Source organism: Falco rusticolus, chromosome 10, assembly GCF_015220075.1.
Source record: "Falco rusticolus isolate bFalRus1 chromosome 10, bFalRus1.pri, whole genome shotgun sequence".
NCBI lineage: Eukaryota > Metazoa > Chordata > Aves > Falconiformes > Falconidae > Falco > Falco rusticolus.
The window spans coordinates 12017985-12090073 of record NC_051196.1 but is presented as its reverse complement, the minus strand read 5'-3'; the positions used below and the strand labels follow the sequence as shown (position 1 = coordinate 12090073).

At 45.6% G+C, this 72089-nt stretch overlaps 1 protein-coding gene across 1 annotated transcript; it reads right to left on the bottom strand.

Moving 5' to 3' along the window:
* Nucleotides 1–18640: 18640 nt before the first annotated feature.
* WT1 (WT1 transcription factor) lies at nucleotides 18641–54514 on the bottom strand. The gene is made up of 9 exons (XM_037403368.1): nucleotides 54068–54514; nucleotides 49787–49909; nucleotides 49467–49569; nucleotides 43632–43709; nucleotides 34249–34351; nucleotides 32757–32907; nucleotides 25238–25327; nucleotides 23466–23549; nucleotides 18641–20059 (listed from the first exon to the last, which is right to left on the bottom strand). Exons 1-9 carry the CDS (start codon nucleotides 54456–54458, stop codon nucleotides 19938–19940), a joined length of 1245 nt encoding a protein of 414 aa, XP_037259265.1. The 5' UTR covers nucleotides 54459–54514; the 3' UTR covers nucleotides 18641–19937.
* Between the last annotated feature and the right edge of the window lie 17575 nt (nucleotides 54515–72089).

The following is a 72089-nucleotide window of genomic DNA, read 5'->3' as shown; positions in this document are numbered from 1 at the left end:
TTTCACGACGACATCTCCATTCATTCCCCATCTGAACTATTGTCCCATAAATCATATTTGTCTTGCTTAGATTGTCAGCGCTAAACATAAAGCATGTCCCGGACATTCTAGCAGTCATTCCTAGTCTGCTGCCACATGAATGATAGCAGGGTCTTGTATCAATTTCTGTACATTTCCCAGCAGGACAGAGGAGAAAAAATAATTCAAAGAACTTCACAACAGCCCTCAAGGCTTGTCTGTATTACACAGCTGGAAACAAACATTTCTTCCTCCTGTGAACTACAACTCACAACATTATTAGTTAACCGAAGGTTAAATGTAAGTAACAAATGTTTGTTCCTATTACACCCCAACAGATCCTTACACATTGACAAACATCTCAGCAAATATTTAAACATGCTTTTCTTCTTGGTTCTGGAAGTCAATGTTTCAAATGACACGGTAGCTGAACCTGAATAAAAAGAATCATTATTAGTCCTTAACAGTCAATAACAAATAAGAAATGCTTAAAATTTGATGAGAAAGATCTGTGAACAGTTTTGAAAATTAATTTTGTCAGGTCATATTTAGTTAACAGCTCTCTATTTCAGTTGTGAAGATTAATGTTTTTTCCATGAAACTAATGCCAAAACTTTGACTCACTGGAAATGAAACATTAGTTTAAAGAGCTACTCATTATCATTTGTTTTACAGTAAAAAATAAATTTCATGAATTAAGATATAAACCATTTTGTCATATAACAGTATGTTGGATAAGACATGGAAGGTGACCTGTGTACAAATAGTTCATCCATTGTTGCCAAGTTTCCAACTACTGTAACACTTGCACCATTTACATGGATAGAGAAAAGTTCTGCTTGCTCAGACTGTTGACTGAGGTTAGCTTTCCTCTGTAAAATAGAAATTCTAATGCATACCTTATGGGAGTGTGATGATGACTGACTATCATTTTCATTATCTGTAGTGTGCAGAACCCTTCCCTGTATGTTAACACCTGCTGGCCTAATATCAGCACTGGCCTGGACGCACAGTCAGTGAGATCTTCTGGGACATGACACCACTATACACGTGAGTAGAGATTTCTCATATGCATCAAAAAAAAAATAAATCCTGGCATAGGGCAAAGAGGTTTTACAGGTTGTAACTACAAAGTAATTAGTGTTTCTTAGAAGTACCACTGCACCTTCAGCATGTGTTGCTTCTTATGTGAAAGAAAATAGATCCTAAGGTCACCTTCTTGCTTGCAAAGATTTTATTCCCACAAGAAAGCAGCAAAACCTGGTAGGTTCAAAGCATTCTGGGAAATGATGAATGGAAATGGATCTTATCTTGCAGGATAAATCCATGTTTGTTTGAAATCAAAATAAAAATCTTACTTTAGCATCAAAAATCTGTATTAAATATCTAAATGCGACAAGAAAAAGAAATATAGGAATGATGGGGGGGGTTTAATGTATATTGATATTACCTGTCGGTACCGGAGTATCAAAAAATTATACCAAGAATTCTTGCAAATTTTGCAAATGCTTACCTTCATATTCTCCTGTATTTCCCAGAAAATACTGTGGACAGTAGTTGTTATTCTGTCATATCAGGAGAATATATCTCATTTTATACTCATTTAAGGTTTTATTCTCTTTTTTTGCTTTGTGACACACTGTTTTGTCAATTTTGCTTTCAAACTAGATTATTTTTTCATATTTTTTTCCTACAAAATATTTAGACTCATTCTTAACCTGATGAGATCTGGAACTAGTATTCTTGGCTTTAGGGATGCTCTAAAATGACACTGAAAAAGCACTGGCAGATAATGCCTTTGCAAGTGGGGGCAGAGTTTTTGCAAAGGCTGAGAAGCTAAGGAATCTGCAGCATTCCTAAACCCCAGTGGGTTTAATGCTCCTTGCTGTCTCTGAAATACCAATGTTTTGATGTGTGTCCCATTTCCTGGATTCACTAGCACTGTGAATTTTGGGATCTTTTCAGACTATTTAAGTTTTCACTTCTGAATATACATCCTAAATATTTAGAAAAAACTGATTTTTCTGAAGAAACTATCAGTGAAAACATTGTTAAAGTAAAAGTAGTTCAGAGCACATGTAAATAACCTGAAATGTATTTCCTCTGTAAAAACTGGTTTCTCCAAAGTTCCTAATGCTGGTCATGATTTTGGTTCTACAATATGAAATACTTTGAAAAGGTTGTGATTCTTCAGAGGACAGATGAGTAGTTTCAGAAAACAACACATCTTCCTTTTAGAAAACAGTACATCTTCAGTGTGCCCCCACTTGGCTACTTAAAAATGGAAACATTCAAAGTTTCCAGTTACCATGGATAAACTGGGCATAATAAAACCACTGTGAATTTTTATTCTTACTGCCTCTTGTTCCACAGCCAAAAGTGCTCAGTTTGCAAATAGGAACCTCATCTTTCTCTACTGCCAGCTTTCCAAGCTCATTTGGATCTTAATATTTACAAGAGAGACTTTTAATGCTTTTCACATTATCGCAGATGATAATTGTTCAGGTATATCTGTGAGAGCTCACCACCTTCATTTCAGTCTCTCTGGTTCTAACTCAGGAATGCATTTCAGCAAATCCATCATTTCTAAGCAGTGTGTCAACTACAGACATATTCAACATTTTTCTGAATGGGAATGTTTTCTTACAGATCATACAGCTGGAACCTACTAAATACTTAATGTCGTGCAGCACAAGAAAGAATCGTATTCAATCTTCCCAAGTTAACTGTACTAGGAATAAAAAACAAAACAAAACAAAACCACCAAAACCAAACACCAAATAAAACAAGAACAACAAAAAAAAAAAACCCAACAAAACCCAACAAAAGCAAAGGAAATACATTGTTTAGAAATCAAGTTGCTAGAACGACTGAAGGAACAGGTTCCTTGAACAAGCAACTTTATGTTGCCATTTTTAAAAGTCAGACTGGACTTGAACAGTTGAGTAAAAACCAGTAGTTACCTCGATGAGGACATTACAAAACTTGGAGTTAAGAATAAATTTTAAAGAGACTGCCTCATGGAGACAGTAAGATCTTGTTAAATTATGTTTGATGCTCTAATAGCCTAAGCGGTAGTGAGTGACACTGTTGTTAGGAAACTGGCACTGCCAAACACAGTACACAGTTAACTCCCATCTGTGCTGTGTGTGAGAGAGAGATCTAGTGCCTGGCCCGTAGAAAGAACAGTTGCGATCACGGAAGGTACTGTTTACATTTCAGAAGCCTGCATATTTTTACAAAAATAACCTTCATCATCATTATCTGATGCCAGCTCCACAGCATGTACAGTGGTCCACCTCCTGATTACAGCAAAGTTCTTTAGGATCCATACTTCCATTCCTTTAAACAGTGCCAACACTCAGACTTGAGGAAAGTCAAAATATTGTGTGTCCAAGGGATATTGTACCGAGCACACTGTTCATTATTTCACTCAATAAAATCTCCTTTGTTGAAGCTACTCAACATTGCCACAGGATTTCCAGTCTACTAATAAAGTTCAGAGTTGTTATCCCAGTGATCTGTTCTGGCTTGCTACATGACATAGAAAATATTTCTTGTAACTGATTAGCAATAGATTGTTTTTATAACGATGTGTTTCTGTACACATACCCTCCTCCAATATCCCTCCTCTATTCCCAGGACAGAGACACCAACTCAGTAGTCACAGACTACTATATTACATCAGAGAGCCTCATTAAATCACTGTAGACACAACTATCTTTTGTATCCATCAAACCATGAAAGGTTACCTGAGTTACTAAAAAATTCCAGGCTTGTCTTCCTAATAAACAACAGTATAGTGATTAATTGCTAAAAGAATCTGGTGCTTTAGGAGTAGCTTTTATTTGGAAAGTTTAACATACTCATTCACCAGACAACTGAACTCTCCACTTCTCACTTTCTCAGGTCACCTGCAAGTACTAAAGATTTATGTGAGCAAGAAATATTGTTACTTTTTAACATGGCGATGTTTTTTTAAGCAACATATTTCAGATAGAGATTTAGCCCCATGGTGCATACAAAGAGACTTTGCCTTGAGAGGATTTGGTATGAACTGGGTCACAAAGGCAATTGAAAGTTGTAAACCAGATGTATTATGTCAGTTCTATCCTTTTCGTTTGTGTCAATGGGTGAAATCGTAGCATGGTACACTCTGGTTCATTTTGTCATTCTAAAGCTAGAAAATATGTAAACAAAAAAGCAGCTCTGATTTTTTTAGTATTGTGAAAGAGAGTCATTTTATTCCACTTAAATCAATGATAAATTCAAAGCTGGAAAATGCATGTGTATTTTTAAAGATTCTGATTTTATAAAAGTGCATTCTGTAGTCTGGATTCGCTTCAATTGTGATTGATTTGTTTTCTTCTATATCCCATAGTATCTATACATTGGATGAAACATATATAAATAAATCACACCATTAACACTGTGTTTTCATTCACCTGTGGAATCCTTCATAGGAATTACCATTTCATGTAAAGCACACACTAACTTTCACATGACTGAGCTGAGCTTCCAAAATGCTTTCTGCTTCCAAGGAAGATCAGTTTAAATACAGTGAAATAAGTAAATCATGTAAGTGGTTGCTCAGTACAGAGTTCCTCAAGTTAATTATATTTCTGTTGGTTTTGGCTAATAACTAATGCTACAATATTTACTTTAATAAGCTGAAGTAAGCTCTGAGCCTCTTCAAAATCACACTGTGTAGAGTGCAAAAACTGTAAACATTGCAGAGCGAGGATTCCACTTAAAAGTAGATACATTACTTACTTGCCAAACTTCCTGCAAATGAGGGAGGATTAGCTATTCTCAGTAAGGTATCTTTATAGGTAACTGCTGGGAAAACCATTACAATAATTTGGTGGCACTGAGCAGCTGGTGCTGTGGCATCATTCCTAAAAAAATGACATCTTTGAGAGCCTACCCTGTGGGGAAGAGTAAAAGTCTCTTTGGCCTCTTTGCTGCTTAAGAGAGTGAAGATCAGTACCTAGTAAGTTCGTAAAACTGACTAGCTTACCTGTCCCCTTCTCTGCTCTAGTCCCAAGGAGCCACTGCGTCTGGCTGCCCAGGAGATCTCCAGAAACATAGGATGTTCTGGCATAGAGGCATTACACTCATTCCTTCAGGTTTCCTATATTCCCTATGACACCATTCCCTCAGGCCGAACTAATCAAAATGGGTAGAAAATGGGTAGAGATTTCCACAACTGCACCTCAGAAAGTTCACCTTCATTAACCATTCTGTTCTTTTGTCAGCTCTCATTGTTTGGATTATATTTGTGCTCTCACCTTCACCTGTGGGACTTTCAACTCATGCCTGATACAGTTATCTGCATTTTGTAGGGGGAAAAAAATGCCATATGCTGTCCCTAAATAGCTTACTTTCCATAGCCAGACAGAAATGTGCCTGTAATTTGCTTTATACTGCCAATACTTTTTGTGAGAGGAAATTGTTGGGGCACTTGAAGTTATTTATTTTCCACTATATTTTATTAGGTTATTTCCTGTTTTTCTTCCTGTTCCTTTGCTCTGTCTAATTTGGCAGATTGATTTTCTTCTTGCACTTTCCTTCCTTTTAGTTTGTTCTCCCAGTCCTACTCATGATCTACTTATCCAAATCTTCTGGACATCAGTTGAATCTTAGAAAGTAGAGCTGGCCAAAGATATCAACATTTAAAATATGGATAAAGCTTCAGCTAATTCAAACCTTCAGGCTTGCCATTAGAGTTACATCCAAATCTAGAGAACAGTCATGTCCTCTGTGATTTTTTTTCATATTTATTTTTCCTTTTAATTTATTTTCCCCAAATCTAGCTAGCCCCTGCTTTATCTTGTTCCTGTTCCCACTAAGGTCACAGTTAGACTCGCCCAATTCTTCTACTTTCTATTTTAGGTATCAGAATGTTTCCAAAGACCCAAGTACCTCTAGCTTTTCAGCATTTATACTGGGATGAGTAGAGGGCAAAAGAACTGGGAAATAACACAACACTCCTGGTAGCACCTGATGAGAGTTGGGCAAAATGGGACATTTGTTTGGTGTTACTTAAGTCTACATGGCATAAGACCTTTATTGCTAAACACATTCACCTTCCTTCTCTGCTAGTTTCAGTAAAGTATAATTTAAAAAAAATGTACAGGTAAGTACAACATTCAACTTTGGTCTCCAGCTCCATCTCTGTTTCATACTGCATATTTTATTGTTGTGTTAGGAAGTGAAAACTGCACATTGCATGACAAAAAAATAACCATATTGCTCTGAAGGTGAATTTGCCAATCTACCAGATCACAGATTTCTAATGAAATGCTCTATCCTTCAGGAAACAAGTCCCTTTAAAGTTATGTGCCCCTCTAGACTGAGATAAGTTGAACAGCATTAGATGCATCTATACCTTGGGAAAAGAGATCATTAAGTTCAACTCACAGAGAAATAGCCCCAGGGGATCTTGGGTTTATTCAGGCTAGCCAAAGGCCATAGCCAGCACAGCAAAAATTCCAATATTTGACATATTTAAGCTATTAATTTGAATTGCCAAATAGTCTTTAGACATATTGTTACAGAGCCCTGAAAGTGGAATTGCTCAGTGGTTAATTTTACTCATCAGCTGCATCAACACATGTTCAAGGAAGGCAGGAATGTTCCTGCAGCATTTTATGATTTCTCTCTTCAGAAAAAAAAATTGGATTTGTATTTATTCTTAATAAACGAATTACTTCTGTCCTAACTCTTCAAAATAAAACTATTAAAGTAGTGTTACAACACTATTGATTCACTTCAGTAGCACATAAAACAATTGAAGAAAAGTGACTTACCAAAATGTTATCATTACAAAACCCAAATGAGGAAAACTCATTTATTTTAATTATATATTTAGTAGTAACTGCTCACAAGCCATCAAAACTGGAAAGGGAAACTCCTAACATTGCTTTCTTAATCAGTTTCTAAAATGTTATCTAAGTTTCAGCATTTGTTAACTAAGCACAAATTTGATAGCATTGAGGGGAAGCAATACACTCAAAAGAGATTACAGAGACAAGAATATGCTGATACTAAAGGCAGTGAAAAAATATTTTTTATGCCAAGAAAGAAAAAAACTTGGGGTATGACCTGGAAATTTGAACACTTGAAGAACAAGGGTTCAGCGTTTTTTATTTTTCATTTTTGGCACACTGTGCGCTCCAATTTACTGCTCATGCGTTTGGACACAGATTCGACTGTCTCCTGTATCCAAGGATAATGACCTACCACTCCAGTGATTTAGTAAACCTCAACTCTGTGCAGCCACTCAATCAGTGATGGGCTAATCCCTTAATGGCCATTTGTGTCTTTCCAATGCATCCTAAAGAGTTCTGTAACACTCTGATTCTGCTGCACAAAATTACGTGCACTTCTTCCACCCTCGTTATCTTATCAGGTAGCTAATTCCCACAAATGATCATGCAGTTTCAAGTTTAAGATGAAATTGCAATTGAATCATAAATTTGTCACTCTCCAGACAGCTGCTAAGTCAGTAAAATCTTGATCAAGTAGGGATTAGTCACTGGGTTGAACAATTAAGACCTGTGAGTGCATCTGGCCCTCTGTCAGAGACATGTTTATTGATAAAAAAAATAGTTTATGTAGAGGTTTAAAATGTTATTAATTCTTAAGTGGGGCATAATCCTTTATCTAGTATATTGTGACACATAGCTAACTATCCCACTAAAGTCTTGTTCTGCTCAATTGACTATTTAAACAGAATTAATCTTTTGAAATAATGACTGCGAGCCTTTACAAATTATCAGAGTAGAGTGCAGTGAGAGATGTCATTTACAAAAATTGTTTGCTTCCATGGCTTTTTTTTTTTAATCTGTAAAAGAAAACAGCCTTTCAGATCATCACCTAGTTATATTTTTATTAAAAAGTTCATATACATTACACAATATATTTCCTACACAAGAAAAATATGTTTCCTGCAGAGAATTGGCATATATGCACATCTCTGAGCCCTATTTTGAAAAAATTAAGGCACAATGTTATACGGAATGCTATTTTGCACTGCTTGTTACATAATGGAAACAAATAAAAGAGATAAGCACTTCCCTCATGTTAGTGACCCCTAACCAAAGCTTTCTCAAGTAAAGTTTTTTCCCATTGTATCACGTATCCATGTTTTACCATGTTCTATTTTTGTTAGTTTATTGTAGGAAACAGTAGATCTCTGAAATGTCAAATGTTACTGTTCCATGGCTGTAAATTTTACACCATTTATATTTTGAATTTTTAGATAGTTTTTTAACTACAGGTATAGATGCATTGACATTCTGGGTACTTCTACAGTTCTTCAGTTGCAGAGTTTTCATTGTATTGACAACTAACTGTGAAGAACTCGGCACAGGCTAAAAGCCTCATTTCAAGCATACTACTCACAGGAGTAATTTTTGTTCATCTTTGTTCTGACTGGGACTTCAACTAGTGAATTAAAACTAAGTGATTTAAGGTATAATTAACCAATGATACCATTAATGTGTGCAGTCTTGTGACCTGATAGATTTGGTGCCTGCCAGGTCTGTAGCAGGTGATCATTGACCAAGCTCTTCCAGTGCCACCAGTATCAGTTTTTCTGATTTATCTGGTGTGATGAAAAAAACCGCAGCATTCCTGTATCTGTAGATAAAAATGTTATTTGCTTACCTGATGGAAACCTCCATGTTGTACTTGCTTGTTATGAAAATGATTCACTGGAATTACACCAGACAAAGCAGAAAATGTAACTGGCATTTTCTGCAGCCCACTGTTCTCATTCCATAGTGCTGAGCACAAAACTTCTTTTTTAAGCAGATCTGTACCCTTCAATCCCTTTGCTTTTCTCACAAGATACTGAAACAAAATTCAGTTTGAGATTTGAGAGAAACATCTTGTTCAACTTGACATAACAGTTTCCAGCATTTTATTTCCACAAAAGAGACTCAAAAGGTTACAAGTAAATTTGGCTCAATGAAACCAAAAATTGGGACAGATACCTAAGTTTGGCTGCCCATATAAAAAATAAATACATATCCCTAATTAATTTAGCAATTTTCTCTATACTGCAATGTTTCAGACTTCAAAGCCACATCAATATAAGATCAATGCAACTCCACACAAGAACCTATTCTTGTTATAAAGGAGATTAGTATCTCCTTATAGTAACATAGCAACGGTATTTTATCTTGCACAGTTACACTGAGCAGCACCAAATGCAGTAGCATGTGCAATAAACAATTATCACAGTGTTTAGCTATGTTAAGTGTTTACACTTAACAGAAAATAAAGGTATATGTAATTTCGGCAGTGCATAATTACTTTCTGTATCTTTAAAACACTATCCACCACTTGTTACCAGCTCTGTGACTGGTGCAGGCTCTAAGTAAAATGTAGCAATAAAACCAAGTACGGTTGAAAGTGTTCTCAAGGAACAGTTTAGTCAGGCAGGTACTTTTACCTGCCGTGTTAATATTGGCTGGATTTAGTGCAGGGGTACGGTGGAAAACTTCAGGTCTAAATTAATCATCTTCTGGTTTTTTAGCTGAAAAGATGAAGGGAGTGCCAGCCATTTCACAGACATAACATTTCTGCAGCCCATCTCGCACAAGGAGGCCTCACACAGTGATCTCGATGGCTTCCTCATGCAAGCCAAAAAGATGCCCTCAAAGATACCTTTTGCAGAATCCCTGAAGTGCTTCATGCACACACAACTGTGAACACACAGGCTACAGCACACAGGAAGGGAAGTCTTAGTCACTGTTCAGTCAAAGGTAACAGCTGCCACAGGCAACAGTGTGCAGAGCTGGCCAAGTCCCTTGGGACTGCTCCTCGTCTGGGCTTTGCCCAATGCTGCACTAGCACTGAGGGTCGTCTAGGTGGGTGTTTGGGGCTGGGCCACGTACACCTGCTGGAGCTGGAATGTTTAAATTTGTATTCACTATTGCAAATTCTGCCTCAGTATCACACCCTATGTTCTTTGTCAAATCACAGCTGAAGGGCCTCTTGCTCAAGGAACACAGCCCAGATTCTTCTGACAACCAGGTTGGATTAGGGTGATTCACTTCATGAATCAGACAGAACATGCCCTACACTAGCCATTGCTTTTCCATGCTGCTTAGAAGCATAACTTTGTAAATACTCTAAAATCCTGCTCTCATGGGTCACAGTCATTTCATTTTGCCCTTGCCTATGGCTGATTAATGCAAATTAAATTTCAAGCCAGTCAGCTCAAGCGATCTGCACAGTGTACAGAAATCCAGAGGTATCACTAGAAGGCAAAATTGTTTTCACCAGTTAGCAATGTTTTCGGAAAAGGTCAGAATTCTAAATGCACTGATCTAAGAGAGAATAATTAAAAAATTCAATCACAATAATCTTTGATTTAAAAGAAAAATTGAAAAATCCAGCTGGGTTACTTAAGATTTTTTTTCTGAGTTTAGTGTGTGTCTGAATAAAAACATTTAATATGTAAAACAACAACACTGCCTTTAAAGATGGATCTCTGCAAAAACAGCCAGGAATGTACTAAGCTATTTCCAGTAAATAGCCAAGTTAAACAACACACAATGACAAAATTTCCCCTGACTAAAACCAATGTTATACATTTCATGACCATTCACTACATTGCTCCTGAAGTGAGTTCATGGTTGGGGCCAGTATTTCAACTGGGTCTCAAGATTAGCTCAGCCCTATCTTCTAATATTGAATCTCATTCCAGGCAGAGGAGAATTTTAAAAGAACAAACAAACAAACAATCTAAACCTGCCCTAGGTTTCTTTCTCACCTGAAATTTTATTCTACTCAACTAATATACAGATCTTAACATGTTAAATGCAGAATCACGTATCAGAGGTACTAGAATCCAGCTGAACTACACGATATACAAAACATAATCCTAACACATAAACTTTCCTTTAGTCTTGCTGTGACAAGAGCATGTGTCACAGAGATGGGACAGAACATCCTCTAACTGTATACTCATGTGGAATAACTAGGATATTAATCTGGAACGATCAGTGGGTTTTGAACTTAACTCAGCAATTTCTGGTCAGGTAGAAATCTTACCCAACTTCAGGAACATGGGGCTTTTCTAAGAGTCTAAGATTGCAGATTCAGCAGAGGTTCATACTATTAGAAGTGCATTACATTATATTACCTTTATTAACAAGGGAGATTAGTGTTTTAACTGGCTGGTCTCAAAATTCATAGTTAATCGTGAAATCCAGTCTTTAGTATTTTTTGATTCCCTACATTACCTTGTTCCAATAAATACTCTGGTGCCATATAGAAATTATATTGTGTAAGTCTCTATTAAACAAAACATTTCAAGATGTTAACCCTTAAAAAGAGCAGTATATGTTTTGCTGAAGTCATCCCCAAAAAATTGGTTTGGGTCAATCTGATTTTTTATGTGATTTTGGATATCTAGCCCATACAAAACTTTTTGTAACCTAATTACATGAAGCAAAATAGCACATCAAAGGAAAAAAGTGAGCTCCAGTGCCCCTTCACTAAGAAAAATTTACTTTTTTTTTCTTTGACATTTTTTAATGAAGAAGTTTAGCACTCTCTGAAATGCCCAAGAAAATATTTGTTCTCTAGGCAAATGTCACCTATCTACCTAAGAGGTTTTAAATGTGGTTCTAAAGCAAGCATTGATGAATCCAGAATAACATTACCAAGGTATCAGCTGCTTCATGTTTGCCATTGTGGATATGAAAATTCCCCTGTTAGCTGAGTGTCTGTAATTCAGGCCAAGCTCATAATAAAATGTTTGGCTGGATGATCAGTGATTGATGTGCAAGGAGCTGGGGGACTTCAGTCCAGCTTCTAGTGGGGGCATTCTCCACATGCACAGCCACAAAGGATGAAAGCCGCAGACTGGGAGGGCAGGAAGACCAACCTGTTACCTCCACACCAGGCGCTAGTCTAGCACTCTCCAGTTTTGATCTGAAGTACAGTGGTAAAAGCCTGAAGTGAAAAATATACAGCTACTGCCCTAGTCTCTCTGTGCTGTGTAGCTAAAAGCAAGGCTCTATCACTTCAGGCAGGAGCACTTCCCTATCAGTGCACTCATTAATTTTTTGCCTTCTAATAGTTAATGATTTGTTAAGGAGACAATGGAAATGTCTTCAGTGTTTGATTCAGCTTTAGAATAAAAGGGAGATTCTGAAAGACTTAACTATTAGGCCTGTGTGTGGTAGATGAGAACTAAAGGGTTAAAAATACTAATCGTGGGCAGCCATCAAGCAGCAGAGAGTAGCAAACATACTGGATATAAACAGGTGATAAAAGGCGATAAGAGATGACAAAATTAAGAAAATAAAGAACACTGTTATAAAGATTTATAGATCAGCTAAAGCAGAGAAAAATAAATGATAACAAACACTGATAAAAAAGCAATGGGGCATCAGCCATATAAACAAGCAGGAAACTTCAATGCTTCTGTATAGTACTATGACACTGGTTTGTTTACACCAGCATTGACCTTTTGCTCCCAAAGAAGTTTATTAACCGTCTTGGTCTTTCTTTGTGTTGCTTTACTCATCAGGAGAAAGTTGTACAGGGCTGATTCTGATGAATGGCTTTTTCAGAAAGTCAAGTTATCCTTGACTAGATGCAGATGGCCTAGTAAAAAAATGAATGCTGCCAGCAGACATTGTCTTTATCAGTAGTAAAAGTTCAGCAGGGACTAGACTTCCTCATCTCTGGCCAGAGAAACCCAGCCTTCTGTTTCAGCACCATATCACATATTGTCCTAATGAATTCTTGTAACACACTGCAGCCCAGATAAATATGCTTATATTAATGTATTTTGGCAGTCTGGGGTATGGTACAGAATTGACACAAGTGTTTGGATTCTGCCTGGAGCAGACCTTAGGAATTTATACAGCTTACAAATATTAGACTGTTGTTAGGTTGTTTGTCCTGTGTGACAACCTGCAAACTGCAGCTCATCCTCCCCAGCCTGGCTTCACAAAGGGGAAGCCTGTAGCCATGCTGAAGTCCTGCAGCTCGGCACGGGGTAAGGAAGCAGCTCACTCACTACTGGGTTTCATTCATTCCACAACAGCACCAAAACTAATTTGAGATTTATATTTCAGGCAGTCCAGTGGATGTTCACCAGGGCGATATCCACTGCAGGCAATTCAGACCCTGCTGCCTTTTCTTTCTTTCATTCTCTACTAATTCTTCCTTCTAATAACAGAAACACGTTATCGCCACGCTTCTGTGGTAATGAGCAGTGCATGATTTACAGCACATCTCTCTTCAGAGCATGAAGCACCATCCCAGGCAGCCTCAAGGACAGCAGGAGCTTGGCTTTTGAAGAATGCCACAGGCAACCAGATTTTTACAGCTCTGTAATTCTCAATAGCTACCCAGATCCACTTGGATAAATGCTGTAATTACAGTAACAGCACAACTGTGTACTCGGGCAACTGAACTACATTTTGAGTTGTGTTACATGATAGTCTTCAGCTCTGACTGCTGCTTTGTAAATCCTGTAACTTTCTGTTGCAAGTTAGGAAATTCCTCCAGCTGGAGCAGGCAGTTCCCAGAAACGCAGCTGTCCTAAAAGCAAGAAAACCCTCCAGGCTAGCCGTCTAGCGGCTGAGGGTGAAACAGCTCTCCTGCTCTAAATATAGGTCTTTGTTGGGCTGGAGTACTTGCTGTACAGTAGATAAAAACCCTTTTATTTGCCTTTACAATGCACCTTTACTGTGCAGCTAGACCGATAACTTAACCTAAAAACCTCAGCGATGCTGTTAAAAATGTCAGAGACCTTCCTGGGAGGAAACATTAAGCAGAAGTGATTCTTGTACCAGTAGAGCACGTGCACGAGGACACGCCATTTCCCAAGAAACTCCAGAGCAAGATTTTTTCTGGGCAGTGAGGTTACTTTTTTTTTTTTTTAGTTATGTTTTTCAACATTTCATTCAAATGAATGGGAGTTCTGGGGCATGACTCAGATGAGAATGAGCCATAAAAAGAAACAGTCTGAGAATAAATACGGTTGTATTTCTCTCCTGCACCTCCATACTAAACTGTCTCAGTATCCTGTGTTTTTTATAATCCTCTTGCACCAAAAAGGGCTTTTTTGATGCTGGGGAAGGGCAACTAGTTTTATATTAGATTTATCTAGTCATTCAAGCCAGGTTGATCAGTCAGGTCTTTCCATTACTGCTCAGCCCATTTTTGCAGATTAAGATCTTGGTTCTGCCAGAGTTCATCAGAACATAACTAGCCTGTTTCACACACACAAAAAAAGCAGTGATGCTATTAAATTATATTTATACCTACAGGATATGCATTTAGTCATCAGGAATAGAAAAGCCCTGCCTGGGACTATACTTTCTCACTCAAGATTTTCAGTGCCTTTAAACATCTGTCTTTTAAAACCTTATCTGTGGCTTGCAGCCTCTCCAGGGCAGAGTCTTCCTGCTACTCAGTGTTCTTACAACACCTAGCACAAGATTTGGCCGTGTTATGTGTCTTCTAGAAGAACGCCATCTTTCAGACCATCCTCACTGCCAAAGCTAACTTTTTTAGCAGCAGAAGCTGGCATTTGTGTTTGGATTGCTATCTATACAGAAAACCGCACTTATTTATTTGATGTTCTGGCCTACTTCCAGTGGCCGTGCTGGTCTTGGTTCCCTCATCACCATCATTTAACAGCCTTACTGTGCTGGTGGAACCACACTTGCTCATTGGTGCAGAGACTGCCAAACCCAGCACTTAAACTAGGCTTCATCATGCTGCTATTTGAAACCATGGACGTTCTGCCAGCTTTTTTTATGGGAATCAACACAGGCTGTACTGACAATGTGAAAGTTTGCAAAGCTTCGTACCAGCAGAGAAGAACATAATCCTTGTATGTTTTGTCTTTCCCTCATTTGAATCATATTCTAGCCAACCCTGCTCTTTCCTGTATTACAAGCAGTCTTTCATGAAAAAAGAAAATAAAAGTTTTGAGGTGGTTTTTTCCCTGTTTTTTCTTTTGGTGTCTCTTCCTGTGCTTTGCATTGGTAACTTGCAGGAAGAGAAACTGCTTTGGTAGAAGTTTTTCAAAAATTCACTTTGTAGCAAGTCTGTCAGGGCATCTCACTAGTGGAACTAACTTAGGACCAGTGCATTAAGAGCACACCCATTCCTGCCTGCCAGGCTCATCTTCCTTTCAGCCTGTTCTGGCAGTTTCCCTTCGTGCCTCGCCGGATGATGCCGGCAGCCCTGGTAAGTCTCCCCTGAGCACCAAGAGCTGCTCTGCTCCTCTGCTAAGCAGCCGGGGCTCAGAGCACTCCCCGAGGCTATTGGCCTACCACTGTCCTCTGGGTTTATCTCAGCTCTACCCCCGGTTTTGTCACTGTATCCTTCAATCCCCTCTCTCCCCATAAAAGTGTCTAGCTGTCTCTTAAACTCACTTTACCATTTGCTTCTTTGACCTCACTTGGCAACTTATCCTTGTGTTTATTATTTGAGGTGGAATAGTTCTGGCTACATTCCTGGTTTTACTCTTAATTGTCTAATTTTTAGAATGGTGTCAGTGGGGTTGGGATTTGGGTTCGGGCTTTTTTTAACTCATCGCTCTTGTGACCAGGTCTTCTCTTTCATTAGGCTCCTTTGTGTCATCAGGACTTCCAATAACTACAAGAATTCTAATGAATCTTTTATTGGATCTACCCAAATATTGCAGCTGGGCTTTCTTGTCCATTAGTGCCATTCTGAACTACATACACTGCTTTTAATTACTTTTTTGTTAATTGGGGAAGGGGGGGAAGGAGGATTTTCCCCAAGCAACAAAGAGTTCCCTAACTAAAAAGCTGAGTGATTCTCCCTGCCTGTACCAGCCCCAGTGGGAAGGTACAAACAGGGCTCAAGCAGGACCGAGCAGCAGAACTTGTTCACGCCCTCTGGCAGCATACCTGTGCCTGCTGGTGGCCTTTGTGTACCCACCTCCTGCTCAGTTCAGGCAGCCCCGAGGTGTGTGGCTGTGGGTGCCTCCCTGGAGCCTCTCGATCCACTCCAGAGCCTTGTCGGGCTTTTGGACAAGGTGCTGGGAGCAGTTTGCTTACCATATTGGATTTGCTGTCAGGTCAAAATGATGACAGGAAAAGACTGTGCATGACAGGGTTTTCCAGTGCCTGTCGCCTAGGGAAAGGGAAGGAGGAAGAAACACTGGTTTAAGGCACCTACCTGCATCTTCAGGAACTGTTCCCGGTTGCTGTAAGGTTGGTTGGTGGAGCAGTGAAAAGAGTCCTACTGACATCCTGAAACAGATAGGCCTGGCTGGAGTGGCTTCTAAAATGAACAACTCCCCTAACCCACCAAGGAAAAAGAAGGAAAGCGCTACTTCTTTGCAAGTCCCCCCTTCCCTTCCAGGAATCGGCACCTGTCTGAAGGACGGACTCGCCTTCAGGTCGGTTGCCTAATTGCAGCAAGTTAATGCCTTCCCTGTTTGTTCAGTACAGTCCGTATCCTTAAAGAACATGATGTGCACCAGAAGCAGACCATGTGGTTACAATTCAGGCACGTTAGCTCTCGTGTTTTCCCAGAGTAGAAGGGACCCTTTGCTGGATTCACCTACCTTGAAAAAACTGGTGCAAGTGAATTCTTGAATCCCAGCTGATACCATCGAAGAAGAGATCACTTTCCCTTTCCTGCCCAACATATCTTGTACATCATGAAGCTACAAGAAAAACTGGAAGTGTTGTCTCTATAACGAACATGCTCTATTCTGGGGTGCTATAGAAGCTACAGGACAGGAATGGTGTGCCAATCACAGTAAGACATTAACCATCAGCCAAAACAACTGGTCACTATTTTCAGTTGAAGAACAGAGGGCAGAGGCATGAAAGATTTGCTCAATTAATTGTGGGACTGAAAATTTTCCAGAGAGCTAAGGATACTTGTAAGATATAATAGAGTGCAGCCCCCTCATCCTTCATATGGAGGTCAGGCTCACAGAGACTTGGCCTGCTGCACAGTTTCTGCTTGCTGAAAAATGAGGAATATGCTGCATGCTGCAAGAACCAGTGTCTGGGGGCTGCTTCTAAGAAATTCATGTAGGAAAGCACTTCAGTAAAGGTGGCTTACGTTACTGATAGAATCCTGAAAACAAGGAAATGAAAGGGAGAGACATAAAATGCCTCTCATGACAAAGACTGTAAAATAACTGGGAATAAAAATTTTAAAACAACTTGTACACATTTACCATTGTCCTCACTGTACTCGGCAGGTTGGAGGTTGCAATGATCATCAAAATCAAACAGTGGAGTAGCAGTAAGTACTTCCGTTGAAGAAGTGGCAACAGCAAAAACAAAAGGACATGCTCTGTCACTCATCAACCCACGCTTCATTTTTTGCAGCCATCCATCATTATTGTTTGGTATGCAATTCGCTAAGCAGCAAAACCATGGCTGTAGTTATTTACAGCTTACTGGAAGTCTGGCCTGCGCTGCAGTAGAGGTTTGGTTGTATTTCACAAAAGATAGTTTTATTTATGTTTGACTAATGCAGGCACAACTGGAGGCTGAGTTTTCTTTTTTTGGCTTTTAGTGTAAACACTCATGGCAGCGCTCTATTTTGGGTGCAGGCTGAAAACCAGATTGTTTTGTAGTTGCAGAAGACTGCTGGGTAAATCAGAGGACATCGTTATTGCGACTGAACTTTTCTCTCAAGAAAGCAAGGAGGAGTTGCTTTAGTTTTTAATTCTGTGCAGTTTTAGGTACACCATTCACTCCAAATATTTGATGTTTGCCACACTTGTTATGAGTTTCTCCAGAGAGATGCTGGCTTTTGGCAGCAAAAGATAAAGTTGACTGATACAAATGAGTCACAGTACCCCAACAGTAATTAACAGTGATGCAATACCCATGCGAAAAAGAGGACTTGAAGAATTAACTGTTGAGTTTTCTTGACGATGCAGCTGCACTTTAAGAGAGAAAGCTCAACCCATCATAGAACTCCATTGTGTACATTAGAGAAAAAGCTTGGCAAGATACATTAAAGATTTTTGCTAAAGAGATACAAATATTTTGCAAGGTCAAAGGGTGTTGAGGCAGGCTGTACTTACTTCCAAAGAAAAGTAGGCAGTATGACAAAGAAACAGTAATTTTTTTTTATCTTCATTTTCACACTTCATCATCTAAGAAAGACTGTCTTTTTCAACCTGCTGAACTGATTTAAGCCACCCCAACTCTGAGTTAACTTTTACTTAAAAGTCAGTCTATGACATCCTAATCTAAGAAGTTATTTGTGCTTATGGTTTCAGCACAATTCTACAGAAGGCCAGTACTGCAATTTATAAACTGGATTTTACTGTTCTGTAAAATTCTTACACAAATCTTACAGGTCAAAAGAAAAGGAAGAGTTTGGTAAGAAGACGGATGATTGAAGCAACTGCTTTATAGCACAATATGAAACTTGACACTGTTTGCTGCTGCCAGTATGATTCCCAAGTGAGATGGATAAATTGTGGTCAAGACCTGGACAGGTTAACTAGTGGTCATCAGTGCTGGTGGTACCTTTATATACAAAAAAAAAAAAAAAATGGATACTATTGGACAGGGCATTTGAAATTTAATACCAGACATGAAACAAGACATCTGTTGGACTCTCATTTGTTTCTCTTTGAATGGGCTTTAATTGAAAGCTCAGTGAAAAATGCAGGTTACATTCTTAGTGTTATCAATAGCTTGTAACAGCAACAACATCAGAACAGTGATGCATCTAATATTTATACACTTTCTAATTTTAGATGTCTAAGAGCAATACATTATCAGATATATATATACACACAATCTCAAGCAATTAAAAGTAAATAATAAACCCCTCCTCCCAAAACCCTGAAACAATATATTTCCTTACACTAATAATGTCTTCTTCACATATACTTGACAAAGAGTCTTTTTAAGTTACTTATCTTAAGAGTAATCTGTTAATGGAGATCCTGGACCAGCCCCATTAAAAGTTCAGTTTTAAGTTTATACAGCTTGCTAGCCACATAACCAGTGTGGCTTTACATTGTAAACAAATCCCAAATGTCTACAATGATTGGAATTAGTTTTGTGTAAAGGAGATCTATGCATCTCATGATAGAATAAATTTAATCCAATACATTAAAAAGAAAGAGAAAAAAGGAGAGAGTTAATTGACAAACAAAACAGTCTTGGGAGATCAATTATGCGATTATTTAAAAAAAACAAGTTAACTTAATGGTAAGATTCTTCTTTTCTGTACAGAAGCTCTGGTTCATCTACGTTTAGCTGCTCTAGAAATATGTCCTTTAAAAAAAGGTTTGATTTGTGAAATTCAAAAGCAGATCTTCCAACTTTAAGAGCTTGCCCTTTGGCAGTACAAGTACAAAGTTTACCAAAAGTATCTCAGGTGATTGTTCCATCTCGTTTGGTGAGGACAGCTGTAGTAGCATTCGGAAACCTCCACACATGTACAGATGAAGTAAGCGTAAAGCTTACCTTCAACAGGGAGGAATCACTCTCATTCACTGCAGGGCTTAAAAAGGTACAACAATGTGTACCTAGAAAAGTTCAAGTGAAAATAAAACCAGAAAACTGTAGGCAGATGTGAAGGTAAGCATAGTTTATAATAATCTTGACTGTGGCAATCTTGCTTACTTTTTAACTTACTTTTACTTTAAAAAAAAAAAAAAGTTTTTTTTTAAAAAACCTATTACTTACTTTAAAATTACAAATTAAAATCCCTTGAACTTATTGAATAGGAACTTGTGTAAGTCCAAATGGAAGACAAGGCTGAGCAGAATCCTACAGTTTAGTTAACTTGTGTCAAATGGGATGCGAAGACAGCTGCAGCTTTCTGACAGAGGTGATCGAAGAAGGCTGATAAAGTTTGCAGTAGCTCTTAATGTCCCATCTGGTTTATTCCCTTGTTTGAACTGTCTAAAGGGCCAACTGCAGTTTAGTCATGTTCCTCTGGTGCATGTTGTGATGACGAACTAATTCATCAGACCTGGCAAATTTTTTTTGACAGCTGGGCCACCGGCAACTGAAAGGCTTTTCACCTGTTAACAAAACACCCTGTTATTAACTGGGTATACAGCTTGCCTGAGACACTTATTTGTCTTCTCTCTGCAGGGCTGTGAGGAGCTAGGCAGAGCCCCTGCCAGGAGGAGAGGCATCCCAGCCTGTCCTGAGAGGGTGTGGGAGTGCCCTCAGTTGCTGCTCACATCAGCGCTCAGTGCTTTCCTGCATCTCCCTCAGCTGATCTTTAACAACAGCTTTTTCAGATGACGTAGAACATTTTGCAGCTGTTCATTCCTGAAGACAGGCCCCTACTGAACACCATGGCGCCATGTCTATTCTGCTCTCGGCTCTCGAACGAACTAGTTTAAAAGTCACTCTGGCATTTGCACAAGCTTCAGTCACACCTTGGACTGCGGTGCAGACATACTCTTAGTCACTGTGGAAATTGTCAGTGACTATTTAGAGCTTGACCTCAAGTCAAGGAGAATTTTTCCAGCTAGTTCAATGAATTTGGGCTGAAGTTCTTTGAAACTGGTGAGTGTAAGTGAATATGGTAGAAGCAAAAGGGTTCAGCATGAAGTCTGCTGAGTCAGACTGAAAGTTTCCCACTACTGTCTAAATAAAGTAGACTCACATCTATGGGAGATGTTAAAGGCTTAAAATATTCAGTATTTCTCTAACATTCCCGTGGGCATGATATTCGCTAAAAATGACCCCAAGCAAAGCACACTCAATTTTAACAAGAAATGACACAGCTTCTTACAATTTAACCTGGTCTCTTGATTTTCTACACTGTTTAAGTGGAATTTCAGGCCGTGTGTCTGATGCCATAGGAATGCTGATGGAATACCTCAGAGCAGTACCCAGTGACCCATGTTTCTTTTAAAACTGCATTTTCTTTATTTTCCCCCAAAATAAACACTATATTTTAAAGTAGGTTCAGCGCTGGGACTGGGCTTTTCAGTGCTGTCTGTACACCTTGTACTCTCCAACTCAAGACACACTGGGGTGGCACAACCTCACCCAGACATCTTCTCCTCTTCTTTGCCTCACACTTTGTGGATTTCACAAACATCCAAATTCAGGCAAAGGGGGATCTGGAATTGGCATAAATATGTATTTCTGTTTGCAAAATCCCATGCAATATATTTGGTGGCATACGGTGGGGTGTTAAAATCTACTTTATCCACTTAACATACATGCTGGCAAAAGCATCAACCATCTCACATGAGTGCATAAAACAGTATGGGACAACACTGGTCTGGTCAGAGCTACTGATAAAAATCACAGATTGTATGAAGTGGTCTTCTTCCATCTCAGCAGCATTAGCAAAATCATCCTGTGAATTGATGTGAGTTATCTATAATGGCCAGTTTTTCACTGAACTACCACAGTAAAAGAGGCACAGTTTTGCTGTTTCACAAGCAGTTCTGGTTGTCCTCTCACAACAGGGGACAGAATCTCTGAGCTCTGTGCTGGGCACAAACTATTCTGTACAGCTTCCCTGTACAGGTATCAGAAATCACACTTCGTCGCTAAAAATCTATATAGATGTATGAAGTTTTCCTTTGATTAATTTTTTTGCATTCTACAGCAAAGATTGCTGTCACGGTAGGATTGCTTGTGGAGACAAAAAAAATGAATTTGTTGCTTAACAAATAGTTTGGCAGTTGACTTAAAATTAGGATGGAATTAGATGGAAGTCACATGTGCTTTGCTTCATCAAGATTTAACATGGAGCGAGTTCACTTGAGCTAGGTGTTTTGTTGCAAAATTTAGAGGGTACCAGAAAGAAAGAGGAATGAAGCTAAAGGGCTAGATGGAGATGAAAAATCCCCACCCACCACTCACGCTCATTCCCCTCAGGACATGTGCATTTTACAGTCAAAGGCGCATGACACATCCAAAACCGCCGACAGGAGTATCATCACAGCAGCATGCAGCTGGGCTGCAGAGCTCGCGCAGAACCTGAGCCAGTGGCAGGCAGCAAGCCCACGCAAAGGTCTGTGCTAGGAGGTTATCGGTGCTCAAGTGAGGCTGCTTTCAGCAGTGAGTGCGCTGTGGGCTTGGATCACATGGAGCAAGGAAGAACTAGGAAAGGGAGATGAGTCTCACTAGAAAAGAGAGCCAGTTCTTCACTGGTTTAGCTATGCTGGGATAAAAAATTACTGCAATGAAACGTGATGGGGAATGTAGTTTATCTTGACTTGCTAGCATGCGACACCCACTTGCCTTTTTGTCTCTACCAGAACGTTACCTGTTGCTGATTACAAAAACAGCTTTATTCATGGCAATGTGCACAGATCCAGGCCCTGCAGCTCAGCATGAGGCTACGGGGAGGACCCAGAAACACTGCCATGCCCTTTACCATTTGCAGACTGCAAGTGTAGATATGGCCATGACTTGAAGTGTTTATTTGACTGGCTGACTTACTCTCAGGTAAGTCATTTCCTGTATTGAAATATCTTTTTTTATTTTTGAAAGCCTTAAGTATGGGGTTTTATGGTCCAGAAGAGAAAAAAGACTCCTTAGCAGGGAGAAAAAGATTTTCAGGATCCTCATCCACCTATACAGAGACTGAACTTAAAAGGTTAACACCAATACAGAAAACACTGTGACATCTAATGACATGTCAAAGTGCTTGGTAAACAATTATTTGGTAAAAATACTGCACACATAGTGGAAGGGAACAGAAAATGTCAGTTCACAGGAATAATTATAAAACTTAAAACTAAAATACAGAGGTTGCTGCAGTTGTTCCTTAATGGGGTTTACAATTACGTGAAGGCAGAGTAGGCTAAAATGGCCTCCTATTTTTCCCCCTGTATTTATACGAAACACTGTGGTTTCTACAAAAAGGTCCGTGAATATTTGAGTAAGCTTTTACTTTAGTATCTGTCAGTGTGAGTTTGCAAAAGGCACTCCTTTTATCTTCTGCAGAGATTACAGTACAAGCAGCAACAGCACGAGCTTTGCCATGCTATCCTGCATTAGGCTCAGCTGACACTTAGGAGAAGTATGAGTAGGCATGAATACTTTAGATTACAGACCTTCGGCTGAAGCTAGAATTAAAATTTCTATCTTGTAGGGTTTTTTCAGTTAAGACAGTAGATCAACTTGACATTTGTGGGCTGAAACCATGATGTTCATTTCACAATAGCTGTCAAAATACATTTTGCCAAGCTGAAATTCCTTTAAAAATGAAGAAAAAAAGCGTAGTTTCCGAAGTCACCTAAACCCTTTGTGAAAAGTGACTACAACACTTGGGAAACGCAGTCACACTGAAAAATCAGCACACTCTGAAATTCCTTCTGTTGTTCTGAATATTTAACTCTTGGCTAAGAGACTTTCTAATCATGTAATTTACAACAACATTGATTTAAACTTAAAACTTAAAAAATAATGAAATATAAATGTGAAGAAAAGTTTACGCACTTGTTTTACCTGTATGAGTCCTGGTATGAGTCTTCAGATGATCAGATCTGGAGAACTTTCTCTGACAGGTTTTACACTGGAAGGGCTTCACACCTGCAAAGACAAAAGAAGGCTATTCTTATATCCCAACACCTTTTGGAAGGGTGAATAAAATCAGCTATTTCTGAATTTTCAAAAGCCTGCATTTTTTGGTAATAGTTACTGTAACTGCTTCTCCCAGCTTCATGCCTACACGATACAGAAAGTCATTAATCAGGCTGCCATCCCTCTGTAACCTCCTCTTCTGAAGTCTGGGTCTGAAGCATCCAAACAGCACCACCAGAAACAAACACCCACGTACGCTGCTGGGCTAAGGAAGATCTGCAGACTTTGTTAATTCTCGTCCCGTGGCTTGGCCCTATTGGCATCACGTATGTGCAAACATGACACAAGAAGAACTGAGGCGCAGAGGTATATTTTTATACTCTCTCAATAGGCTTAACTTACTTCACACTTCTACTATTTATGTTACACACTACACCTAAGTCTTGGGGATTGCTTAACACAGATATATATGTTCTAGCATGCAGCGGCTAAAAATGTATCATCCCACCAGCTTTCAGAGATGCTGCCTACATCTCTCAAAAACACCATTTTGAGTGGGACAGAGCATCTTTAGCAGGAGAAGTAGTAGGCAGAAACCCACCACAGAACAGTGAGTAAACCCGCTGCCAGGCCACTCCCTGAGAGATAGGAGACCCAAACACAATTTCTCGCTGTAGCTCAGTCAGAGAAGTACCCTGAAGCCCTTTCTCATGTTCCATGCAGAGTGCCCTCATAGTTTCACTTCCAGCCAGGAGGCTGGAATCCTAACCATCTCCTCTTCTGCGACTTTGAGAAGGGCAGCTGTCAACATAATTTAGACCTCCAAGAACTCCTGAAATGCTGAAATGGGCTGCCTTGACATTTCCAGAAAATGGTGTGTGTGCAAAAAACAACTTGCTGAATTTGGACTGAACTCACAAGTAGTTTTGGCTGTCTCAGAACATTTCATCCAGTCAGTGATTCACTGAGGAAGACACACAAGCCTAGCTAGGAGCTGGACCCATTTGTAACTGCCGCTGCCCTCGCCGCTGTATGTGAACTGCTGTACACTCTCCAGGCTATTTGTGCAATTCAACCAGCCATACCTTTGATGTTTCCCTCTTTGCTGCTCCTAGAATCCTTCTTTAGTTGGCAGAATTCAAAAAAGGCTCAAATTTAAGCTTAAGCTTAAAAATTCAGCATAATTTGCTGAATTATGGTCTTAAGCATAACAGCTAGGGCGGCTTTCCCTTCTCCACTTCTGTTTTCCATGTGTAAGTGCACAGCAATTCCACCAGCCTTTCAGGTTATGCACATGCAGCATTCACCTATCAGCGCTGCCACATGAACAGTGGAAGTGTTTATCAGGTTACTCACTGACAACTTTTTCTTGCAGAACTGTTTGGTTTTTAAAAACACTATATTCCCTATATTGGGGAAACAGTATAAAGCAAACAGTTTCATTAAGAAAGCTGTTTCAAAAAGATGGTGGCAGGATGAAACTGTCACCTATACAACAAGAGTAGTGCTGAAACGTCAATTAAAAAAAAACCCAAATACAGTCCACTCCTCAAGCTAACTTCAAGAATTTGGCACTATGGGTATCATGTATGAACAGACGGAACACCAGAAAACCAGAAGTTCAGAAGTATACTTTTCGGATCGCAATTCACATATAAAGCTGAACTCTAATGAGCAGAGATGTGATGTCAACAAACCTGTGTGTCGTCTTTGGTGCCGTTTGAGTTGGTCTGAACGAGAAAATCTCCGTTCACAGTCCTTAAAATCACACTGATAAGGTTTTTCACCTGTAAAGGACAAATAGTTTATCAGAAAATGTGGCTAAATGAAGGAACACATCAACTAGAATCAGAATGTGAAACATTACGCTAAAAGACTTCTCTCCTGCCTAAAGCAGTCTGGTGTTACACCGGGATTCATATGCTATAAAGATGTACAACTGGGTTGGAATCAGAGAGGAAAGGCTGGCGTAATTCTACTGCACTGACACTGGTATTGAATCTGCTTATTCTAAAAAAACCAGCCCATTAGGTTAAAACTACAAAAAATTTCAGGTTCCATGAAAATTTTTTTTATTGCCTTCTGCTGGAAAAGAATGGAAATCTCTTGTTTTATATTTCTCAAAAAAACCCCCACCTCTAATATATAAAGCCTTTTCCACCAGTTTCAGTAATGTATAATTTGTACAAGGGAACAACTTACAGTTTGCTTTAATTGGATCTGAAGCAAAAATGAAACCAATGACATCCATGTAGGTGGTAATTTTAACCACACTAAATGAATTAAAAGAAAATTAAGAGCAAAATTCAACAACAGAAAAACACATTCTTCCCCAAAATGCAAACGATGTTCCTTCCATAAAGCACCATCAAATAGAATTTCTCGTGTAGCTGCACACCTCTCGCAGGTAAACATAAACATAATAAATATATTATGTAAATATAAACTCTCCCTCCACCTCCCATACAGTTCAGCAGAGGCCCTCTGGATGGGTTTTCTCTGGGATGAAAAGTGAGATCCTGACTTTTTAAAAAACAAGCTAGCATCTCAAATGATCCTGGGTTTCAATGTAAGGGACTTCATCAACCACATAAACATTCAAGAAGCAATGCAGCAATCAAGGAGCCTGAGGAAAGAGGGAAACACTGCTCATGTAGCAAACCACAGAGCTGGTAAAATCTGGCCAGCACAAAAAGCCCTAATCCTTATGCGGTTACAGGAGGAGCTGTATGATCTTTCAGATCTGATTCACATCTAGTGTAAGGCCCCTTTCCACAACACTGGAATCCTGCACGTGCCCCAGATGTGATTACATTTATACCTGCAAAAAGTCTGTTTATGGTGCCACAGCCCTGCACAGAGGCCTCTCAGCACAAGAAGAAATGAAACATCTCTCACTGCAAAGCTGGGAAAATCCTGGGGTTTATCTGGAAGGTACAAACAAGGCCAGCTGGGCCCTGCTTTGTCTGTGGTAGAAAGCCGAGATGTAAAACAAAGGTCCAGTAGGAAGGACCTAAAGAAGAGCATCAGCTGAAGTGAGCAATGAGTTTAATTTCTCTGGGTATATTTTTAAACACATACCACTTTCATAAGTCTTCACTGCAAGTGCCTGCATTTCTCATTTTACTATGACGAAAAAGTGATTCTGAGATACCAGTGCAAACTACCTCAGTTTCCAGCAGAAGGATTCTGATTGAGGTAGCACCATATAAGTAGCATATTAAGAAGAGTGTTCCAAATCCATACTGCTGTGGGTCAGATCAAAATTTCACAAAAGCAACTAAATCCGCGAGAACCAGTTAACTTCCTGTGACAGTCACCCAAAGGAGTTTACAGATTCTCAAACCTAGGTGTGGACAATTTCCACGTCTGCCGTGCTTAATTTATTAGCATAAGGGATTAAAGTTGCCACAGGTGTTTGAAATAGTTCCGTACACTTTGACCGCAAGGACTCCCTGGGGGGTGCCTGCTTTTCAGAAAACACTTACTTCCAAGGAATTCAGCCCTCTGGCAGATTTAAGAGGGGGAATGTCAGCAGAGCAGAATGCAGTGACAGGATGATTGTCTGCTAATTGCAATATAAACGCAGAAGATGGTTAAGGAGGTATTTGAATAAAACAGTATAGCAGGTCTGATGGCATGCACGTGAAAGTATTTAATTAAATACTTTGAAATACAATCTTGATCAAAGTAAGGACAAATTTAACCAATGCATCTATTAAAGGAATCAAACCAAGATGCTTACAGAGAAATACAATGACACTGCATAGAAAATAAGCAAACAAAGAAAAAGAGGCACAATATTTGGACAGAAAGTCTAATTTCCCTTTCCTTCTATATCTCCCATGCCAGTTAGTGCCACGCAAAATGCCTGCCCAAAGCCAACTGTCACATACCTGTTAATCCCCTTAAGTTCCATCGGAACAGAACGACAGAAATGTCCCTGATTAGAAAAAGTCTGTTAGCACCTCATTAAATCACTATACCAAGAGGGGTTAGAGCAGTGTCTAGTTTCCCCAAGCCTATTAAAGCCTCCCCAGTAAAAGGCTAAAGTCTTTTAATGTCCAAAAACCATCCCATAATACTGTCACCTTCCTATGTGACCACATACAATTTCAAAACAAAACAGGAGATGAAGATGGAAGCTTCATCAGTCCTTCCCCCTGTGTCTTGGAGGCTTCCATGATTATTTACATTTCATTACTGAAAGAGGGCACATGGAAGAAAGGCTAAACTTAGTCCATAATGAAGCAGTCAAGATGAGAAGGGATAAAGCGAATAGCAGTTCTTTAATATTTAAGAAAATATTTAGAAAAAATAAAGCTCAACAATTGCAGAACAAGTATGAATCAGACTTTGCATGTATTGCAATAAATGTTTCTAATAAAATAAATCTATTTGCTCAAAAATAGTTAACTTAAACTAGAAGAAGCACACACATTTTCTCTGGATGAAACCTATTTGCCCAGAGGCATGGAAAACCAGATATTCCTACTGCTGTAGCATTGCACAAAATATTCATAATTATTGTATTTAATTAAGGAGTGCTGCAAGAGCAAAAGCGCACCGCTAACAAGAAAACATGAGGAGAGGAGGCAGATCTTGAATGAGAATCTGAAGGCTTGTCTATACTCCCTTCATCAATTTAAACCTCTTTTCTTGTATACCCACTTAATTAAACGAGCACAACCCCATAATCACAACTTTACCTCGCTAATAGTAACATTTTTCTATTCACTATTATTTGCTTTAGCAAACTTAGATAAAATTTATGTTTTCTTATTTAGTAGGAAGCCTTTATAGGTAACGTTTTCTGTCATCTTCACACTGTAGTTCAGGTGTGAGATGTCATCACTGTTTTGACACTAATCTTGTATTCTAAATACACAAGTGCCCTTATTTTATGCCACAGAAATGAAAGGCTAAAAGCAGCCCATGCTGGGGAGGCCAGCAGTCTCCCACCATGGCTCACCGAAGATGCCCGCAGGAGAGCAGAAGATAGCAAGGATGCAGCAGTATTTTCCCTGGACCTCTCCTAGTACCCAACAGTTCACAAGTTAGCAGCTTTATAAGCCAAAGGTGGCTTTTTATGTAACACGCGTTAATGGGAATTTCTTTCCATTAATCTGTCCAGTTGTTTCTTGAACCCCTGTAAGCTTTCAGCTTCCACAGTATTCTGCAGAAGGGTATCGCACAGCTGAAGTACGAAGGTCAGGATTTCAAAGCGACATCGATGAAAGCGTGCTACCCTGGGAGCTACCACGCTAGACTCTTAAGGGGAGAGCCTATGCAGCTCCCTGCTCCGGCACAATTACACCCATTTATCAATCTATCGTCTTTGTATATAGAGGACTGGGCTCTGTCTTTCGGAGGTGTTGTAATGATGACCTGCACTAATGACTGTAAAGCATTTAGCAGCACGGTGGCACACACCACAGTAAAAGGATATTTGCTTTTGTCAAAGCAAGGAAATGATTGTTAGATGCTTAGCATAAAAATCATTATTAGACTGCATTACTTACACCCCCCAGAGCTTCAGAAATCCCCCACCAAGACCTGAGTCCCCTGCCACACGAAGGACAACCTTCCTGGTTTACAGACTCTCATACTTCATTGCAAAAGCTCATACCTGTAGTTGAGCATATTTAGGCTGAAGAATGTCCCTGACAAACAGGTAGAGGGTATTTTCTCTGCAAAGATGCCCAGCTTTCTGTTAGGATAAATCCAGTTTTTCCAATGTGTGACACTGAGCCCAAAGGGTCTCTGGCAAGAATGTTGATGTTTCCAGCACAAATGAAATGTACAGAGGTCTAGACAACCATTTGTTTCTGCAAAGAAGTCTCTGAAGTCTGCCACAGGATGGCAACTCACATTATTTGCTGAACTGTTGAAAAGTTACATGTATTTTTGCATTTCCTTTCAGAGGTCTATGTGCTGCAGCAAAATACACTGAGATAAGAAAAAAGCTTTTTTGGCTGTACATGTTTCAATAAAGGCATTGTTAACAATGGATACGCAGTCTTGGAGGGTACAAAATGTCAACATATTTTCAACTAAGGCTATGTTGAAACACTGCTAAAAACTGATTACAGAATCCAACTTTGTATTTCAGGGCCCTGCTCAATTTTGCAGTAATGCAACTGATGAAGAATGGAAGACCTGATGAGCCAGTCCTCTGCAAGTATCTATTATAGAAAGAAAAAAGATAATCAAGAGCCAACATTATCCTGCAAACGTACTATCCGCTGGTTTAATATTAGATATATGTAACAGCTTGTTTTCAAATCATGTGTTCATAATTCAAAAAACTGACCTACCGCTACACTAAGAAAGGTGGAAGAGCTTCAAACCCATGAATGAATCCAGAACCACCTTACAGGAGGACTACTAAAATGTTATGTTGGCTGCAGAGAGGTATACCATAACACCACCAAATTACTGTAACCGCTTGAGCTGACATCTGACAGCTCTCCCGACTTTACACTGGCTCATCAGGATTCCTCCCCATCGAAACATTGAAGCAGAAGAAGAAGAGACACATCCCTTTGTCTAGTAAATACATTAGGTGTTACGTTTGCCAACTACTTTCTGTCTAATATGCTAATTCCACCAAGCCCAATTTCTGTACCGAGTAGAGAACTCGAGAATGGGATTTTGGAGTTCATCGGGTTACAGACAGAAAGATGATCAGAGAGCTTAAGAGACAGCCACCTAATTATCAACCTAAACCAACAGCCTCGCTTGAGTCATACCGGCCCCTTAAGATATCCCCTAACACATAACAAGCAGGTGGAGATAAGAAAGAAGGTGCAGAGAAGGAAGTGTGAACTGCAACTACCGTAACTGTTACGAAGACACAAACATTCTTCATCATGATGACTGATCTGGCCTTGGAGAAAACTGGTTTCCAAATTTTGCTTTTGACAAGCAGCTTTTCCACATGCAGGAGACACAAGTCAGGGTTAGATAGAGAAAGACATGAAGTTACAAAGGAGACTGGAAATGGATTTGAATCACAACAGTCAGTTCAAACTGCCCAGGACTCCTGAACAGTGTGGGACTGAACAAGACCATTATGGCCACTGAGTCCAGACCCTCCACCACACCAAGCAGCCAAGAAACAGGTTAACTCAGACGTGTTTGTAGACTATCCACTCCAGATCTCCCGCACAGTACAGCTCACCAAGCACTCCCAAAAACTAGGACTGACAGACCACAGGAGGAGACGAGAAATGAAGAGCATCATATCCTAAGCCTCTACAGCAGCTGGGAATTTGGTAAGTAAAATTTCCAGACAGTAATTACAGAAAATGGCTAGTACTCATACAACAGGCTGAGGACAAAAACCTGACAGCCCGATAAAGGGGAGAACTCCCTTCTGATCCAAACTTTGAATGCATCAGCCTGGCAAGTTACCCAAGCAATTATCATACCAACAGTGCTTCCTCTCTTTAGCTGCAACCAACCCTGAAAGCTTGTATGGTCTTATCAATGGCAATGTTTGTATCGGTAAATACAAGCTTTGGGAATCAAGCTGTCTTCTTGCAGAAAGTAACTTGCAAAGGTCTGAGAATTAAATAAGTTTTGTTGTCAGCACATCAAAATACAGTGGCAGAAGGATATGGGCCCACCTGTACATAAGAGGCGTTTGAGGAGAAAAAATGTTTTTCCTCTACCCTGTTCCACTGTAGTGTAAAGCAGAGAAGGGGCACGTGTGACCTCAAAGACAATGGGAGAAGCCTCTCTAGGGATGTTAGATGGCCATAGTCTTATCCTCTATGTCTTTGGTGACTCTACATGTCTAGATTATATCTGGTATAAATCTGAAAATCTCCAGTTAAGGGAAAGAAAAAAAAAAAAAAGATGTAAGCTGAAGTCCTTGTGATGCATCCATAAATAATACTGTGAAAGACAAGCAACTAAATGGAATCAAATACAGGAGCAGAACAAACAAATTACGACTGTTAAAATACAGAGCAAATCAATTTAAGAATGAAAGAAATAGTGATTATGAGAAAAGGTCTGAACAGTTTAGGCATACTCGAGAAACATACTGCAGTTAATGGACCCCAAAAGACCTCCAAATTTTCTCATTTCCAAATTATTTACAGAAAATAGAATAACATTTCTGTAGACCTTGATCTCTAAAGACTAAATTCCAGTTACAATCTAAATTAACTTGAATGTGTAATCTGAGAAATACTGCAGATGTCTACCTGAATATTTTGTGACTTGCCCATTTCAAAACTAAAAATGCTTTGTAATGTTCATTTCTCGCCTATAAGTATTTTATGCAGTTAACAAATGTCACTACATGGTCTCCAAAAGGAAAAAGTTGCAACTATTTTGTGTGAACTGTTAGACAATCTGCTATGTCACAGCAGTATGGACTGCCTTCCTGTTTCATCCCTTTGACCATCCGCCACACTAATGGCTAACCGAGCATCCATGGTTACAGATTTTATCCACAGATTTCTAGATTAACACAGAAAGAACTGTCTAAATAAAAACACAATAGGCAATCAAAAAATGCATAAGGAGCATACCTAAAGGTATATCATAATTTTACATTTCCAACAGTATAAATCTCCCAGTAGGAGAACTAATTCTCTTTACTCTTTGGCAAGGTGCAACAGGGCATTTGATTTGCACATTTTGAGATGTAACTTCTATTGTCTGAACTTAGAGAAAATCCCGATCTTAGTCTGCAAATAACTGGCTTCGGGCTCGATTCTTCGTGGAAAGATCCCATAGCAAGGAAGCTCATCTGCCAATCCCTGCCTCCATCCCCAACCAGAAAAGGCTTACACAGGACTAGAGGATGCTACATGTCTAGGTTCCTCTTGCAGAGGAAGCTTCTTGATAGTTAACGCAAGATAAGATTTGGAGCAAGCTTTGATGCTCCCAAATGAAACGGGGGAAAAAATAAGAAGGAAGATGGCTCGCAGCCCCAGTGATGCCCTATAACTAAGAGAGGGAGGGAGGTGAAGTACCTGCCAGTGCTGCTCTGTGGTTTTCTTCACTAGATTCAGAGAGTCTTCTGCATCCGACAGAGGGATTGCCCAGATGACAGAGCATATGTACTCATCTGACAGATTCTCACTACCCCTGACCTGGCAGATCATTTCTTGCACCTTATGCTATTTTAAAATCACCCTACCCACTTTGCCATCCAGCGCTGCAACGGGATTTATCCCAATCCATGCTGACACTTACCAGTGTGCTTTCTGCTGTGCATCTGTAAATGGGACAACTTAAAGTATCGCTTGTTACAGCCAGGGTACGCGCACATGAAGGGACGTTTTTCATTTGTCTCACTTGCTGATCGGACAATAGTTGGAGCTACTCCTGGCACCCGTCGGACATCCTACAATGACAGAGACTTGCTAATGCAACATGTACGTTCCCAAGCTTTTACTTAACAATCAGAGGCATTTCTACATGACAAAGAGATACTTAAATACATTATACTGCAAACAGGCAGTTTTATTTTATTCTACATTAACAAAGTATAACCTTAGTATAACTTAACCTGTTCTTTGCACAGAGTATAACAATTATTTGAAGGTGAAACACAGTGAACTCTACTTATTAAATTCTCTCAGAGTATTTATATGCACGACTAAATGGACCACATTTTGACCTCACGTATAATCACATAATCCTGGAAGAACATTCACTGGTGTATGAAACAGTTTCAGGCTTATACCACTGTAAGAGATAAGAGCACAAGCCAGAGTACCATCCTCCTCTCTATTTTAAATATTCATACGAAGTTAAAGGACAGGGAAATTAATGTTCTGAGTTAACACAAATAGGTAAAAAACAAAACAAGAAAGACTGTCTAGGTGGAGCTGGTGAATAGTTCAGCCTTAATGCATTTTGGCCACTGCCACAACGTTCCATCAAAGACAATCTTTTCCTTCTGGGACAATTAACTTCCTTAAACAATGTCCACTGCTTACTTTTATTCACTCAACAAAAGCTGGCTCACAAGCCTATTTCTGAGAGCTTGCCACTGAATAATGACTTGTTAAACTATACAGAAAAGGAAAAGGAGAAAAGACGCCATCTAAAAACATTGATGCATGTTGACAACACACAGCAACACAGAGACAGATACTATGTAATGACTTTGCCATCAGTTTTAAGAAAGTACATCTTTCACAGTGGCATTTATTGATGGTATGACTGTTTTAGAATGGGAGGAAATTAACTCCCATGAATGGTAAGTTCCTTCCAAATATTCACTAATTACTTTGTCATTAGGAAACAATCACTTATTATATTTTGTTTTAAGGAAATACGTTTGAATTAGTAAAGTTTCAGAAATCCATAAAAGCAAAATGTCATCTAATACTTTCTTATATACAGTTATCAGACATAATCCATTGTAACCACAGACGCTTGACAGCCAAAGCGATTGGAGTTAGAAGGTGGAAACCGGATCATATATTTTGGACCATCCTGAGAAGCTGGTAAGGAATATTGCCTCGCAGATACACTTTAGAAGAAATACACAATTCTAAATGACTGTGTCAGAAAGATACCTTACATTATACTTCAATGGCTTCAGTGAAGTCAGGACACTTATGTCAAGCATTTCTTGGTAACGCAGGGAAACCGCAAATCAAGGACAGAATTATAAAAACCATGATAAACAGTCAGCAGCTTTACTCCCCTATAAAGAATGCCCTACCATACTCACTTGTATGCCTCTAAAAACTCCATGGGTGTGTATTCTGTATTGGGCCCCACAGCTGTATAACATGGGAGCGCTGTGGTTCTCATTTTCATATCCTGCTGTATGGCTGTAAATAAAGAGGGAAATAATGGAAAAATTAAATATTTTTCAGTACTCAGCTCCACGTGACAGGTTTCGTTTCTTAAGTCAGTGACAATGTATGCAGAGTTTGCTTCTATAGCTTGGATATCCAAGTTCAAATGAAATTCACCAAAGGAAGCCTGCTCTGGCTTTGCATGGTGCTGCTCCCGCTGGCACAATGCAATGACTCCATACATACATCTAGTAGTAGCCATTAAGACAGTCCAGTACAAAAAAAACAAAAAAAAACCCAAAAAACAAATATCATTAACTCTTATGTATTTCCACAAAGATTTTAGGTAAGAGAAAAAATCCACATAGCAGCATAACTGTGTCATGTGCACATATACACATTATTTATCAGTTGAATGTGGGGCTGACTATTGCTAATATCTTTTGGAATGAGCAAAATGCCTCAAGTTTCACATTAAGTGCAGTGGATTTTTGTCAGCACCTCATGACTCAGATATTACCAGATACTACCAAGAAAGTGATGACATTTATAAGAATAGCAGTCATGTACTCATAAACAGAGATTACAAACCAGTGTCCAAATTATTTATCCCACATATCAGCTTGCAGGATGCGCTACAAATGAACCCTTCATAAAAATTAAAAAAAAAACAACCCAAAACCAGGTTATACCTTTCTTCTAGGTATAAATTTTCAAGATTCCTCATGCAGCATCATTACAATAATTTCAAAAATTTGTAACCTTTGTTGTGTTTTGGGGTGTCACAACCACACGTTTTATCTAATCGTGTTCTTCAAAAGCCTGTGTTCTCCTGTCCAGAACATTAGGAACATTGCTGTTTCTTGTTTGCAAACTTCTTAACATCAAAACTATGTAAATAAATTTTAGGTTTTATTTTTAAATTAATATGTTACACTAGCATGTACATTGCCACATGTATTAATATACACTGGCAACGGTAAGTGTTCATGTTTTACACCACGCTAGAAATTAGAAAGCCCAGAACAAAGCCCAAGGGCATGCAGCTAGGGACAAAGATGGATACATAGGATGTTATCCCAGGCTTTGCCAAATGCTTGCAATAGCAATTTGAAGGGGTCCCTGAGGCCCAGACGCTCATTTCACTGGTCCTTCCTTTCTCTTTACTCAAAGTTCATGTGCAGAGTAGAATTACAAGGAAGTTTTAAACCTCTTAAGTGATTTGCAGAACAGCCAGTGGAACTGGAATGCAGGAGACGTCTAAGAGGTTTGTGACCCTCGCTAAAGAGGAGGGGAGCAGTGCTTGTGAACAGCGCTTACTGCAGCATGGGGGTTGCGTTCCTCATTACACGTCCCCACAGTGGCTTGCAGGCTGCCACCTGGCAGATGTGTTCCTTTAGATCGCTTCCCTGGCTGCTTAAAATACTAGTTTCAAATCCTGGCTCCACCCGGCTACTCAAATCAAAAGGGACACCTTTTAGGAAGGTATGCTCTCTTTATTTCAATTTTAAGTGGCAAACAGGTGATCATAATGAAGTAAGTTATAGGGTGGCAGCAAGAAAGTATCTCTGATCTGTAGCAATATCTGTAATAATAAATAAAGGAAGATACCATTATCTGATTTAAATGGATTAAACTCTTTTCTATGTATGTAGCGCATCAGGCTAAATAGGGTGTCATCTCTGCTTAGGGCCCAGATGTGGCCTTTTGTTCCCTATCACAAGTAACAAATTACTATTTGCTCAGTTCAGGTTCCCCACCAGCAGGCAGCAAGTCCATAGATGTTAAAAAAAATGGCTGTAAAGCACCCAACCCAGGGTGATATCCATGCCGATCACAAATTAAACAGTGCACTTTAAAACAGAAATTAAATGAGAACTACCATTTGTACGGAGGAAGTCCTGCAGCAGAAGCTACTGACAGTATGTAACGTAGCAGCAAATCAAGGGTAAACATGAACTTCGGCATTAGTCACCCCAAGTAACCATGTAACCTCTCATTCACGCCTCTACTACCAACTTTACACATTACAATAAAAATAATACACAAAACAGATAGGAAGAATTAGATAAGAAGAATTCCCAGGACAGAAACTTTAGGAGGAAGAACAGGAATAGGCAGTGAAAGCTTATACCATGAAACACAGCCTAACTTTCCCTCCAAACTCCCGTGGTTTTCATCTTTCAGTGATAACTGGTTTTGTAATGACCAGTCAGTTCTGAAATAATTCCCCCCCGGGAATAAAAAGCAGAACAAAGTCCCTGCCTGTGCCCTAAGGAGTGGCTCTGTGAATGGGAGGTATCCTCCAGATGATCTCCATCTCAATTTTCATTGCACAGTTGGGAAGTCTTCCTCAGCCTTCAGCTTTTTTCATATTTCCTCCCAGTATTTCTAGTTATACCTCACTAAAACTGCACATACAACTGCAAAGCCTTAAAGATTAAAACCTGTTTTCTGAGCCTCTTGACCCATAACATACTAAGTACTTAACCAGCTCCCTAGGAGAGATGCTTTAATAACCAGGAACCCTAGTTCCCATTTTACATTGGGCACGTTTCCATCAGCATTGGCTGGTACTCAGCGTGGTCATATGGATGATGACAGCAAAATGGATCTGTGAGATTTCTCAGTTAAAATGCTATTTATTCACTACGAAGCACTATGGAATAATCCGACCTTCGGGGAGATAGAAAATAACAGGTGAATGTTCTTTCCAGTCAGTGGAGAAACTGGAACACTGAAGGAGGAGTTTTCACAAACCATCCCTACGCCACCGCTCTCCTGAGCTTCAACCTTCACTCTGCATCGATAGTAACCTCACTGTGAAATACAATTTTTTAAGTCTCCTAAATACATTACTGAAACTCAAACACCTGCTTTATTGCATACAACAGATGATGATCAGATGCAATGCCACATACATGAGTAATACAAGTATTACTTAAATTTAATTTAAGATGAATTTTACCTGCAGTACATTAACTAAATGGAAGTCTTAAGAGGATAGGAGATTCTTTAACTTTCACCTTTTCTAGTCTGTGTTTAACTAGGCAAAGAGACAATGCCTTATCATAGTCACACAATCATTTAGGTTGGAAAAGACCTTTAAGATCATCAAGTCCAACCGTTAACCTGGCACTGCCAAGTCCATCACTAAATCGTGTCCCTACGTGCCACATGTACACGTCTTTCAAATACCTCCAGGGATGGTGACCCAACCACTTCCCTAGGGTTACACTTAGGCCACCAAACCCACCAGCATAACAATGAAGATTTGTCCTAAGAGCCTCTGAGGACTAGACAACAGCCTAGATCTCCACCAAAGCACTGCAATGTGTACACTGTACACCCCAGGTCTGCTAATAATATTTGCATTATAAATTAGAAAGAAGATGCATTAGAGATTGTCCTGCCCTGTTCAGATGAACAGCGATAATCCAGGGTAGGTAAACACTGATACTTTGGGAGTGACAGGCTTCTGGGACCAGGAGCCACGTGTTCTCTCCCAGCAGGATGGGCTGCTCAGGCAACACCACAGCAGCCTGGAGACCTGCCAAGGGAGCTGCTCGCTGCCCTGCTGCAAGTGCACTCAGAGCACGGCTGAGAGCGCTGCCAAAGCTGCTACGCTGCGTCTTCCCCGGCTCCACGGGCTGAGCAGCCCCCAGCAGAAATTCAGCTAAGCCCAGGGGGCTAATCAGGGGGAGAACAGTTGAATTAATCAAAGAAGAAGAAGAAAAAAAATTTTTTTAAATCCCCAGTAAGGCCCAGAGTTACAGTTTGGAGAGACACTAGAGCAACTCCTCCCTCCACAAGTTCTAAAAGGAGTCAAAACTAAGCAAGACTTGATGCAGCCAAACGGGCCTGCCAGGATCCAACAGACATTTTTGTTTGAGCACAGACGGAAGGATTTGGCCTCACAGCCTGGTTCTGCCTTTACTCGTAAATATACAACTCCCTTTAACTTCGATGGGAACTACACAAAGGCAGAACCAGATGATAAATATTTAGAATTCAAGTTAGTTGGTGAAAAAAAAGGACCTGGTGTATTTTTTTCTGTGGTTCTAGGCAGTCAGAAACAGACCTGGAAACACAGCCATAAAATGTAACTCTAGGTAACTGGGAATGTAAAGCGCCGAGCAAGAGCTCGGTGTGCGTTGCAGGAGTATTTAGAAGTGCTTGCGTTTACCATTAGCCCAGCAAATCCTTAGCACTCGGAGAGTAGCTCTTTTAAAATGATTAATCACAAAGTTGAACAGATTGTACAAAGATTCATAAAAATGAAGGTTTTACCGATGAGAATGTGTGATGGAAAACAGAGCAGCTTTAGAGAGTTGTATCAATCTAAGTGGTTATAAAAAAAACTCATAAAAGATGTCATTCTAATCTGAAAATTTTAAAAAATAATCAAGCTGCAATTTCTCTCTCACACCATTTTTACTTTGTTAACTGAAATTGTCTGTCTAATGTATAAAGCAGTTACAACTTAATCTGAAGAGTTAAGCTTTTTATTATTATTTCGTAAACCAAAAAAGGGAAGCTTTAGGGCATACTGAGGAGAGCTAGAAAATTTCAGACGAAACGTGAATACACGTTGATTCATGAGATTCAGACTTGGAAGAATAAAAAAAGCCAGAAAGCAAGATTACATAAAACAGGCACCACATTAAGCCTCAATTTAATTGTGTTTCAATGCAGGAACAGGAATTTTAGGGTTTAGAAACAGAGCCAAAAATGAGGCAAAGTGAGGGTGTGGGCTAGTCCCGTTGATAACAGAACATAAAGGAAGAGAAGTAGAGTTAATTCCCTCTGCTAAGATATTTACCATCCTAGCACCCTGGGAAAAATATGTATGGAGACAGCAAAAAGATTCTGATTAGTTATATAGAAGATCATGTTTCTGCCTGTTTTTTGTCTAATACTGTAACGGAGGGTGGAGTATAAAGCTGCATTTTTATCTGCACTTTCCAAGGCAAAGGAATATTAAAAAATGTGATTTCACAGATTACAGCCCTTCTGCCACCTTCAATGAGAAAACCAGCTGGCTGATGAAAGGAAGGCACGGGAGATTCAGGGGACCCCAGTCTCTCCGACTTCAACAGTCTTTGTTTGGTTTGGGTTTTTTTTACCACTGACCCAAGTGGAATCAGGATTTCACCCAACACTTCCCTTCAGCATGAGACCCTCAGCTATCAGTGGGAAAGGGGAAATTCAGGATTAGAGACAATAGGTCATTGTCCATTTCTAATTCATCTTGATTGCAGAACTGAACCCAAGTAGGAAGTTCTGCACCTCCAGATTTTACTACCGCCACCACCAAAGCTAAACAGAAAAACCTTTACAATTCACTCCTAGACAAATAAGTTTTCACTGTCTTGTTTTAGATGCAATTTTAATAGCGTTTCACAGAGATGATACCTAATTCTCCTTTCAGCGAGCCAGAGCAAACAGCAACAAATTCAAATTTCCACAGAACACACTATTTAACACCCAAGCAAAACCAAAAGGGAAAAAACCAAATTTTGTCTGGTTATAGACTATATTTCAGATGACTATTGGAAATATGGATCAAAAATTTTTACTCAAGCAGCTGAAGAGACAACTATGCAGTATTTCTGTCAAGTCTTGCTGTTGGGTATGCAGCTACACTTTTTGCCTACAGTGCCATATCATTTCCTGCTTGCTATAAGTTATATCTGTGTCACTTCCATACAGAACTCATCAAAATATCAAGGAGGGGTTTATAGTCATGAGGTCCACCTCTACAATGACACTATGAAGGGAAGCAGTATTTTCCACATTGGACAAATAAGAAAGCAACACAAAAATATTAAAGACAGAAGCTGAAGGGGAAGGTGTCCACTGACGTGGGACGCTCATTTTGAGATGTCTGGGACACAGGTTCTCAGGGTAATAAACAAAGGACCCACTGACTTTCCTGCAAGAGTATAAATCTGATCTCAGCTGCTCCAAACAAGATACCACAAAATGAGGAACAAACCATCTGCAAATAATCTGAAGAGATAAAATCCAGCCCCACCGTGATGTTCACTGACTTTAACCACGAAGCTTTCCTTTCAGATCCCTGAGGCTGCCAGTTTGTGTGACAGCTCTCGCAGACAAGCCAGCCCTCCCTCTTGTCTACCCAGAGTTCAGAAGGTGACAGAGCAGTTGTGGACAAACAGGCCACACATAATCAACAGACGAGCTCCCAAGGCACCGTTCTTCCCTCACACGAGTTACAAGCACAGCTTGGGCATTCAGAGCCTAAGTGACAATCTACAACTCTACAACACAGACTCAGTTCGTCTGGACTATGTGGTAGCTGTAGTGGGTTCGCCAGGGATGACAACTTGCAGACAGAAGATCAATTTGGGCCATCAGACCTCCTTTGGTTTGCCAGCAAGTAAAAACATCTAGAATCCATGACTGCAGCCTTTTCTATCTGCTTCCCCGTTTACACCTCTCTCCCCTTCCCCTGCCAGGCTATCACGCTGTTGTACTCTGCCAGAGGTCAACATCTCTGTACACCTTGTGTGTCTTTCTCTACCACGTAGTGCTGGCTGGCCAGGGACTCCACACCCTTTGCTGCGCACCTCTGCTCGTCGCTGAGGCCGTGCCTTCTGCAGTTCCCTAACGCTTACACCTACTGAAAGCTCTCAAAGACCAAAACCCACTGAGACAAAGAAAATTCTTGCCCTCAATTCCAATATCCGACACTGAAATACCTGGGAAGGAAAAAAACATTCAGGAAAAAAAAAGTCTTCCAAGGCCTTAAAGCCATAGGCTGAAGCAGGCTCTGAGAAGATAAAATAATTCAATAGTTGAGCTGCCAGGCTCCTGCTTCAGGTCACACACAAACAGGGCTGTTGGTAAGCCTGCAGCCCGACAGGAATGGGTATCACAATGAGCGAAAAGGACACGGCTTCGGCCACCTGACAGTATCCCTTGCCAGATTTCAAACTTTTAATCTGGAGTGAGGCGATTCTGGAGCTGGTCAGTCAAATACTGGCAAGAATGTAAACAGCTAAAACCAGAACGCTCTTGGCTAAACTGCTAGATAACTTCAGCGCAGAAGCGGCTAACTACCTCTACCTGAACTGCGTGGCAACAGCTTCATTCCAGCACATTAAACTTATGCTGAACACGAACCCAGAAAGCAAGCTGCTGAACTGATCCTCTGTCAAGTAAAATGCATGTGACCCGTAAGTTTTATATAACTGTAGAGTCCTTTATTTGCAAAACTCAGCGGTAATGTTTTCTTCCTTCTTGTAACACGCAGAAGTCTTATTGAAGCCAGGAAGAAGTGCTAGGGAGAACTCAAGGCAAGGAGCTAAACAAGGACTGTCATCGTTGGACAGAATCTAGAAGCTCCATATTTCAACAGAAAGATTGCTTCCAAAATTCTTAAATTCCAACTACAAGATTGAGAAAAGTATCTGAAATACTAAACGCCTGGAAATCACTTATGAACAGTTCATATATTTTAAAGATGTAAATCTTGGGAAGAATACCTTATGTTCATGGCAACTGAGATTGGAGGTACTGTGTATTGTAACTCTCAGCCAGAAAAGACAGATAACTATTTTGGCTCGTATTACCAGTGATGAGGCTATGTCTAGCACTGATTTTCCACAGATTCTACAATCTTGGCCTATACCAAAACTTTCAGCTTTGTTTTACCATAGATCATTCATCTTGATTTCTCCCCCCCGCCCCCTTTCATGCATCCTAGGTCACATAGTTTACACTGCTAACAGTCTGACTCCTGGACAAGTAAGAAGCCATTTATTTTGTTCAGTACTCCTTTAATATTTCTATTGTGTCTTTTTTATTTATTTATTTATTTATTATTTTACTGAGTTCCCCAAAGAATAACCTCTTCCTTGCTTTAATAACTTGGACCTCAGTCAAGGTTGATGAGTTTCTCCATTTTGCAGGATATTTTCCTCAGAAGAGACAAAACAGTGTCTAATATTGCAATGACTGATCTTTAAAGGGTACAGTTTAAAGAGGAAATAAAAAAGACTTATAAAAAACCAAGAGTAGGAAATAACCTTTAAAAAGAAAGGATTGGCAGCAAAGACACCGATCGGTACACAACAGTAGGCTCTGGGGATCTTCTCTAACCACGAGAGCTCCTCGACAGATCTCTTCAGGCTCAATTCTGTTGTTCATGTCAATACCGGCAATTTGCGACGCTACTGTCTGTTCCCTCCAACCTTCACAGGCCACTTGTGAATGAGCTGGAAGCAGCCCCACAGTATGTTTTCCTCCACCACACTACAGCACTGGACACAAAGCCTGTCTTGGACAAGGTTTTCACATTTATGGACAAGGACATGACAGCATAGATGGATGCGGGCTTTCCTAGGCTTCCATGTGGGCTTTTCTAGGCTTCCACCATCCGCTTGAGGAGGCTGCACATGCTTCGAGAGAACTTCTCCAAGCCAGCCAGTGCTACCTACCTCGGGCAGGGGACCTCTCATTGCCACTTTGCTGCCCACAGCAGAGCTGGCAACCTTTGGCTTCGCCTCGGCCAAGGCCAAAAGGTGGCTCTTTTGCTCACGGCGGCACTCGTCGGTGACACGAGGCACAGCAGCGCCAGCCTATCCCCGCCGGCCTTACAGGACAGCGGGCGCGGCGGGGACCGGGGCACCGGCGGCTCCGCGCCACCTCCCCGGTTCCTCTCCCTTTGCCCCGGCCCCGGCCGGCAGAGCGGGAGGCCGGGGGCCGCGGGGGCGATGCCCCTCGGGCCGGGGCAGCGGGGGCCGGGGCAGCGGGGGCCGGGGCAGCGGGGGCCGGGGCAGCGGGGGCCGGGGCAGCGGGGGCCGGGGCAGCGGGGGCCGGGGCCGGGCAGCGCCGCCCCCCCAGCGGCCGCCACCCCGGCGGGGCCCCGCGGCGCCTCGGGGCCTTCCTGCCCGCCCAGCGGCAGGAAGCCCCGCGGGGGAGGCGGGCCGGAGCCTCTTCCCGGCAGGTGGGAGGGCGACAATGGCCGGGAGGAAGGAAGCCGGGAGGCGGCAGGGCCGGGACACAGGACGCAGGGCCTGGCGAAGGGAGGGAAAGGGAAGAGGGATGGTGGGAAGGGGCGACAGCTCGAGGAGCGGAGCGCGGAGGGGCCGCAGCTGCCCCGGCCCCTCGCTCTGGGCCCGGCACTGCGGGGGCTCACAGGCCGCGGGGCCGCCGTCGAGCTGGGCGGTGGCTGTCCGTGCTGGGGAGCGGGTGCCAGTGGTGAACTAGGGGGGAAGGTCTGCACGGTACTGCAGCTACACCGGGGCGAAAGGTGAAGTAAATAAAAAAGGATAAAGCACCTTACCCCTTCAGTGTGGAGCCCAAGTTCATTTGGTTCCATGTCATGCATTCAAGCTGTGAGGTCATTTGGTACAAATTGTCACTGTTGGGAAAATGCGGAGAATTAGAACTAAAATGACAGCCGTCAAAGAAAAAACAATACATCAAGGCAGCAATATTTTCCTTCGTTATGGTTTTTCAATATATAACAGCAGAAAGTCGATTTATTTTATATAACCCCTTTTACCGACGTATTATCGATTTTTAAAACAGCAAAAGGAAACAAAAGAAAAGAATGGCTATGGGCTGAAAAGTCTCTTTGCATCTGCAAGCCCGTCCATTTGTAAATAGCTGGAAGTGGAGGCGTAAAACTCTTTCCTTACAGAAAAGCAATATCCGATATTGACACACTGAAATTAATGAAACGAATATAGGCACCCCGGCGGGCTAACGAAGCAGATTATTTGTTTTTTAAAAAAGCAAATCTGTTAGCTGTTCTAACCAGGAGTGTGAGAGACCACGTGGTTAATGGAGTGAAACAGCTATCGTGACTCGTGATGGATGTTACTACATAGAGGGGCTTGACAAGCAGGAGAAAAATGGAGTGGCCGCGCGATAAGCGCAGCTCCCCGCGGGAACACGCTCCCGCCCCGCCGGCACACACCGCGCCGGGCGGCCCAGGCAGCAGCGCGGCCGCGCAGCCCGGCCCCGGGCCCCGCCGAGCGCCCCGCCGAGCCCGGCCGAACCCCGCCCGGCCGCCCCCCCCAAGGGCCGAGGGCTGCCCGCGGAGCCGGCGAGGCCGAGCAGGCGCCCCGGGCCGAGCCGCGGGGCTCCCGGGACGCAGCTCCCCGCCGCCGCGCAGGCTCGGCCCGGCGGGGGGGGAAGGAGGCGGGAGCCCCCGGGGCTTTCAGCCGCGCTCCGTGATTGATGCCGGGGAGCAGCCGCTCACAATAAGCGCGAGTCTCCCCGTTGATTAATTGCACCTAAATTCGCTGGACTTGTGCGGTGAATTTATATCGTTTTGTTATTAAAGAGGGTATTTTTTTGTTCTTATTCGTTTTCTTCGTGGCAGGTAGAAGAGACCTAAAAAAGTCAGATTCCAGTGGGAAGCTTTTGCATATAAAACCAAATTAAGTGACTTCAATCTCGAAGTATGCGTAATATCATTTGTCAGTATCACTGGACACTATTATTCATTAGTGTGTCTGAAGTGCTATTATGCTACTACAATGTCCTGCATATCAGCTCAGGAATTGTTAAACTCTCCCGCAGTTTCCCCATTCGCAACAGCAGTCCGTGCTGGTCTGTGCCAACTACGTTTTGCAATTCCACGAATTCTTCCTGTAATGCTGCTGTAATTAATTCCTCCAGGACCCTGATTTTTATTAGAAGTGCCCGCCCGATGCATTTACAGCAGGAGATTTCCCTTTAACTTTCTTTCGCTTGACAGTTCATTTATAAGAGCCTCCCCCACAATATCCACTTTTCCCCCTCCTTTGCTTTTTCATAAAGCAATACACTCATTCATCTTGTCACTAGCTCGCAGCCACTGTACCGCCTGCCGCCGGTGGGTGACAGCGTCCCAGACCAGCCGCCCCGAGCCCGGGCCGGTGCCCAGCGGCGCGGTGCAGCTCCCCGTCCGCACCTCCTGCTGCCCGCCCCGGCACGCAGCGCTGCGCTCCCGGGGCTGCGGCTCCCGCAGCGGCGGAGCCCGGGCCGGCCCCAGCCTCGGAGGGAGCCGGCGGGGACTCGGCCGGGCTGCGCGTCCTCCGAGGCGCTGCGAGCGGGGGCGAGAGGAGCCGCTCCGGCCGCTCAGTCCCGCTTGGCCGCGGCCGGGGCCTCTGGCTCAAGCGGCCACGCTGCCCTCGCACCCCCGTAGCCCTTCCCGCTGCGGTTGCGGCGGGGCAGGAGCGGGGGCAGGCAGTGCGGGGGGGAGCGGGCGCCGGCCGCGGCACCCCAAGCCAGCCCGGCTCGGACCCACGCCAGCCCGGCTCGGACCCACGCCAGCCCGGCTCGGACCCCACGCCAGCCCGGGCTCAGCACCCCAAAAGCACCCCACGCCAGCCCGGCTCAGGTCCACGCCAGCCCGGGCTCAGCACCCCAAAAGCACCCCAAACCAGCCCGGCTCGGCACCCCACGCCAGCCCGGCTCAGACCCACGCGAGCCCGGGACGGAGCCGAGCAGGGCGCGTTGCAGCGGCGCGACGTGGGGGGACGGAGCCGTTTGACTCGCGGCCCCGGGAGCGGACTCCCGCGGGATGCGCTGCGGCCCCTCGGCACGCCCGGGCGGGCTATGCCCCTGCCCTGGGAGGGCACCCCCACCCCCCTCCGAAGGGTTGCAGAGGGGGTGCGCGTGATCCCTGCCGCCGGCAGCGGCCAAGGGCAGAAGCGGGGGAAGCACCTTTCCTGCGGCGGTGCTGAGCCCGGGGCCCTGCGGCTTGTACCTCGGGAAGCGGGGCTGCCCGGGCTGTGCCAAGCCGTGCTGAGGCGGCCCTGGGACGGCGGCAGGTGGGCCCCGGTAAAAGCAAAGTCAGGCACGTTTGCCCGGGGGCCGTCGGGCACCGACGCAGGCTTAAACATCTCGCATCTGACAAGTGACAGAGAACAGGGCATCCCTAACTCCGTTTACACCTCGCCACGATCGACTATTGACAGTACCGTCCGATGATCTCATGGAATTAACAGCTCCTCTCCAAATCTCGGCTTTGGATGAGGTTTGAATGATTAGAAGGAGAGCGGGGTCTCCGGGGATATGCCTGCACCGATCCCAATCTGAATCCTTGGCCCTCCAAACGGACACAAAGACGACGCTAAAAATAACTTATTTTCATTACAGAGATGCTTTTAAAGAGAAACGAGAGGAAGGGGGGGGAACGTTCCTACAACGGGGATTAATGTAAGTTGGAGTGGAATAAAAGGAAGTCAACGCTGAGCAAAAAGGGAACTTAAAAGGAAACCAGTAGTAGATCATATAGAGTTTGTTTTGGCCTGCATTGCAGTATTGCCGAGTTCTTGACCTCTGCACAGAAAGAGCTATAATCTGAACCAAGACTCCTCCACTTTTAAAGTCTTTGTAAGTGTGACTCACAGTAAATTTTCAACATCGAGCATGTTTACTACATTAAACAGTGCGAGGTAGAAAAGTTCACATCACCATTTTAATGGACCCACAAATGCTAGTCATCTAGCGCACACTTGCAATCTGTGCGGGTTTGTCATCCATGTCCAGCTATCAACAACAGGCGCAGTACTCCTTGGCAGAGGAACGGGCTGCGCTATAAACACAGCGAGTAGTTGCCGAGGCGAGAGATTTCCGAGATACTTTTGCTTCCAGTGTAAGAATTACGATCTTTTAGCCATTTCTTCCAAGCTGTTGCCTTCCCGACGGCTTTGCCGTGGCCCGGGAGAGAAGGCACGGCAGCTGCGCGCTGCATCGGGGCGGCACCGCCGGGGTGGGCGCAGTCCCTTGCGCGCCCCGCGCAGCGGCCGCCCATGGGCGCAGGGAGGCGCGCAGCGGGCACGGGCACGGCGGCGGGCAGCCTCACCGCCCCATCCCTGCCGATGAGGCAACCGAGCCACCGGTCGTCAAAGCACAGCCGGCAAACTCCACCTGAGCCGCGAAAAGCAAAACAAACCTTCGCAAAGGAGGTGCGGAATAAATACGGTCTTAAAAAAAAAAATAAATAAAGTAACGATTTCGCCATATCAATATAAATATGGATAAAGACAGTGCGGTCGGTTTCCAGGCCGTTGGGGATGCGGCTAATGAGTCATGTCCGTTTCTGTACCGTAACTGCTCATCCACCGCCGTGACACCACTTTCTAGGAAGCACACTTGTGTAGCGGGAACCCCGGTGTCCCCAGGTGCTGTGGAAGGTGTGCGGGGGGACAGGGGAGGCCGTACCGAGCCCACCCACCCGTTCAGGCTTAGATGCAGGCACAGGCTTTGCACAGCTGCCCTCGACGTGGAACAAGTTCTGCCCTGATTTACACCCCCGCACATCAGTACGGGCTCGCGTGAGGTTTAAGGGCTTAAACCCTGATCCCACCGCAGCAGGCAGTAAACCTCCCAGGGAGCGGAGCGGTATCAGGGCTCGGCTCGGGGAGAAACAGGCTCCGCAGCGCTGCCCGTGCGCGCCGGGCTCCGCGCCCCGGAGCTGGGCGGGAGGTGGCGGCGGCGGGGCGATGCCAGGCTGGGCTCACCCCCCCACACACCCCCCCGGGGCACCTGGAGGTGGGAGCTCTCGGCAGAAGCAGCGGCTTCCGACGGGGATCGCACCTCCCCGGCCTGGGTGGCACCGCTCACCGCACAAACGGGCAGGGCCGGCGCGGGGGGGGGGGCGCCCGCCGTGCTCCCGCCTCCACCGGCGGCCCCGGCAGGGCGGCAGGGGCGAGCCCCGCGGGCTGCGGTGCTGAGGAGAGCGGTGGCTCCGAGCTGCCCTCCCCTAGCCTCCCTACACACCGTATTTATAGATTTCCCTACGAGGCGAGCAATCTCTGTCACTTCAGCGCAGGAGTTCGCCCCGCCAATTATTCTGCGAGCTAATCTCTCTGGATAGGCTTCTTTCCTTCCTTCATTACCTCATTCCCTCCTTCCCTTGACGTCAACTCACGTTCATTAGCAAAGTGGCTTCTGGAAGTGACAGAATTTTGTTGTCCCACGTCCAGTGTTGATTAATCAGAGATGATATAACCGGCCTACGAGAGGAGCCGCTCACAGCTTCCTTCGCGCAGGCATATTGTTTTGTATGCGAGAGTTACTTAGCAACTCCAAGATATGGGAGAGGCTCCAAGTTCACAAAAAGTTGAGGAATAAATTTTGGGGAACTTCTTTGCTCACTAAAGACGTTGTAAAACTGCAAGAGACACGCCCGGCCTCCATGCCAGACCAAAGAAAACGGGAAGCCGTGCTTGCCATGGACCTGTCTGTTGGCAAAGAGCGTTTGTGCTTCCAGCAAAGCTCCAGATGCACCTTTCTCCCGGCACGGAAATCCGATAGGTTTATTGTCCCGTTTTCAATAAATAACCTCCTTGCAGGCCAGTCCCTGTCGCTCCTGGGAGCCATTGGAAGGGCAAAACAAAGCCCCTGGACGGAGTCGAGTTTTCATTGCCTGTACCATGCTCTGCCCATCGTGCTGCGCACCGCTGAGCACTCCTGCACCTTCCCGGCCTCGGAGAAGAGCGGCTGGGGAGATCGCCAGCACCGGGTGCAGGGAGAAGGCACAGGGGCAGGGGCCAACCGGTGCACCTTGCAGGTCGGATCCTGCAGCTGGGGTGGACGCCCTGCGCTCCGCAGCCTGAGCCGGGGCAGAGGGGATGGGTGCAGTGTGGGGGTGCTGGGGACGGGCAGTGAGGGATGCTCTGGAGCGGGGTTTGGGGCAGGCTCTGCTGGTGGAGCCCCACAGCTGGGCTCTGCTGGCTGCCGTGGGCACCTGTCCCTGGCGTGGATGAGAGAAAATCCCAAACCCTTCGCACCAGAGGGTTCCAGGACTGGCATGTGCCAGGGAGGCCGGGCAGTCTGGCTCCTGCTTCCCAAAGGTGACCAGCACCTGCGGCCAGGGAGCAGCTCCCCCAAGCTTATACAGCTAGGCCCGGGGCAGAGGGTGCAGAATCTTTTCTCGTTTTGTGGTGGTTTTTTTTTTGTTGGGTGGGTGGATTGGGCTTTTTGGTTTGGTTTTTTTGTTGTTGTTGTTGTTTGTTTGGGGTTTTTCTACGTGTGAATCTATTTTTCTTTTGAGAAAGGAAAAAATATGTTTCCTTGCAGAAAGGAGAAAGCTGAACGGCATGCCGGGGAGAGACCACGTCCGAGCAACAACCCGCGCAAAAGGAGGCCAGGCAGAGCTCCCTGCCGGCGGAGGTACCTGTTGTAGGGGTTCCGCAGGAGCAGGGCCTGACTGCCCGTGCAGCTGTCAGTGGGGGTGTGACAACCATACACCGGGGGTGGCACCGAGTACTGCTGGTCCCCTGCGGAGAAAGCGGCAAAGAGTTAGCCCCTGTGGCCACCGGCTGGTCCCGCGCCCTGTGCTGCGAGGGGGCTGCAGGGTCCCGGGTCCCAGAGTTTTGGCAGCTCCAGCCCCGTGCCAGGCTTGCCGGGGCAGGTGAGGCGCAGTGGCACGACTCCGGAGTCATTCCAGATTGCCACCAGCGCCCTTTGGGACGGGCCCGCGGAGGCTGCAGTTACCTAGGGAGGGCTGCTGGCTGATGGGGTCCTCGTGTTTGAAGGAGTGGTTTGTAAACTGCGCGGCGTGGTGAGACGGCGTGTGGCCGTAGCTCGGGGTCCCGTCAAACGCCACGGTGCCATAACCTGCCGGAGAGACCACAGCGCCGTTAGGAGGTGCCACCAGCTTCCCACCAAGCCCCTTCGAGCAGGCGACAGGAGCCGCAGGTCCCCACCGCCATGCACCCACGGCACCGCAATACTTCGCACTTATCGCACCAGGTGGATCTGCCCCCGCTGCTGCTGCCCACGGCGAGGGAAAAACCACGGCCAGGCTGTGCCCCTTCCGTGGCTCCCCCCCCCGCCCCCCCCCGCACAGGCACCTCGTAGGGCTGCGGGCACGGGGCGGGGGGAGCCCCCCGGGACCCCCCCGGGCAGCGCCGGGCCGGGCAGCCCGCTCCGAGGGGCGGACAGTCGGAAGTCTCATTCGTGTTTAAAGAGAACAGATCGGCTTCGGTAATAAAAAGGATGTTTTCATTAATTGTTGTTCATATTAAAGAGGAAGATTCCCATCTGCTCAGCGTACTCCTCTGCCGTTTCCAATTTAGAAGTTACCCTTTAATCTTTCCTTTTTTTTTTTTTTTTTAAGAGCCGCTTTCTGAAGAGTCTGCAATAAAGAGGCGGAATGTTACATGCAAAAATAAAAACTCCTCCTTTCAGCGAAAACTGCTCTCCAAAATAATAAACAGGCTATTTTGTTTCCTACATCGAGCAGATTCAGATGGAAAGAGACCACCTCTGCTGACCCCGGGCCGCCACGAAATCGTAAATCAGGTGCTTGGACACCAACTTTCATTAATGACTTGGAGCTGGCTAAACAACTTCAGCTAAAAAAGTAATTACAAAGTAATATTATCTCAGAGGCTTCTCGGCTCATCAGCATTTACCCCGAGAACCAAGCTGCTCCGAGAGCCACTCTTCCAAAAAACCAAAACAAAAGTCCGACGCGGGCTGGGAAAAGAAACCCAAGGGGCGACGAGCACCCCCTCCCTCACCCCCCCTCTCTCTTAACCCGCTTATTCCAGCACGGGCACACACACACACACACACACCCCCCAGCCCCGTCTGGATGGGGCGTGTAGCCGGGGGGGGATTTTGTGAGTCGAGGGGGAGCACTCGGGGCTGTTTGCAGGCTCCTTTCAGTTCCCTTCGGTGCCAGGTCTCTGCTTCACCCCCGCCGGTCGGTAATCACGGGGGGGGGTGGGGGGTCAGAGAGGACAGAGTGGGGGGGCAGCAAAGGGATCCGACTGTTGCTTCTCTATTTTATTCTCTCTGCAGACAGCCTGGATCCAGGGACATTACAGGACTTAATTAACAACCTACGGGGTTGCGAGGATGAAATGAAGCGAGCGACGGGGAGGGAAAAAAGTAATACAGAAGACTTTGAAACCTTCACCTTCGCGATGATTTTAAGCTGGCCCTGAGACTGCCGGGGCTGGACTGGCTTGTCCCCGGCCAAGTCCCTCTCACATCCCCCTCGTCCTAGGAGCAGAGCTCCTTTCCCGGCGATGGGAGCAGCGTTGACAGGCCGGTACCTTACGGGCTCCCATCCCACAGCTGTTTCTCGCTCCTTATCTCCTCCCTTAGCCCTCAGGGTAGAGGATCAACCTTCAACTCCCTTTTTCCCCATTTCCCTCTGCCTCATTTTTTAACTTGCAGAAAACAGACACTTTCTACGTTGCTTCTGGCCCGGCGCAGACTTGCGGTGACCTTCAAAATGCAGCTCGGAGCAGAACGAGGTTTTGGCCACATTTTCCGGTGTTGCCTGACCCAAAGCTTCAGGAATGTGATAAGAAAGTTGAGTTCTGAACCGAGCTGCCGATAGCGAGGTCTCTTTAATTAGGGCGTTATCAGAGCCAGGCCTGATTAAAATGTGCTGAAAATAATTGAAAGTTGTACATCTGCTGGAGAATGGGGCGTGCTGGGGGCATCCAGTTGTTGGAGGAGCCCAGCTGGATGAAAGAGACAAGCGAGGGAGAAGAAAATTGGGCTGAGGTTTCAAAGCCTTAGTTTCCTAACCCCCACCCCATCCCAAACTTGGTAGAAATGTCATCGCAGAGCCAAGGTAGTGTCTTTCCCACGGTCGGAGGAACCGGCTAAAAAAAAAAAAAAAGAAATAGCAGTTCAACCTTGAGAAGAGCCAAAGCAAGAACATTTTATCCATCCACGAAAAAGAAAAAAAAAAAAAAAGTGCAAACAAACACCCTTTGCCGAATTCCTTCTTGCCGAAGGAGCCCGCTGCGTGTCGCCGAAAATAGTTGTGGCTAAGGCAGCGCTGCCCGGGCGGGGAGGAAGCCCCGAGCTGAAGGCCACCCCCCTCCGCGGCCAGCCCGCTCGGCCCGGCGGAGCACGGCAGCCAGCCGGGCCACCGGCCCCGCTCCCCGCCGCCGCCTTCCCCGGGCTCCGGCAGGGCGGCGGGCCGGCCGAGCGCGGCCGGGGCGGTGTGAGGCCGCCGGGCACAGGTGTGTGCGCAGGGCTGGCGGGGCCGCAGCCGAGCAGGGCCCGCACGGCGTCGCAGCCCCAGTGCAGCCCGGGCCGGGCTCCGCGGCTCGGTGCGATACCGGCTCCGTGCCCCTTTGCGGCGGCTACACGCGGACGGCAGGGTGGCGCGGCTGCTCTGCCTCCCGCCCGGCCGCTCACCCACCCAGGGCTGCGTCCATCTCCCTCACCCTCCTCTCCACCTTCTCCTCGCTCTTTCGGCCCAGCTGCCAGTCCTCTCCCACGCATAACCCCCTTCCAGATGCCCCCGCAGAACCCCGTGGCCCGGCACGGCCTGTCTGTGCGAGGCCGCCCCCGCCGCTGGGAGCCTGGGGCTGCCCGGGGCGCGCAGCGGGCGCGGGGCCTCGCCGCCCCCGAGCCCCAGGGACGCGCCGGTCCTTCCTAGGGCACGGCCCCGTGCCCCGCTCCGCAGCGTCCGACGTTAGAGCCCGGCGCCGGGGGCCGAAGCAGCGGGGCGGTGGCACCGGGACCGCGGCCCGGCGCTGCCCGGGGGAGGCCCGTGCGCGGCCGCGCTGCTGAACCGCCGCTTCCCCTCCGCCGCCGCCGTCTCCCCTCTCGGCAAACCTCGCCCCGGGCCGCCTCGCCGGCCTCGGGGCACCCCTCGGCGGCCAGCACAGAGCCCGCCCGGCCGGCCTGGGCCGCCGCTCTGGCCCCTCGCCCTGCCTCCCTTCGCCGGCCGCCACAGAGCCGGGGCCGCCGGCCCCAGCCCCTCCCTGTGGGCAGGGGGCTGCCCTCCGCGCCGCACAGCAGCCCGAGCCGCGGGCAGGGCGCCGACGACCCCGCACCAAAAGCGGCGAGACCCCGGCGAGCCGTTCCGCTCGGGCCGAGCCACGCCACCCTCTGCCGCTGCCCTGTCCCCTGAGTCTCGGGGCCGCGACGGCCCGACTCCCCCTCGGCCAGACACCCCCGGCGCCTCGGAGTGCGGGGCAGGCGCCCGGCAGCCCGCGGCTCCGGCGCTGGCTGAAGGAGGGGGAACAAGACCCCAAAGGTCTCGGGCGAGCTCTCCGCACGCTCGCCCCCTTCCCCTTCTTCCTCGCGTTTGCACCAAGAGATGTTTACACTGCAGCCGCTGGAAGAAAAACGATTAAGACGCTGATCCCCGGTGCCACACGCAGGGCATGACCCATCGCCCGGTCGTGCAGCCCACGGGAATCTCTCAGGGCGGTGCGAACAGCGGGGGCCGCTGCCAGCTGCAGCGCAGCCCGTCCTGGCCACGGGGTGCTGGGGGGGAGCTACGCGGCGCCCCTGTTTGCCTAGCCCGGCCGGGGGCATTCATTGCTCCCCAGGCTAATTCGACAAGGGACTTGAACACACTGACGTGCGGGGAGCGGTTTTCGGATTCAGGAGGCGGTTCGGAGGTACACCCCCCACCCCGCCACGGCCTGTGCAGGGAATTGTCTCGGGGCACCGGGCCCATCTCCATCCCAGGGCTTGCGCCGTCCCCGGCCCGAACAAACTTTTGCGAAGCGAGAGGCTGCTCCAGCCCGGGGAGGGAGACGGGGGGCTCCAGCCCACCTGGCAGAGCCGACCGCTGCCCCGCCGGGGGGTGGGGGTAAGCAGCAACTCGTGGCTCCTAACCCCCCCCCGCAGCGACGCGACAGGGAGAGGATGCACGGAAGGGCTGGCTCGCCTGACCCTGCCCGGCCGCTGCCGAGAAAGGCCGGGTTTGCTGTTTACATCGGGTTCGGCGGACCCTCCGGGGGCCGCCCCCCCCGAGCCCGGGGCGCCCGGCGGCGCTGCCCTTACCCTGGTTGCGGATCGCTTGCTGGCTCTCCAAGCAGTTGGGCAGGTAGGGCCCGTTGGGGAACATCCGAGCCTGGCCGGAGGGCGGCTGGCTGGGCGGCGGGGCGCCGAAGGGCCCGTAGCGGCAAGCCCCGGCCGTGCCCGTGAACTGGCCGGAGAAGTGGACGGTGAAGGCGCTCAGGTATTGCTCCTCGTGCGGGTCCGATCCGTTCCAGCTCGGCTCCTGCTTGATGAAGGAGTGCGGCCCCAGTGAGCCGTAGGAGGCCCCCGGGGGGAAGTCCAGGACGGGAGCCCACTGCGCCGCGCTGCTCACCGGCATGGTGCAGTTGCTGTTACCCGGCAAGGAGGGCACGGAGGGCAGCAGCGCGTTGAGATCTCGGACATCGGAGCTCATCTGCTCGCAGACCTTCTGCCTGCCGCCGGGCAGCCAGTCTCCCCCCGGGCCGCACTTGTTCCAGGACACCTGGCCCCTGCCCGCCAAGCCGGAGGCCGGCTCCGGCTGCAGGCACCAGGCTGGCGAGCTCAGCCCTTTGGGGGAAGTTTGCTCCGCCACGCAGCTCCCCGGGTCCAGCCCTGCGGGAGCCGGCAACAGCGACAGGGAAAGGTTGTTCTCCAGGATCGCCTCCGGGGTTGCGCCCGCTGGCAGCGCAGGGCAGGGCGGCGTGCGCGGCTTGTCTGCCTGTGCTTGTGTCTGTCTGTCTGCGCCTGTGGCCGTCTGTCCGGGCTAGGGGGGCACAGCCACCTCGCACGCCTCACCTCGGATGCCTGCTCACCCTCAACTTTGCAAAGCTCAAATAGAGGCGCTTGCAGGGGAGGAGGAGTCAGCCAGGCCGATCCTCCATTCACACAACCTCCGCCGAGGGGCTGCCCACAGCCCGCTCTGCTGAACCCAGCCGGACCAGACACGCGGGCGGGGAGGGGGGGGGGGAGGTGGGAGACAAGGAGAGCCGGGGATGGAGGGGGAGAGGTTACTGTGGGAGAATATATCTCCCCTACACATCACTCCCACCCTGCTTCTGGTGCAAGCGCCACTAAATCTCACCCTAACATCCCTTCGGCTTTAGGAGAGGCTGGCGAGACTGTTAGAGGGATCCAGGTGGCGAGTAAGTACGTGCTGGGCGACTTCCCCGCCAGCTCCGTGCATGTCCGCGGGGACTCCCGAGGGCGGCAGGGTCGCCTCCGCCCTTGTAGGAGCCAGGGGAAGTGACCCAGCCCGGGGCGGGCGGCCCCCGTCCCTGCGAGGGGAAAGTGGCTTTCCAGGTGCCTCTCCCGCCGTGGGAGGAACCCGCGTGTCCCCGGGGGTCCGGGCTGCCTGCCCCCGCCTCCGCCCCGCACACCGAGCGCTCCCTGTGCCGGGCCGCGGCACGCCGCTCAGAGCCGGCCGTGCCAGGGTACCGGGGGCTCCGCCGGCGAGGGGAGGGGCGGGAGCCCTTTGCAAGGGGCCCGGCGCCGGCGTGGGCCCCCTCCCAGCTCCGTCCCTCCGACCTGCCCGTGCGTGAGGGGGAAGGAAGCGGCTGGGCAGGCGGGGGAGGATCGCAGGGCCGTAAGCAACCTGCTTTTGGGAGATCCACCTGGCACTGCTCCTGCGGAGCCCCGGACCATCTCTTCCCTCCTCAGCCTCCTGGACAGCAGGTCCCCAAGCGCACATCCCGGGGGCGGGGACGGGAGAGCCCCTGATGGCGTCTTACACGTTATTCCCGGACGGTCCGTCCAGGCGGCACGGCGGGTTTCGGGTGGGCCCTGGCAGCGTCCCTGAATGGGATGCCCTGATTTTGGTGGTGCGGGAGCCCTGCTAGACCGGCTGCCCTGGTAGGACGCCCCGGGGAGGGCGGCAGAGCCCCGCAGGATGTGGCGGTACCTGCCGGCACCGGGGGCAGAAGCAAGCCCGCAGCCCCCCCCTCCGCCCCCGCGGGGGACGCTCTCACAGAACGCGACAAGAGGGATCCTACCGTCTTTCTTCAAAACTAATTAATAATCAGTGGGGGTGGCGGTGGTGGGTGCTTCTGCGTGCACGCGTGGGACCGCACCTGGCAGCTGCGGCCGCTCGGGGGGTGTGCGGGGGCAGCGCGGCGGTCCCGCTCCCCCGCGCATCCCCACCGCCACCGGCCGCTGTTGGAGTGGCGGCTCCGCAACCCGGCGCCGGGGCCATGGGTGCCCCCAGCAGCCCCCGGCGCACCCTTCCCGGCCGCCTCAGCATTTACCTGCCGCTGGAAAGACCCAGCCCGCTGTCGTCCCGGTGACAATTTACGTTCCTCCTGAGGCATTAAAGATTAGCGTAAGCGTTGCCGATCTTGAAACGCTGTTTTCAAATGCAAGGGGTAAATGCTACAACAAAAGAAATTAAAATAGGTCGTTGTTAGAGTAGCCAAGTATTTCATTTTCTCTTTACACTCTTTAACCAAAACGGTCTGGTTTTGTTATTAGTGAAAATACCTAAATTTTCACAAACTTTCTTCAGAGAATTCCATTTAAGATCGCTTTTAATGTGTAGATCTATTTGTTACGGAAATCTACGTGTAACGTAAGAGCGAAAGATTTGTTGTTTGTCTTTGCCGGTATTAAAGATCGTCTGAGCTTACAGGATCTGCCGCTTGTGCCGAGTATACGCAAAGCTAAACCGCTCTCGGACGCCGTTTGCGAGCGCAGCCCGTGCCGGTGCGGAGGGAACGCGCTGCCCGCGCTGGCACCGCCGGCTCCGGCTGCTCCCGCTCCCGTCCCGCTCCCGCGCCGGGGCTCCCCGCATCCGCATCGCCCCCTGCCCTTCCCCCCGCGCGGGCCGTGCGGAGCCGGGGAGGGGGGCTGCTGCTGGATTTGCCCATTTCTGGGAGGGACCGACACCTGAGGTCGGTCCTTTTCATCTCCGGCTCTAAGGTGGACAACGTAGGTACTGAAACAAGTCTTTGGCCAGCCTGGGCGGAGTATTTCATTTCCCGAGAAAACTTAGACCTCTCCTAATACAAACAGAAAAAGCCCTTCCCCCAGCGGACTATTTTTCGAAGTAGTGTGGGGTTTTTTCTTTGCTCAAAATAACCTAGCTTGATAAATCTTCTTGAAAGGGAAAGATGTTTTCTTGATCACTTAGGTCTGCGTTATTCCACCTGGGAAGAAGAACTGCCGAAGTCCTTCCGAAGCTTCGCCTCTCTCGCACTTCCCAGCGGTGAGACAAGGCGACCCCTCGGCCAGCAGCGCACCCTCCCTCCCCGCGGCTGCCGGCAGCGCCCGCGGCCACCGGGGGAAAGCGGCGCTCTGCCGGGGCTGCGCTCAGCCCTGCGCAGCGCCCTGCACGGCACCTGCGCCCCCCCGGGCCACCTCCGCCGTGCGGGCACGGAGCGGGCCAGCCGCACACAGGGGCGTCCCGGGATGTCCTGGGAGAAACCCGCAGCGGCGCAGCCCGAGGAGGGGACGGAAGCCCGGACCCTTCTATCCCGGGACAGGCTGGGGCCCTCCGAAAAGCGGCCAGCGCCCCGTCCCGCAGCCGCGCCCCTGTAGCCGGCAGGAGGGAGAGAGCACGCTCTCCAGCCCCGGCCGGGAGCGCTGGCAGCAGGGCCCCGCGGCAGCCCAGGGGAGCCGCTCCTGCCGTGCGGGGGACATCTGCTCGCCTCTTCCCCGGGGATCGCGACCCTGATTCCAGTCGCATCCTGGCGTAAATCACCCCCCGGCCCGCAAACCGGGCGCCCGCGCCCGGGCTCCGGTGCCCAGCTGAAAGCAATGGCCGGAGAGATGGCGGTTCAGGGACAGCAGGTCCTTTGTCGGTGCCCAGACCCAGGGGCCCGGGACCTCCTGCCCTCTCCCCTTCGAACACCGCACGATCCAAACCTCTGCCAGGCAGCAATCAGGCTGCATTGGTTTGCCCGCTATTCCATACCTATGCTGATTCCTGATAACGCTCTATCTTCGATTGTGCTCGAAGGCATACTCTGCAAGATTAAACAACGGATATTCCCTGGACGAGGATTATTCTACTGAGAGTCCCACTCGACGCCGGGCAAAACGGGCTCGGGAACCTGCTCCAGCCTGGGTAGAGGTGAAGCACCTTCCCGGCCGGCGTTTCCCGTTCCGCTCTCTCCCCTGCCGTGCTAACCCGTTAAGGGACCGGTAATTCTTACTGCCCTTAAACTCAGAAACGATCCCTTCGCGGCTCGGAGCCGGGGGAGACTGACATAAAGAGAGATGAACCCCCCAGCCCTTCCAATCCCGCTCACAGCACGCAGGGGGGATCTGTCTCCTTTCACTCAGGGAGCTGATAAGAGTTTAATTGACAAGCGCAGCAGAAACCAAGCTGCGAAGCCCCTGCGGGAGCGCAGGGTGCGGAGGGGCTGGAGCTCACCACGGCGGGCCCGATCCTGCCCTCCTGGCTGCCCCTCAGCGCTGCGGGCACGACGGCAGCCGCCGGCACGGCGGGAACGGCCTCCCCTGCCTGGGCTGACGAGGGCACTGGCACCCTTTCCAGCTGGGGAGAGGACATTCTGGTTTTCCTTTGGGGGGGGGGGGGGGGGGGCGGAAAAGCCTTTTTCGATGGCGCAAGGAGGGAGAGGTGTGCGCCCTCTCCCCGGCTGCCCGCTGCGCGGAGCAGGGCGCGGGCGGGCGGGCGCTGAGGTCCCCCCCGGCCCGGGACCCCGGCCGTGCGCCGGCGCTGCGATTTCACCGCACGTCCCCTTCGGCCCGGCTCCCCCGCCGGCCCTGCCGCCCGAAGCGGCGCGGGGCTCGGCCGGCTGAGCGCTGCCCGCTCCCCGCGCCCCCGGCCCGGCCCCGGGGCCAGCTCACGGCCCCCAGGCCGCCTCCCCAGCGCCGGGACCGCCGTGCGGCGGCGGAGCGCGGAGGGCCGGGCCCGGCCGGTGGGGCTCGGGCCATTATTTTACCGTAAATCTTTGAAACGCTGGAACTAATTACGGAGAGGATATGTCTCAATTTGTTCCGCATTAGCGCCGCGCCGGGCCGCAGGCACCGAGCACGGGAAATTGATGAGCGCGGCCCCGCGGCGGCTCGCCGGGACTGCGGCCCTGACCCCGCGTTCAACCCCGCCTGCAGCACCTGCGGAGCCCCCCCGCCGTGCCCGCTGCGGGGCCGGGGGCTGCGGGGCCGGGGGGCGCCGGCGGAGGACGAGGTACCGCGGAATTTATTGGCATCCCGCTAAGGCTCGGCGCGGTGTAAATCACGGGGCTGTGCAGGGCCGTCCAGCATCCCCACGTATCCTGCCCTCGGCGGGTTTCTGGGGAATAGGAGGGCAGAAACAGCCGGGTATCAGTAACGTCCTTCAGATCTGGCCTTACGTGACATTTAAAATGTCTTAGATACACAGCGGGATATACTTATGGAGCAGCTAAAACTATCATACAGAAAGCGTATAGGTGTTCTGGCACACAAAAGAAATGGCGGGGGGGAAGCTCTTGGGTAATATGCTCAGTTCTTGGCATTATCTGTAATGGTTTTGAAACTAATAAAGTTATTATTTTGGGAGGGGAAAATAAACCAATATTCTAAAACATAATACATTATAAATGGATGTACGGTAACTGAGATCTAAGGAACTAATTTCTCCCTGGTTATGTAGAATGCATATCCCTCTCTAAAGGCATACCGAACTCGAAATGTAATCGTATGTAAGCAGATCAGCAACACCACCCATCATGGACACAAATCCAAAGAATTCTCTGAGCCGCCTGGAACAGCATCTTTGAGTATGGGTACACGTCAGAAACGCAACCCAAATTCACACATTCAAAAGTGTTAGGAAGGCTCCAGCTGACACGGACCTGCTGTCCCCAGCCCCACACTGCGGTATTTCTGGTACCTCACGGGTAAGGACAGGCAGTTTCTAACTGCCACCAGCAGTCTCGAGTCTTACTAACCCTCGGGTGTTACAGGACAGGGACGGAGGAGGAATTGTCCTTTACCAGTTTCTCCAGTAGGCTGACCATGAACAAGTTTTCCTCAACACTAACCTTTATCTTTCAACTTCATTCTTGAACAAACAGACTCCAATAATGCAAGCAAAGTCTTGCAAAGCCCTTTTGCAGCCCTGAGCAAAGATACTCTCTTGACCAGACCTTCCCAGTGGGAAGCTGGTGGGGCTCCAGTGAGGCTGGTCTGCCCTATTGCAGCCAAGGATCTAAACCCATTTACACGGGGTTTTGGTCTCATCCTGCACACTTCAGAGGAATTCATGCATGTAAGCACCTGATGAAGGGTCCCACCGAAATCAGTGCTTAGGGACTTCAGTCCACCAGGGTCTTAACACCTTGTACCACACTGTGGGGAGAGCCAAGCGTATCCTCTTTGCCTATGGGATGTTCATGGGGTGCGGAAGACAAGCAGTGAAGACAACGTGTCTAATGCCTCAAGCAGACGAGGAACAAAGGCTCCTCGGTTCTGTTCAATGCTTTCTGCATGCTTCGGAGAAATGGAAGAACTGACCGGTTTTGCAAAAACAATGGGGGACTCCAGCAGTATTTGTGGAGTGCTTGGAGACTTTGGGTAAGCAAAGAAATGCAGATGGTTGCTGAATTATGCAGCGCAGCTCAGTGTGATCTGCCAGCGATATGACCTGTGAGGGGGTGGCAGGGCTGGAGCGCTATTGCAACACGGCAAGTCCCTGCTCCCAGTCCCATTAGCACAGCATACGCCAACGGCTCCTTCACAGCCTGGGGGGAGATTCCACTGCCCACAGCCCCCCAGCACAGCCCTTTAGCTTTGTTAGTAATTGAGCATACCCAGCCCTTCATTTAAGTGCAGCTACATAAAAATACGTGTCTCTTTTCTCTCTCTGGACTATATGTACTGATATGTGTGGATTGCAGCAATACACAAAAGGCAAAACAAGATAATTTTTCTCATCTAGCTGGCTGAAAGCAACAGGCAGCAAAAATGTAGCTCCAACCAAAACAAGAGCTTTCCCAGTTCTTTATTCTGAGGTTACCCACTCAATATGTTTTTTTTCTTCAAAACCAAAGCATTACAGTCAGCCTCTCCCTTGTGTATGTATCACATGCTGCTGCATGGGATATCTGCTCTGGTCATGAGGGTGAACAGTCACCTGAAAACTCCATGGCTTCAGGGCCTCAGCTCAAGAGAGGTCTGCTGCAAGCAGGGACAGAAGCCCTGGTACCCTCCACTGAATCAAGCTGGGCTCTGCAGGTGCCTGCACAGTTCTCATCAGCACGTTACTGCAGGACTCGCCGTTTCCACAGTTGTGACTGTCACTGTTCAGCAGCAGCCTCTGCTGACCCTACTGCTGCCGACAGACTTGTCTCACACAGCTCATGCTGAGGGTGAGCTATGCAGGGACAGTTAGAGATGAAGCTTGCAGGGAGAGGTGGGGGGAAAGGGAGAGAAGGGAGGGAGCCCATGTGTTGAGCTTGCCTTAGAAGTCACATTTCTTCTTCGTGAGACACAGGAGATTCTTTTCCCTTCAGATTTTATTTATGTTTGATTCCGCTAAATTCATCTGAGTACTGCTATTACACAGGAATGAAAAGCGCTGAGGGTTTGCTGTAGCCTTTGAGTCACAGACTCAGTCTGATCAAACCTACCACTTGTTTTTCCTTCCTATTAAATGAAAACAGAGTTCAATAAAGTTCAGGTCGGAAGTAAGAGCTACTTTCGTAACGTCTTGACAGACCTTTCTTAAAATACTTAACATGTTAGTTGAAAAGAAAGAAGCACAAATAAACCCTGTCAACTTGTTATTTATAGACTTTTTAATAAATGAAACAATGAAAGGAACAACTAAGTAAGTGTGATTCCTTTCTCTAGATTGCACTACCATAGTTTATTAGCTCTATGAACAGATTTGCAAGTAGCACCATCATGCTAGTCAAGATATTAAAAAAGTTTATGAGCAGTTGCTTAGAAAATACAAGATAAAGCCTACAGAAATCTGATACTGGTCAATGGTGCATTTGTTCAAAACATAATACTCACTTCATGTCTCCATAAATCCTTTGCAAATGAAACTTCCATTGTGATCACTGTTCCAGATCTAAACGATTTATTTTTTTTTTTTCTTTGGTAGACATTAGATATCTCTCAGAACGTACAAGTTATGTACCTATTGATACAGAGTTAATCATGCCTCCATGAGATAATAAATATTAAATTCAAATAGGGAAATAATTCAAAGAAGGAATTCAAAGAAGTTTTTTTTTATTTATTAGTGGATTAACTTACATGAAAAAAACCACATTTCTGTGTGATCTGTTTCAAAATTCTGAGCTTCCACAGTTTCAACCAGTTAGATCCTGGGAGCAGAGCAGACATTGGATCATGTGCAGGGTCAAAACGGAGTTCTTAAGAATATTATCTCATTGCTTCACCCTGAGCTGCAGCAGCCTTTGCAATTTCTATGTACACTTGAGGAAATGGGTTCTACTGCTTTGAGCAGCTGCTAGAAAACAAGGAGTATACTGAAAGGCCAAGCAGAAGAGACCCTCCAGGAAAAGTCTGTCAGCCCATTCTCCTAACTCCATGGTCTGAGCTTACAAATTTGTAGAAGCATTGTTGTATTCACTACCTCTAGCTTTCTAGGCTTTTGCACACTTGTCTCCTGTCTCCTAATTGTTCAAATCCAAATGAATTTTCAGTTACCAATTTACTCTCAGAACCTCTGGGCAGAAGTCAAAAGAAGTTCAGCAAATTGGTTGGATATCAGCTGAAAACACACTTAATTTTTCATTAGATAGACTTCTCTCAGAGGAACTACTGGAGTCAGCTTTAGCCAGCCACCAGACCTATAATGAAATAATTCTATGTATTGGTAACATGGACACCTTGTTGTAGCTACATATGCTTTATCACGGAATGAAAGTTCTTGAATAAGTTGAATAAGCTCCTGAATGTTTTTCCTTATTTTACTAGTCTCTGTTTTGCATACAAAAACTCTCCAGCCAAATAAAGATTTCAGGGTATTTCACACTTGCAACATGCTTCACTCCAACACCACCTATCAATAATACCCATTCAGATATTGTAAAAGGTTTGGTCCCAGATTTACGGGGACATGTGTGAAAGGCATATGCAATTGTCACCTAACGCATCTTCAGAGGTGGTATCCCTTTGGACAGTTGAATCCAACATTACAGTTTCCTGCACTTAGCATCAAAGAAACACAATCAAGCCCATAACCACAGTAAACGCATTTGCATGCACAAGCTCAGAGGAGGCAGGTTTTCTTCAAGACCTGTAATATTATTTAGTAATCCTAACTGAAAGAGAAGCTGTAGGCTGGCCAGCACACAAGGGATGCTCTGGGCTGCCCAGCAAATGCAAAGAATCCAAAGACCCTCAAACACAGTTAAAAGATGGGGAGCACTATCCACTCCTGGGTGCCAAGTTATTAGGTGACTACAGAGCTATGCTTTGTGGAGCACTGCAAGGCTCCGAATAGTCTTCCGCAGCTTTTCCCAAATCACAGAAGTCCCCTGGGAAACGTCAGTAATCAAACAAGATCTCGTGGTCAGGAAGCTTTTCTTCATCCAGCCAATTTTATTTCCCCTTCATCATTCCATCTATTACTCATTACATCCTCCTGCCAAACTCGACATAATTCTTCTCTCTCTCTCATGCTTACATGTTTCAGTTACACATAGACCATTATGTCCTTTCATCCCAGCTTTTCCTACCCCTTATTCAGGCTGCACGTATTTAGTCCTTTTCATTTTTCCTGCTGTCCTCCTCTGAGCTCTGTCTAACAGCATCTCTCCTCAGAGAAGCACTCTGAGTTGAACTAAATATTCTGCAAACAGTTACATTTGGCAGTCTCTAAACGCAAGGACACACAAACCAATGACTAAGTCACCTTGAACAGCTGAGTGAGAGTTCAAAGTCATAAAATTGTCAAATCAGGATAGGGAACTCTGGATGACACTGCAAGATCAACTTCACAGGAAGCCCTCAAGTAATGACATCTTCAAAAATTTCCCAGGTCTGCTTTATGGTCCTTGTCTCAAGGAATGTGTCATTAAGTACATATTTGCAGTGATTTTTACGTACAAAATATTTTATAAGCATTCTGCCACTGCAACGTTTACTGGTAAGCACATATTATCCTTAAAATCTTACAGTATATTCTTGAGACACAACTTAATTATTGTTCCAAGAAACTGAAGTACATGTGAAGGCAACTTTTTACCCAATTAAATCACTTACTGTTAGCAACTCATGCTTAAAACATTAGAACATCACTGAGTTGCACAGTTACAATAGTTTGCTTCTATCATCACATCCCGCTTCAAAGAAACAGCTTCCACAGCCTTTCACTGCCAGAAACATGTGGCTCTTATCCATAAACAAGGCAAGGTCATTCCACAGATTGGAGCATATTGCAGATTTCTACATAGCTTACAATTCTGTAAGCTCAGGTCGAAAGACTTCAAGTTTAGTCGTCTGAAGATGCTGAATGTGGTAATTTAGCTCTTCAAAACCTAGGAGCACTATATATTTGAAATTGGGTTTACATCCAGTTAGGGAAGACAGTTGTCTAGATACCCATTTTTGCTAAACTATCGGCTTTATGACTAGACGCTGATAATGGTGTAAGTTTGTGTAAGGTGCCAAAACTTTACAAAAAACTAGAGCTACATTATCACTCCCTGAACTCGGAGCCTGATTTTCCTTTTATAGCAGAAGAGACAGGTAAAATCACTGGAACTTCAGAGCACACATCAGCCCCCAGGAATGAGATGAGAGACAGGTACTGGTACTGTGACATGCAATGTGGCATGCTAAATGAGCTGTGTGCAACACACACACAAAACAGTAACTTCTGTTTTCATCTGTGGAAGGCAGCGTGTGCTAGGACCGCTCTAACAGCATAGCTCATTGGGGTCACTGACACTTTCAGCATGCGATGGCTGCACTATTAAGACAACTACTGTGTGACCTGCAAGAGCTCTCAATGCCTGAGCAAGAAACCCCTGAGCAGCTTTCAAACTGGAAAGGGCAACTAGCAGATTTAAAGGATCATGAATACCCCATAGGAAGTGAAGCACCTGCCTCTACCGGTTAAGCCTGCACCTTCACAGAGCAGAAACGGCACATCATGTGCATGCCCTAAGCCAAACCCAAATATTGGTACTAGAACTACGCTATTACAGGATGGTTTCCATCTTCCCATAAAGCTACTCTTTCCCTCTCCCCTCAACTTCTGTGCTTGTTCTCCTCCCCCTGAATTTGTTTTTGTTATAAAAGAGAAGGACACACTCTGTTCCCGTCTTTCCTAGGTAACTGGAAGGAGCTACACAACACGGAACATTTGTAGATAATTTTCATGCCAAAGACAAGAAAGTGCTCCGATTACCTGGCATGCATTTACCAGGGGGAAGGGAATGAAAGGAGTCTTAGCCCCGCTCCCCTGCCTTTAACACTGGCTGCTGCAGCACATGGCTCTGCCTCACCTCACGAAGTCCTGGGCTCTCGGGTGTTCTCTGACTTTTCCAACTGTGAACCAGGGTCACGTTTTTTCTTGATTATGGCCAGAAAAAATAGGTGGCACAAGGTATGCAAGGTATCAGGCCCTACGACCACTGATAAATCTCTAAGTACTTTATGTGGATTATGTTGGAAACATATTCTTAGAGACACTGTTCATGTTTATAAAGTCTTTTGGGGTGAACATTGCTTAATGGAAAAGCAGCATAGAAATTTAACAAAAGCCACGCTGCAAAATGTAAAAAAGTAATTCTCCCACAGGAACTGAAAGGCATTTCATACATGTCCAATGAGACATTAAAAATAATTATGTGGAAGAGTAATAGCTCCCTTGGTTGTTTTAATATATTTTTGTCTACAAACAAGAAACGTTCTCTAAACTGCTGCCTTGGCTTGGCTTGAAAGGTCTCTCAAACAAAAGCCCTTCAAGTGACCCTTAGATTATTAAAGCTCAGTAACAATGAATGTGGATCTCAGTTCAAACAAAGACTGTAAAAATAAAAAGACAGCAGTTTCGGTCTTGGAAATGAGCATGCCTGAATAAACTGGAAACACACAGAATGTATTTTTGATCAATAGTAATACCTTCTCTGAACAAAACTAAGAACTATTGCGTAAGTTTTTCGACGTTGTTTTTCCTCTCAAACAATAACTGCAAATAGACTCACTTCTACTACAAGTGGAAAGGTTGGATGCTGTGTCTGAATTTGCACTTCCCAGAATTCATTCAGAGAGTACTTCAGATCACCAAGGTTTTTTTTGATTATATTCTTAATGATTTTTCCTCCAAAACCTGCTAAATGTTATTAGTATCATTGGAAACATTTGTGGTGAACAAAAAATGCCAGCAATACCAAATTACAAAGCTCAAACACTGATCTGTGTCTCCCATGAGAAAGAATAAAAGGTTGAGATGTTCAATGACAGACATTAATGTCAGATGCCAAAGCAGAAAAAGCAAACATAGGAGTGGGGAGAGATATATAGGCCCCATAGAATATCTTGTTTTGAAAGTCATATGTCATTTAAATGGCCTTTATAAATGAAGAAGTTAATTCAGAATATCTTTTTGTGTAGTTTTCTGGCAGAACATACACTGCTGCCAGTTGACAGTCAGTTTTGCACTTGTAAACTGGAGTCACAGCTTCATGGCTGTGAGCACCGACAGCTGTCCACGGCACTCTCTCTGGGCATAGGCCAAAAAGGATGTCACCAGAGCAAGTGGGCTGTACAAAAATCAAAATCATCACAGTTCTATCTCCTCTGTGCCTACCAGACTTGCTCTTGCAGCTAGTGGAAGAACCGGAGAAGTAGGGACTGTGCATATAGCTGAGAGAAGGGGACAATCTCCCTACAGAAACGTGGTCCTCTGCCCTTTCCATCTCACTTGCCAGGCAGCTCACCAGTCCCTCACCAGTTGCTCTGGCTTTCTGTGTGTGCTCTGGTCTTTCTTTTCCCTCCCACTCTTCTTCCTTTAGAAGCAGCAGCCCAGCTCTCCCGTCTCTGTGGCACACCTGTCACACTTCTCTAATGAGCTCTGTTGGCTATTATTGGCTATTATCAACACAGTGGCATCAGGCAGACACAAGTGTTTAACCGTTCCTTAGCTGGGTAGACCATGCTGTACTAAAACAGTCTCTGATGTTTTCATCATGGAAGTTCACCACCACTGGGAGTACTGCTAGAGCTGAACAGGTGGACAGAAATGCAACACATCTTCCCAAAACAGACACCCTCTATACATTAACAAAGGCAGGCAACAGATGTGTAGAAATGATCCTTCTCATTTAGCACAGGCAATCAACCCTGTCTCTCTGTTGGCAAATTTCTGAACTGAAAGCTCTGATGGGCTTGAGATTTGTAATGAAGTACAGGCAGAACTGTGCATCTGCTTTAACGACTTGGAAGCTGTAACATTGCTTCTCTACACAGGGGTGCGTAACGACTGGAACTGGATTAGTATCCTTGCTGACCAAAGTTTTCTATTCAACCTATTTCTATTCAGAGCAGTAAATGAGCTACCTTTGTGTTATGCCTGATTCCTGTCCAGAGGGTTAGGGAGATGTTTGTTCTGCATAACCATGGCAACAAAATTGGCAATTAGCATCAAGTTTGGCTATTCCTGTGAACAGGAATTACCCCGTGAACTCCACTTGCCAGACACCAAGCAGCCAGCAGTGCAACAATGATGCATTTAATACAGTGATGTATTTAGTACCATCAAGACTGGATTGGAATACAGTAATAATAAAAGACACTATAACCTACCAATCTACCTCTTTCTCAGTCTCTCTCATGTTTCGAGACATTTGTATTTTCTCTTAGATTTAGTGAGCATCTCTCTTTCCTGCCTTAACAATCACCTCCTTGCTGTTGCATTGCAAAGGCTAATGCGCTAAAGCTCACCTGTAGCATGGAGTGATCACACAGTTCCCTGGAAGTATGACTTCTCTTAGCACATTTTACACAATGCATTAAATGAAACACAGGACAAAAGTGAGTAAGTATATGCAGGAGGAAAACATTTCTGCATGAGATCTGGAAATAACGAAAGATGAAAAGAAGACATGTGATTTACTGAATAGATTAGTAGTTGATAACGTTGTTATTGATGTTCTTCAAAGCACTGATTTACATTTAATGAGAGTTCACAATTACGCAGGAATCTCCCTTCTGTTCTGTTTATGGTGTTCAGAGCAGTGTGGCAGTGGTCTGCCACCAGGGGTTCCTAGGTGCTCCAGCAGTACAAATAAAGAATGGCAGCAGGTGATAGAACTGATTACTAGAAACTCTTAACAGCTTAGCTTAACATCTGATACTAAGAAACTAGGGCCTGGATTTCAACACAATTCTCAGACTGCTTTTGCCAATTGCATCATTTCTATAGTTTGTACAACTCTTCTGAAGTTAGATAGATGATGATAATATTGATGGCCTCCTGTAGTTATCTTTTTATTACTGTTCTTTCTATATAACAGTATAGTAATAGTAATTAGCTCCTTGTTCAGAAAAAAACCCCCTAATCATGCTGTGTCTCTGCAAACACCAAAACCACATAATGACCTGCAATGTATTACAAAATGCTGGTCACAATTGTACGAGTTAGGAAAAGAAAGATGAATTTGAGAGAAACTGGGTCTAGTGAATGAGATACTTATCAATTAAGAGTTGAATCTTTTTTTCACAAGGATGTCAATCAATGATGATGGATGCTATGCTCATAAAGAGGAAAACTAAATACCAATAAATAATATTGTTAAAAATGACATGGCAACACATGCCAGAAGACTTCATCCTGGTATTCATCTCTACCTGTCAACAGAAAAGCCCAAACAGAAGCATGATGTCAGTTCAAGGAAAAGGCAGAGGACTTGTCATTTCAAAAGCCTATGGTTTATTAATACTTAAGGTGTGCTTAACCATTTCTTTATCATTTTTGATCTTCCGTATTAAGTAAAGCTACCCAACACCTGAACACTTGAAACCATGCTAAAGTGACAAGAAAACCACTTTTGGATTAAAACCATAACCTTTTAAGAAGTCAGCAAAGTCTCAAACTTACTGTGTATTTCTCCCACAAAGACAGCAACATTTGGGTGATGCATTAAAGGCAGAGGGAAAGAAGATGGATACCAAACAAATAGCATCACGATCGCAAAAATTCTGTGAAGTCAACAAAAACTAGGCAGGACTAGCTGTACCATGCTTTGCTTATAAAATATGTAAAGAAATAAATCCACTGATAATTTTAAAAAACAAAATACGTATAAACTGACAGAAAAGTAGTAAAATACTTGAAGTATCATTTCATACACATATGTAGTTTAATCCAAGCAATTAACAAGTCTTGGGAAACAAAGCAAAAATATTTTCTCTTGGTTCAAGCAAAGCATTTGAAGGCAGGTTCCCTTAGGAAACAAAGCTTATGTGACTGCATTGCCAGTCCATCTGTCTCTTGAATAACTTCTCAACCTCAGACCTGTTTCAGCCAAATTCTGTAGAGACATGACATTTCCAGCAACACTAAATGTGCACAAACATCAAGAACCTGGCAGCTCAATAGAAACAAAGTCCTAAACTAGTGCCCCCACTAAAGAAGCGCTGCTGTGTCAGCATTTGTACAGTCTGGCTCCCCCCTGGCCAGTTACTCATCATCAACAAAACATGCGCCCATTGCCCCGCTGTTACCTGGGGAGAAGTAAGGGAAGTGAAGTTAGCGGGAGTGGGAGGAATCACAGGGAAAATGTAGGGAGCAGGGGTTGAGGGGTGGGCAAAGAGCTTAGAGGCAAGTATTCCAATCCAGGCAGCTAGGATTCATTAGTTCCACTGTCACAGAACAACTTGTCAGCCAAGAAACTAGTAATAATAAATAACTAGGAGTTATTTGCACAGCTCAGTTGATATAGGACTTTCAAAACCTTTATTTGCTGGCATTTCAGATCTTACTTCCAACCATGGAGGCTTATGCAAGTAGAAGATTTGATCTGCCCCCAGCAAGCTGAACATTTACATTGGTGGGGCAAGGAAAAGATGTGTAATGACATTGAACTAGGATGCAACAAACATCAGGTTGCTTTAAAAACTCTAGAAGAGTTTGTATCCTTCAAAAAGGGGGTATTTCCTGCTTCTTTTCAACTGCACCATTGTCTACTATAAACCAATCTTGTACTCTGCTTGGGAATAGTAGAACGTGTGAGTAAGGACAGAGTTTACTAAATGTTGAATTAGTTGGGATTGATTTAACCATTTAAGCTTTTACTTGTGCTTAGGGAAACATGCTGAACTTTGAAGAAGTTTTTTGATGCCATCTCTTCTAAGCAGGATGTAAACTGATTCTCTTTCATTTTCTATAAAGGAGCCCATAAAAAGTTGTCCTGTGACATACACAAAAGACAGCCAGAAAAAAAAGACCAGCTGACAGAAACCACCCCAGACAGATGTATTTGTGAACTTTATATCAATTCCCCTCTGTCAAAAACTGACTAGATGATATAAAAGTGCCCAGGTCACTCTAGAATACATAGTCTTACAAGAAAAAGTTCAGTCTTCTCATTCTCAGTTTTCAGCTTTTCCCATGTGATAAGATCTGTGACACCAGCTCCGTTGTTATGGCTCTCTCCATTCCTGAGTGTCATTAAGCATGCAGTGACATCCACAATCAGCTTCAGTTTTGCTCTAGGTAAGGCAAAGAGCCAGCCATTAACAGTGGGCTTGACAAGGGCAGAAGCAGAATCATCACCAAAGGACTGAGTTCTAGTGTCTATCAGATCAGCAGCTGTCACTTAACCTCCAGTTGTTATTTCTAACAAAACCATTCCTAAAGGAGTGGTACAAACTCTCAGAAAGCCTTTTCTGGTTCCAATTTTTTTACAGTGCAGACATCTAACTCGTCCACAGCTTGCCCCCAATACTGGTAGCAGTTGAGGTTCCCAAAGAGCAAGTTCAATATCTATGGGAAGGAGAAGCGCTGACTTTTCTTCAATACCTTGCTAGCTACGGGGTGGGACTAGTAGCACTTGGGGCTAAGCCTTCTTGATAAAAATTTCCCATCCCGGTGGCTGTGTCTGTCTAAACTGTCTGAAGGCACCTGCTACAGCTGGTCCTGAAGACCTGGCCCCAAGTTATCCATGTGGCTTCCACTGGGCCTCTGGGGGTTTCTTCTTCATTGCAATTGAGAGCTGGGAGCAGAACAGAATGAAAAAGGTCCCACTCAGAATAAATGGCCAAAGCACACTGCAGAGAGGAAAAGGGTCTTGGTCATTCAGTTCAGGTGGAACATGTGGCACCTTCATAGAAAGAAAAGCAGCAGCGTTTGCCCACAGAGCAGTTTTAATAGATGGTTTTGTCATTTGTGTTGCAGCATTCTGCAGAGGCAAGAGGAAAGATAAGATGCAGGAGCCAGAAAGGACTATGCAAACTCCCTGGCGGAGCAGACCGGGGTATCTCACTGTGCAGCTTAAAGTCCTTGCTGAAGAGACAGCAGAATCATTTCAGGAGTGTGGAAGGATGCAACCAGATTTGGGAGGAAGTTAAAGATGGTTGTGGGAGACAGCTGTATTCACACAGCTGCCATCATCTCCTGTCCAGGGTATGTCAGACATCTCTCTTCTCTGTTCTCTAGGTACCACCTAACGGGTTGTGTAAGGAAAAAAAGATAAAAAAATAAGGTGGTCGTGGTGGTGAGGAGTGAGCTTTCACACCAGAGAATTCACAGTTGCTTTTTTGGTAGTCAAAGCTGGATGCAATTTTTTCTCATTGCTGACCTTTCATCTGGACAGACACGTTCACAGAGCTATAACTTGTACCTGTGAGAGCTGCATGCCCAAGAAAGCCCAGACCACTTTCTGTTGACTCCATTCATCCAGCATTTGTGTTCTTAGATTTCCTGTTGTCCAGACAAGGACTCTGACAGGGCTAAACAACTCCACTGCCAGCAAATAAATCCAGAGCATATCAGTGTCTCATATATCAGTGTTTCATATAATGCACCACTGACTTCCCATACTTCCAAAACAGATCCAGGAAGAGACATGAGAATGCCCCATATAAGCTAAAGAATCCCTTGCTTAGAAAGTAAGCAGGATTACACAAGCGTACCCTT

Excerpts from the sequence above, each read along its gene's own strand:
- WT1 (XM_037403368.1), bottom strand. The coding sequence starts at position 54,458 with ATGAGCTCCGATGTCCGAGATCTCAACGCGCTGCTGCCCTCCGTGCCC. Across the intron at positions 32,908-34,248 it reads GAGTTTTTAGAGGCATACAA|GATGTCCGACGGGTGCCAGG; the intron begins GTGAGTATGGTA and ends CTGTCATTGTAG. Across the intron at positions 25,328-32,756 it reads GCACAGCAGAAAGCACACTG|GTGAAAAACCTTATCAGTGT; the intron begins GTAAGTGTCAGC and ends TGTCCTTTACAG.